A 72,089-nucleotide genomic window follows, 5' to 3' on the forward strand; every position below is an offset into this window, starting at 1 on the left:
AAATCTCCAAAGGAACTTTCTATGGGGTTCGGCGGGACATAATTGCAAATGGGCACTGGTCAAATGAGATGCCATTTGTCTCGCAAAAAACCTTGGGGGAATCGGTCTCCGGGACCCTCAACATAGTAACGCAGTCATGGGCGCTAGAATCTAGTGGAAGAGGCTTTCAAGCCCACGCACACCGTGGGCGATCCTTTGGAAAGCCAAGTATGCCAATCATAAATCGAATGAGGAACTAATCAGGCTTACAGAAACAGATAAGGGTTCCCTAATCTAGGACTCGGCTAGAATGCATAGAAATCTGATCCATCAGCATAGATTTTGGGAAATAAAGGACGACAATAGTGCTCGTTTCTGGATGGATTCATGGCAGCAAAGACCCAAACTCCACAACTTAATTTCACCTCCACCAACAGCGGACGAGGAATTATTTCGATGGGAAACGATAAACCAATACTGGATTCCCACCCACGATCAGGGATACAGACAATGGCGCAAAGCAGAATTCATTATTAGGAATGGTACAGAAATAATGTACAAGGAGCTGGACATAGAGCTAACCAATAGGCAAATCAGATTTTCTGAAGAAAAGGATGTATTACGTTGGGGATACAAACCACGTGGCACCTTTACCACACAAGAGGCATATAATCTTATAATCAATCCTCAGGCCAACAAGGACCCTCTTTGGGACAAAGTGTGGTCCCCAAAAATCTGGCCCAAAATCTCCACTTTTCTATGGTTGCTCTACCATAAAAGAATTCTCACCTGGGATAACTTAAGGAAAATAAATTTTCATGGCCCCTCAAGGTGCCCAACTGCAAGAAACAGGAGGAAAATATATAGCACCTCATGGATTCCTACATATTGGCAAACGAACTTTGGGAGAAAATAATTTTCTGATGTCAAAAAGATGGCAGAGATAGAAAAGACATCACCAAAACCATTCGTCACTAGGCCAAAAACCCGTACAAGAGTCCCCTGCTTAATGCACTATGGAGAATCATACCAGGCCTCATCATGTGGACAATTTGGAAGGAGAGGAATCGGAATATATTTAGGAATCAAGCCACCCCAACAGAAATAATATGGAATAATATGTGCAGCAACCTTCAGGAAACTCTAGCACTCCAATCTTTGAGTAAGGAGGACTTCCCCATCGAACCGCAAGAACGAAATATATGGATGAATTGGAATCTCAGGCTCATCCAGACTCAGGGGCCACCCTCCAGATCCATCCCTACCCACCAATCTTCCAGCAAGTGGTGCCCTCCACCCGCAGGATTCACCCAGCTCAACTTTGATGGCGCCTCTAAAGGCAATCCAGGTCAGGCTGGGCACAGAGGAATTTTTCAGGGATCATTATGGCAATCCTTTACTACTTTACTTGGGCACTTCAGGATGGGACACGAACAATTCAGCGGAATTGGAAGGACTGTGGCAAGGTCTTAATCTCGCATAGCAGCATAGCTACTTTCCCTTAATCATAGAAGGAGACTCTCAAATCCTTATCAACAAGGGCCAACAAATTATACAGGGAACTCCAGTAAACAAGTTATCCTGTAGCTGGAGACTTGCGGCTCGTCTACAACACATTGAGCAATTTCTTGTAACTAATAAAGTAATCACTTTCAAACACATCAAGAGAAATGGCAATAAAGTGGCCGACCTCTTAGCTAATCTAGGGGTGATAAGCAATAGAACTCTATATACAGGTTTGCTTGAAATTATAAAAGATGCTACACACCAACAGGTATACAACACGCTGGTGCAAATGGATGCAACACCCCCGGATGCGGGTGTTAGATAAGTCATTAATGCACATGAGCCGTTGGACAAGCAGGTGTCTAATCTGTATGGCAACCTGGGCCTTCCCCTGTGGGAAATTAAGGCTAGTCCTGGCTCCTTGTCCAACGCCATTAATCAATTTGGAAAATCGAGAAATTCACTGCAAAATCAGAAAGATGGAGCAAAGCCCCCCGCATTCACCTATTCAGCCTCTCAGTTGCACTTATCATCCCTCTGCAGTAGAGTCGAGCCTTCGCACTGCTACAGGAAGACTTTGCAGACTCCTCTACTACGTCAACCTGGGCAATGGTCACCATTTTTCTCAGCCCTTTCTTTGCCACATGCATTTTGAGGTCTTGGCCCCTTCCTCTGGTCCAGATTTGAATTCCCTTGCTCCTCACAACATCCCTTCTATCGTTCTTGGCCCGCCGCCTGACCCTGTATTTCATAGCTCGTTGTAGCTTCCTAGACGAAGAATCATGCGCCATCCCCATAGAATGCGGTGCAGGCGAGGTGGTAGTCGGGAAGGTGCCACTCGCCCTTTGTCCCTGCCCCCTTCTGTCACCACATCTCTGTCTACCTCCCCTCCCCCCTAGCCCCTCCAATTCCTGCCTCCTTGGCAGATACCCAGACACCCGCAGTGAGCGAGGCAGAATGGGCACCAGTGAGATTCAGCATTCAGGGGGATTCACCCAGCACACTACTTCCACTAGTTCCTCCCAGCAAGCACAATTCCAGTTCCGCTACTCCATGGATAGGTTGCTCATCATTGCCACCATCACGGTGGATTTCAGAGAGATCACTTCCTCCAGTCTTGATCCAAAGCTCAGCCCAGAACTAAACCAAGTTCTTCCAAAGCTCGACATCTTTCAAGGGGAGCCGAGCTCCAATCACCCACCGAGAGAAATGAACAACCCATCCAGCAGTCGACTGCACACTCTGGGAGGCGAAGCCAACTGCAAGGGCAAAGGAATTCAAATGGAGGAGACTGCAGGTGGTGGGCATGCAACGGATACTGGTTCAGAAGAATATGGCTGGTGTCCGATCATGGAGGAACAGCCAACAGAAGCCACCTTGTTGCTGCATGCCAGGTCACGTGTCGGGTCTTGAGTTCGGTCTTCGCTTATTTTCGTTTTTCTATGATCAATTTTGAATTTCGCTTCCAGCTCAGGTTACAAGCATTGGTTCTCATTAGTTGTTTTCCTGTGGAGAATTTTGAGCTAAACTATGGGTTTCACTATGAATGTATGATTGAAATTTACAGTATTATGGTTAAAATTTTTGAATTTTGGAGCTGTAGCCCCTGCGAGGGTAAAATGAACTTTCCTTATCTCGTTCTCAGACTGGTTTCCCCAGCTGGGGCAGTCACGATTTCAAGGTTTGATGTTTAAAATGGTCATATAACTAACCCAGTACCGCAAAGGCCGGAGCCTCTTTGTACATTATGTCTTTATTAATAGATCAGTTTTATTAATAATTTTTGAAATGTTAGATCTCTCTCTCTCTCTCTCTTATTTTTTTTACTAATACTTTTTAAATTGTTACATGTCAACTTCATATTAAATGTTGAAAGAATTATAAATCTCTATCATACTTTGAATTAGAAAACACTTATTAAATGAATAATAACACTCTCTCTCTCTCTCTCTCTCTCTCTCTCTCTCTCTCTCTCTCTCTCTCTCTCTCATATTAAAATATTTTACTCAACATGTATAAAGAAATACTTCCATTTGCACCTTAATTTTAAATCAAAATTCATCAAACTTTATAGTGAACTAAAGTAATTGAAAAAAAAAAATTGAGTCCAAAAATATTTTATTATTAGTTATAAATAACATAATTTTATATCAACTTTATATAAAGTAAAATAAAATAATTTAAATTGAAAAAAATCTTATATTTTCACTTTCAATTGTGAAGGAGATGTGTAATTTATTCCATTCTTATATGGAGTTCATATATAATATTAAAAAAAAAATAACAAATTTTTAATTTGAATTATAAATAAAATATTCAATATGCATGTCGATTAAAAGATGTGTGTGTGTGTGTGTGTGTGTGTGAAAGAGAGAATTATTGTTCCATTAATAAGTTCTTTCTAATTCAAGGCATGATACATAATTTCTTCAATGTTTACTATGGAATTGACATGTAATGTTTTAAAAAGTTTATATATACATACATATATACATATATATATATATATATATATATATACATATATATATATACATATATATATATACATATATATATATACATATATATATATACATATATATATATATATATATATATATATATATATATATATATATATATATATATATATATATATATATATATATATATGTATATATATATATATCTATATATATATATGTATATATATATATATATATATATATTAACAAATACTAATAAAAAAAAAATCTTGGATTCCCCTCAATCTTATGTATCATTTCCCTTTTTACGTCACGGGTTTGGGAAAATTCTTGTTGTAGGCTCTTCCTCTGAGGTCTTTAGCACTTTATCGACTAGCACATTCTCACTTGTATTCTTTGTTCCTTTAGGGTTATTTGGTTCTTGCAAGATTTTACTCTAATTTTAAACTTTACTAAAAGGTAGACTCTTAAATGCCTTGAAATCTTGGAGAAATTTGGGAGTTTCTCCTTAGGTTGTCATCTTGTTTCCAAAGAATTTTTATTCCATTGAGGTTTCAACTTCATACCCAATTACTTAAACAACTTTAAGGTTTCTTCAGAAAAAATCAAAAAAGGGGTTTCATTGTTCCTCTTGTTTTTATTTTTATGGTTTCAAGGTTTGATGGCAATAACCCTGCTCCATTTTTTGAGCCCACTTCTTTCTCAATCCATCGCTTACATGTGACTACTATTATGGTTCCAACTAAAATTTCTATTTCTATTCCACATTAATATGTGAGAGTTCCAATGGCTTATCTTTTACCATTCTTTTTGTTATGATGTCAAAATTACTATAGATATTATCTTTTTCCTAAGTGTTCCATCTATGGTAAGGATTTTAATGCAGAATGGCTTACATATTCATGAAAAGTTACTCCAATTACCTTATCGCTCACTTAGTCCTGAAAAGTTGCTCCAATTTCCTTATAGCTCGCTTAGTCCTCAAAAGTTGCTCCAATTTCCTTATAGCTCGCTTAGCTTTTAATTTTGAGTATTACAAGTGCACATGAATAAGGTTTAGTGGAATGCAAGGCACATACTCAGGTAATTACCCATCCACTATATATTAAATTATTTCCTTATGGTTAGATATAAGTTTTATGTTTATGATTATAACCTTCTAGTGCTATAATTTATTCTATGTAGGTTCAATATTTCTCTCCCACTGAAACCTCACTATTCAGATTGCCTTTGTCTCCCATAATATTTTTTTTCTAGATCATCTTCCTCCACCGATGACCTTTCTCTCCAAACACGATAATTTTGGTGGAAGTCATTCCCTTGAAGATTAAGTATTTATGTCAACTATCCTTTCTAGGACTACAATTGATTTTTAATTATTTCTTAACAATTTTGGGACTAACTGCTCGCATGGTGGCTCCTCTTACATTTTTAGAATAATAAATAATTTGGTGCACACAAAATTTACTTCTACAAATTAACAAACAAATTATGTATATTTAATTACAAAACTAAAGGATGGTTTTTATAGAGAGGGCCCCTGGCTTAAATATATCCTTGGGTGCCTTTTTGTGAAGGGGCATGATATTTTGGTTGTACCTTTCTTCCTAATTTTACTATAATTACAATATTTTTTTTTTTCACATAACATTGCCTTCCTCTAAAAAAGATTTCTTGTCCTCAAAGCGTGCATTCAATGGGTGTTGTTGACAAAACACAAGAGGCTTCTTCTACCAGTAGGTTCTTCCACTTGATAAGGTATTCTTTGATTACTCATAATCACAATTTCTTTTCTCTAGTGGTAATGATTCCTTCTGGTTCTAAAATGATCTCCCCTTCATCATCTAATATCGAGAGTGTTGTCTACACCACTTGGTTTTTTCCTAGTGAATTTTTAAGGCAAGATACATGGAAAACATTGTGAACATGGATTTTATCAAGAAGGCTTAAGTTGTATGCTACTTGGTTGAACTTTTTATTAATTTGGTATGGTCCATAGAACTTTTGTGCCAATTTTTTTTTCCCTTTCTGTTTCTAGGACAATTGCTTGTAAGGTTGAAGTTTAAAAAATACCCATTCACTAACCAAAATTCTCTCTCTATTCTATTTTGATCAGCTTGATGTTCGTGTGATTTCTTGCAATATTTAGATTTTCCTTTAGTGTTTGAAAGACATTTTAGTTTTCTTCTAATTGATCTTTAACTGTTGGAAATTTTGTCTCGATAATAAAAAATTACTTCCATTTAGGAGGCTTATAACCATACAGAGCTTGAAATGTTGTCATTTTCATTAAAGTATGATAAGTTAATTGTACAACTATTTGGTGAGGTTTAACCATTGCACCCACTTATTTTGTTTGTCTGTTGCATAAAAACAAATGTAAGATTCTAAATATTTATTGAAATCTTTTGTTTGATCATCTCTTTGAGGATGGAATGTTGAGCTCATGTTGACATATGTTCCAATATGTTTGAAAAATTCCTTCCAAAAATGTCCCTTAAATTTGGCGTCTCTATGGCCAACAATGACCTTTGGAAACCCATGTGGTTTGTAGACATTTTTGAAAATATCTCAACGATTTGTTTTGCTAAGTTTGATTTCTTCATTCTTATGACTACTACTAGGATTTTTTCTTTTCCATTTGACATGGATATCCCTTCAATAAAGTCGATCGATATTTTTTTGTAAGCAACTAACAATTTAAGGGATGGAGCAGTCCTGAGGTTGTAATGTTCTCATTTTTATTTATTTGGAATTCTTCACACTTTGCTACAATTTTTTGAATATAATTAATCATTCCCCTCTAGAAAAATAAGTGGCATTCATTATAGTAGGTTTTAAAGAACCTTACATGTCCTCGTGATAATGAATCATGGGATTCCTTGAAACTTTGGACTTAAATTTGGATTTTGGACTTTCGTAAATTATTCCTTTATACCAAAGTATATCATTTTTTCATTCAAATTTTGAATTCTACGTAGGATTATTGATTATAGCACATGTTTTTGGATATATTGCATACATACTTCGGATTTTGTTAAGTCATGTTAAAACTACAACCGAAATTGCAAGAAATTATGACTCTTTGTATTTTTTGGATAGAGCATTTGCTACTACGTTGTCTCTCTATTTCTTATGTAAATTCTCCTTGTCAAAGGTGACACTTTTTTTTATCCATTTTAAATTTTCTGTAGAAGTGTTTTTTGTTGGAGGAGGTGCTAAAGACTATTATGGTATGTTCGTATTAAAAACTTACTTCCCAAAAGATATTGTATCCACTTTGCTAATGCATGCATAATGGTGAGCATTTACTTATTGTATGTAGACTTTAGACATTCAATTTTATTTAGATTCCTACTTTTAAATGTTATTGGATGGCCATCCTGCATTGACACTACTCATATTCCAATTTTGACATGTCACATTCAATTACAAAAGGCTTTGAAAAATCTGGAGTTTCCAACATAAGTGCATTGGACATAATTTCCTTTAAGGCTTCAAAACACTTTTTTCCCTTATCATACCATTGAAATGAGTTCTTTAAAAGGTTTGTTAGGGGTGAAATTGCATGAGCATAATTTTGAATAAACCTTCGATAGCATCCAATAAACCCTAAAAATACTCTTAATTTGGTGATGTAAATTGGTTTGGACAATTATTTTATAGCCTTGATCTTATTAGGATCTACCTTTAGTCCTTCCTTGGATATTATGTGCTCAAGGTACTCTACTTCTTCCTTCCCAATGGTGCATTTGGACAGTTTTTCATAAAACTAATGTTCTTCTAGTATAGTGAGAACTTGTTCCAAATGTTGTAGACGCTCCTTTCATGTTTTACTATAGATTAGAATATTGTCAAAGAAAACAAGCACAAACTTCCTTAAATGTGGTTGGAATACCTCATTCATGGTAGCATGTAAGGTTACTAGAGAATTAGTTAACCAAAAGACATTACCTTAAGCTTGTAATGACCTTCATCAATTTGAAAGGCGGTCTTTGCTATGTCTTCTAATCTTATTCTGATTTGGTAGTACCTAGATCTCAAGTCCAATTTTGAAAAATATTTGGCTCCATGAAGTTCATCTAACATTTCATCTATGAAGGGGATAGAAAAATCATTCTTAATCGTTATATTGTTCAATCCTCTATTACACATAGTCTAATTGATTCATCCTTCTTTTGGACTACAACCAAAGGAGCAACGTAAGGGATTATACTTTTTGTGATGATACTAAACTTTAAAAGATCCAGGACTAATCTTTCAATTTTAGTTTTTTTATTATGAAAATATTTATATGGATTGATGTTGATAGGATTTGATCCTGATTTGAATTCCATTATGTGTTCAATTTCTCTTTCAGTTGGCATATTGTAAGAGCCCTATCCTAGGGTCTTCTAACAAATTTATTTCTCTAGAATTGAAATGCAATAAGAGACAATAATTTACTTTCTTACAAGACTTTTAAACAATGAAAATTTTACCATTTTCTAATCCTTATAACTTATAGTGAACATTTCATTTTAATAAATTTACATGAGTAATATATAGAGGAATACCTGTACCGGTGGCTGGTGGAGATGCCTTTGAGCTGTTGCCCCTGCTGTATGCTCCTCTTGACTAGCCCAACTGGATTTACCTCCCAACCAACTAGAAAATAATTCCTAGCCCAGGAAACCTCCACAGGTTCCCTAGCCCTCTGAGCCCAAGTCCAACCATATGTAGTGTGTGTGTCCAAGATGAATTATCCAAACCAAGATGAAAAATATTTCCCTCTTCTCAACAACCCAAGAAACCTCCACGGGTTCCTAAGGTCTCCATAAATCACAACCAATCCTAAAATCACAACCAACCCCAAAAATCATAAGCAAGACCCCACATCCCCCTTTTCGCCCTTCCCCCTTCCCTTTTTATACCCTCCCTCTCTTCTCCATCTCACCCACCTCTCATTAATGTCATTAACTTCTCATCCATCCTTACAGTTGGCTTATCTTCTCCCAAGTAAAGCTGGGAGTACATTTGGAAATGTGACATGAATATAAAATTGGGAAATTAATGGGAGAGGACCATGTCTTCTCCCAAGTAAATCTAAAATTACATTTTGGAATGTGAGATGAATATATATATATATATATATATATATATAAAATAAGATAGATAAAGCTTGGCACAGAGGCTAGGGTTCTGTAAACCCTACGACGGCGCTGCCTGCATTCCCTGCACTTCTCCAGATCCCTGCAGATCAATCAGCTACAATTTTCTAACGACCCGCCTTTGGTTCTCCGCCAAGGTAATGGGCTTCACCCGGGGGGGGGCATCATCGCCCTCCCCATTGTCCAATCGTACGCCACAAGGGCATTCTGGCACTCCGACTTCTGAGCTAGGGCACGAAGCAGAGAACAATGATCGCCCTCAAGGGCAGAAGAACACAAACCCATCCACGCATGCAACAGAAGAAACCAATGGGAATTTGGCGGGTTCCCCAGAAACAAAGGACAGGCCCAGGATCACATCGAACACCTGCAAGCCAGTGGCTGCTGTAAGGCCCAAGATAGAACTGCCGAGCCATAGGGTCAACGGACAAATCCAGTTCATGAAGGACCATGCGCTTATTGGAAATTTTATTGGCTTCTGGCCGACGGAAAAGGCTCTGCATGGCTGGATCTCAGCCAAATGGAAGCCTAAAGGTCATGTTACCCTGCAACTAGGACCCAAAGGGTTCTTCACGGCGATCTTTCTGTGTTTAGAAGACAGAAACCGTATCATGGACCAAGGACCCTACTTCTTCAACTCAGCAGGCCTCTACTTAAGAGAGTGGGTGGAAAGGTTCAACCCAGACAAGGAAGACCTCAGCTGGGTTCCTGTATGGATCCGGATGTACTCGCTTCCGGTGGAGTACTGGGACGAAGATTCTCTTAAGGACATAGGCAATGGATTGGGTGAGTACGTAAAATCGGCGGAAGAAACGAAACTGCGCCGATACACCTCCTACGCCCGTATTTGTGTCTTCATGCAACTGGACAAACCCCTCCCAGACTCGGTAAGTCTTCTTCATGATGATTTTGAATGGGTTCAACCCTTAGATTATGAGCATATCCCATTTCGTTGCCGTAGATGTCATGCACTGGGTCATCTCTTTAGAGATTGTCCTCTCAATGTCAACTCTGTCAATGCTGCACTGACGGGGCAGACAGATCAAGAAGGATTTACTAAAGTAACCTCCCGTAAAAGATCTCACAAGAAGCCCCCTTCAGGGAAAAAACCCTTGCTGGATGTTACCTCCATTCCCTCTACAAGCAACAGTTTTGAGGTCCTCGCCGATCCCTCAACTGACCATATCCTGCATACCCTCCCTGATCCTGTGCCCTCAGCCCCCCCCTTGCATGACAGTTCCCCCCCGGACTCACCCCAGAAGGCAAGCAAGAACTCCGAGGAAAAAGAGAAAGATATGGAGGTGGATGATACTCCCAGTCAATCCTTAAGCCATGCTCTCATTGTGAACGAGGAAAATCAAGTACAGCTAATGGAGGAAGAGCCTGAGAGTTTTGACCTAAATGGTCTTGATATCCAGGCAATGGAGCAATTTTGCAGGAAAAGGGATTATGACAAAATATCAGAGCTCCAGATCAGCAAACTGGAAGTCATCATTGCTCGAGCGTACCAGCAGCAGCAGCTTGGCATCCAACCGGGCAGTCAATGGGACTTAGGCTTACCTCCCAAGGATTTCAAAAAGCGAGGAAGAAGAACAGATCTCCAGCGAACTATTGCGCTAGGGAAAATTCTGGTGGATTCAGGCAGGTATGCCAAGCTAACTAAGTACTACAAGCCCACCCACCACAGTGAACCATGAAGCTGATTTCTTGGAATATAAGAGGGCTCAACAGCCCTGGGAAACGGAGACTAATAAAAGATATGATTAAACAGGAGCAGCCACAAATTCTCTTTCTTCAGGAAACTAAGTGTAATAATAGTGCTGTAGCAAATATTCTAGCCAAAGCATGGCCAGGTTGTCACTCGGTGGCAGTGGATGCCACAGGGGCTTCGGGAGGATTGGCAATTTCTTGGAGCACCCAAGCGATTGAACTGAATGACATTCATGCAACACATCACATGATTCAAGCAACCTTTCATATAGTGGGCACTAATGTGTATGGGCACTTGACCAACGTTTATTTTCCTCAAATAGCTAGCAGGAAAATTGCAGTTCTTAACACAATAGAAGAACTCAACAGCAACAGAGTCCATCCGCTGTGGATAGTAGGAGGGGACTATAATATGATAACCAAAATGGAAGAAAAGAAAGGGGGGCGTGCGAGACTGGAGCAGGAGGTACCCTACTTCAAGGATTTTATACAAAACAATGCTCTCATAGATATGCAATTTTGCAATGGTACGCATACATGGAGCAACCGTAGAACTGGAAGGCAGCAAATAGCATCCAAACTTGATAGATTCCTCCTTTCGGACAATATAGTGCATCTGGGTGGAGACATATCGGCTTCAATTCTTCCATTCTCAGGCTCAGATTATTGGTCGATCGCCCTCCAATGGCAAAGACCAAGTGATGTTAAAGGGTGACCTTTTCACTTTGAGGATTTCTGGCTCTCACACCCTGCATTCAAAGACTTCACCAGATCTGTTTGGACCTCCTTTCCCCCACCAGGTGGTTCAAAAATGTTTCAGTTCCAGCAAAATCTCAAATTCCTCAAGGCCCAAATCAAGATTTGGAACAAGGAGACATTCGGCAACATCTTTCAAGCCCAGCAGAGTTTAAATAAGGAGATGGCAGAGCTCCAGCAACATATCATTTCAGAAGGACACAACGAGGATACCCTGGCTCAGGAACTTCGCATTCATAACCAATTGGAGGAGCGAAGGAAGCAGGAGGAAATCCTATGGAGACAAAAATCAAGGATTCAATGGCTGAAAGAGGGAGAAAGGAACACTAAATTATTTCATCGAACCACTATACAGCGAAGGATGCACAACACTATCTCTTTCATTCAGAATCCAGAAGGGGAGAGATTGGAAAATCATGAGGAGATCAAGCAGGAGTTCCTCAGGCACTTTAAGTAGGTTCATCAAGAACCCCAACTGGACAGAACTCCGGCCATAGATAAAATCATCAGTAATGTGCCCAAACTCATTACAGCAGAGCACAATGAACTTCTCTTACGTCCTATCATGCAACAGGAGGTGGATACAGCAATGCAACAGCTCAAGGAAGGCAAGGCCCCTGGCCCAGATGGCTTTACCACAACGTTCTTCCACTCTTTTTGGGATCTGATAAAAGAAGAGGTTTGGCAAGTGGTGGAGGAATCGCGCACCCAACACTGGCTTCTTCCATCCCTTAATTCTACCTTCATGGCGCTTATCCCCAAGGTGGAGATCACCAGAACTCCGGACAAATTTAGGCCAATTGCACTCTGTAATGTCATTTACAAAGTGATATCCAAGGTGATTGCCAACAGGCTGAAACCGTTTCTACCCATGCTCATCTCACCAGAGCAGTCGGGCTACGTAGAGGGGCGGCAGATCCTGGATGGAATCATTCTCTCCCATGAAGTCATACATTCCCTCAAGCACTCCAAACAAGCAGGTATGATACTCAAGCTCGATCTCTCAAAAGATTTTGATAAGCTTAATTGGTTATACATTCAAAAAATCCTATCAGCCTTCGGTTTCTCACATATGTGGGTGTGTTGGGTGATGAGCCTCATATCTTCCTCTTTCTTCTCCATCCTCATTAATGGCATCCCCTCCTGTCCCTTCAGGCCTTCCAGAGGAATCAGACAAGGTGATCCCCTTTCACCTTTCCTTTTTGTTTTGATGGCGGAAGGTCTGGGTCGTCACATTAAGCAAGCCCTCCTCTCCAATCGCCTCAAAGGTCTGTCGATCCATAACTTGCCTGCGATCTCCCACCAACAGTTTGTGGACGATAATATGTTGTTTGGTTATCCCTCTGTTCAGGAAGCCTCCCTCTTTAAAACCCTGCTGAATGACTTCTCCGAAGCCTCTGGCACTTGCATCAATACGGCTAAATCTCAGATCTACTTCTTCCACACCCCCCCGGTCACCCAATTTGCCATCGCGCGTATTCTGGGTTTTACCATTGATACCCTTCCCTCCAAATATCTGGGCGCCCCTCTAATAGCTTCCGCCTTAAAGCACGCCTCTTGGCGCACTCTCCTTGAGAAGCTTGAATCACGTTTAAATCTCTGGACTCATAGAACTTTGAATATAGCCAGTCGATTGGTCCTAATCAAAGCGGTCCTTCAGTCCATGCCACTATACCTTTTTTCTATCTTGGCAGCGCCCAAATGGGTAATTAAAAGAATAAAAACCCTTCAGCGCAACTTCTTATGGGGAGCCACTGGAACCAATCAAAAATGGGCCTTGGTGAGATGGACAACAGTCTGTCGGCCTAAGGAAAAGGGAGGCATTGGTCTAAGGGACCCAAGTCACAGCAACTCTATCATGTGTGCCAAAATATGGTGGCAATGGGTAACAACACCCAACAAGCCATGGGCAGCCATCTGGACAGCCAAATATGCCAATCTCAGGCCGGCAGAAGATCTAATCAGGTACACTCCTACAATGAAAGGTTCCTTTATCTGGAATGCCGCCAAACAATACTACCTAATGATCCAACAACACAGTTTTTGGGAAGTGAGGAACAGACGTTCGGCGCGATTCTGGATGGACGCGTGGAACCAACTGCCAAAACTGCATAATATCATGGAACAGCATCTACATAGATACAGGGAAGGATAGTTACAAGAAGAAGTATGCCTGAATTGGACCCAGGACATAAATCAAGGATACCGACAATGGAAGAACAACAATAGAATAATCGAGCAGGCCAATCATCAAACTCAGCAACTTCTAGAGGAGGAGCTCAAAAATTGGCCTGTCAGATGCTCAGAGGACAAGGACATCCTCCGTTGGGGTTACACGCCTAGGGGTACCTTCACAACCAAAGAAGCCTACAAGCTCTTATGCACGGACTCAGACCCCCCAAATCCCATTTGGAGTCGAATTTGGACCCCAGGCATTTGGCCCAAGATCTCTTTTTTCCTTTGGATGGTGGGGCATCGTAGGATTCTTACCTGGGATAATCTAAGACGCAGGAATTTTCATGGACCCTCCGGGTGTGTCAACTACAAAGATCAGGAAGAAACCTTTCAGCACCTCCTTGCTTCCTACCCTCTGGCCAAACAACTATGGGACAAAGCTAGCTTCCGATGTCAAAGAAATTGTAGAGGTTCCGCACACATCCGCGATACTCTTCGTCAATGGCTCCAGAACCCCTACAAAGTGGCATTCTCAATCACCTGTGGCGAATAATCCCTAGACACCTCCTCTGGACGATTTGGAAGGAAAGGAACAAGCGCATATTCAAGGATCAAAGTTCCCCTCCAGAAATCTTATGGGGAAATTTATGTCACAACCTCCAGGAGACCTTGGCGATAAGCAAGTGGACGCAGGAAGACCTCCCTGTTATAGACATTTTTGTGCCTTACAGCATGAAGCATGAAATGTCAATAATCTAAGGGATCCAAAGTCCCTAAACATGTTGTTCCTACCCCTAGAGGAACAAGGTCAGCAAACCACAGCACTGAATATCAGTTCTCCACCTAAAAACACTCAAAAACAAGCTAATTCTGGATCATGTCAGCTGCTCCACTGAGCATCTACGCTGAATGTCAACTGCTCCACTGTGTACCTGCGCTGAATGTCAACTGCAAAGAAGGCTACCTGCGCTGGGCGAGTTTGGCCAAGTGGCACAGTCATTCCTCAAGGTGTCAATGCCCAGGAAGCTTCCAAAATGACACTTGGATCAGAGAATTCGCCTAGTGATGAGTAAGAGGGTCTAGATCTCCAAGTGGAAGCAAGAACCTCCAAGTGGACTCAAGAACTGAAGAATAACTGAAGTGGGAGAGGACACTAGTCAGCTCCATGCCAAGCTCAAGCTGACTCATCCTTTCTCCAAAAATCCTATATATAGATCTCTCTCATGAGGTCTAAGGAGGCTGGAATCTTGTGAATGTAAGGAAGTGTTGTTGGTTTGAGTTTAGAACTATTGGGTGATTTGCTTGAAGGAGGTGAAGAGGAGATTTCTTTCTACTGGGAGGTGATGCTGGATTGGGCCTTTTATGGTTGTATCACTTCCTGAACTTTACTTCTTCCATTAATAAAGCATTTGAGGTTCTTCTATATGCATGTATCTCAATGATGTGTTGTTATACTGTTGTATTTGATTTATTCTAATCCTTGAATCAATTATGAATGTATGCTTCTTGTAGTTTCCCTCTCTTGTTATTTTGCAGGATCTTGGTGTAGCTAGGCCAGTGAAAGAGCAAGGAGCTGGGGGCAAGCAGCAAAGAGAGAAGATTGGATCAATCATTAGCAGAAGACATCGGTTAGTGGATCTATTCCTCCTCTCTCTTACATCTCATAAAGAAGTAATCTCGAATAGCTTTGCTTTGATTGTTGCTGAGGTACTATCACCCTTAGAGTGGGATAGGGTCATTCCGTATTGGATACTTTTCCCAAAAACAAATTGGCGACTCCGCTGGGGATCGTATCTTGTTGGTTGTTTGTGTTTTTGCTATTCATTTCATAAACACAGGGAGTACCGAATCGAACTGCATTTGGAGCTTTCAAATGCAAAGTAGAGGGTAGCTACTCTAGCTCAGTTTCTGGGCATGTTTATGATTTGAAGAACTGATTCACGAGGACTCTAAATAGCTCTTAGTGATAGCTTTTCATCCCTTAGTGTGTACTTGATTGATAGCTTCTGATTTGGCCAAAAACTGTGAATTTTTGAGCAATCTGTGACCCGGAAACTGAGAAAAACGAAAGTTTATCTCTTCAGTGCAGGCACTGTGAAGGCAGTCTGCATTTCAGCGCAGTTCCCGAAGGGGCTACCTGCGCTGAAGGTCAAACTGCCAGTGTACTACCTGTGCTGAACCAGTTTTGCCTAGTGCTACTGGGGTTCCCTCCTGTTTATTTCCCTGTTTTCACCCTTGTTTTTGCAGCCTGTTATCAGTCAATGTACCTATCTGAAACCAACTTTCCTTGCCACTATTCCGCCTCGGTTGTATAAAGAAACTGTGTTTGTTCTTTGTGTATTTCTTGTATCATTTGCAGTTTCCCATAACGAAAGTGAACTAGTCTTGTTGTGGCCTCTTAGATCTAGACCTGTGATTAAGTGTCGTTTTGATCTTAAGAGTTAGTTTGGTTGCTGTTCATAGCTGATTGAGCTTTTTCTTTCGTCATATGGTTTGAATTTATATATTTCTAGTGCCGAAACAAGTAAATCTTAAGGTGTCTTTTGATTTTGGACAAGCTTGTTTGCTTTCACTTGAAATTGAATTCAAAATTATACAACAGCTTTCTTTTTGTATTACATCAACATTAAGAAACAGAAAAGAAATACTTGCATTATGCATGTGCATTATGACAGTTTGCATGTCGATTTAGAAAAAAGTGCATTAGTGTGTGCTCTATGATCTGTGTGAAAATATGATGTCTTTCTTTTCCCTCAGTAGTTAAGATTTTCAAAGTTGAAAGATTGAAAAGCTTGCTTATCATCTTAGACTGCATTTAGGAGTGTTACCATACATCTCGTGGTGATCCATAAAGGAAAACTGCTAAACAAGATCAACCTTAAAATAAATTGAATTTACATAACAATACATTGATACATAACGCAAACACATAGAGGTCTAAGCTAGAGACGTGTTCCGGCGTCGTTAAACGTGATATCTTAGCGTTGAGTGGTTGGGTGATTCCTCCACGGCGAAGCGATAAGTATCAATACGGACTTGTGCTCCCACGTACCGTCGCGTATATATTGGGAGACCCCTATAGGAACAAAGCCTTTATCCATAGGAAACCATGTCGGCCGCCCTACTGATCGCAATGCAGTGAACACAGCATTCACGAAGATCGACCACTCGTACCGTAAAACGTATTATGTGGTTTTGCGAAAAGTTTGGCACACCCTCTGCCTAGAACTCCAGAGTAGTTTCTTTTGGCCTTTTTCAAACACTATAACTGAAAAAGTCCATCCGAGCATTTGTCACTTCGGGCTCGTTAAAACATCGAAGGAGACTAGAGTCATCTTTAGCTTTTTCTCGACTCTTAAAAAGTGAAAAAGCAAGTTGTGTCTAAAGCGTCGTTATAAAATTTATTTTAAACGGAACATAATCACCTCCTATTCCTACGTTGATCTGTAGGTTGAGAACATGGAACGCCCCAACCAATGAATTCCACATGATGGAAATCCTAGTCCTTTCTCCTCTTGGGGAGAAGTTGGTGCGCCCCACATGGCCACATTGTCGCTTCCAGGACTGACAATTGGCCTGCCTATTTGGCTATTCTCAACCAATGTAGTTCAGAAAACCATGGTTCCTGAATAGTCGAGTCAACAGTTAGACCAGTCTAGAGCTGCCCACCAGCCTTCTACTTCCTATAACTCTTCCTCCGATCCTTCATCTTCGCAAGGTAGAGCCGGCAAAAGCCAAGCTCCCATGGAGAAGAAGGAGAAGAAGAAGAGAGAGAAGAAGAAGAAGGAGCCTAAGGCGACTGGGGGCAGGCAAAAGACATCTGACAAAAATCCACACACAGCACAGACCGGGCCTAAATCGCCATGTGTCATATGTACAGGAGACCACTTCCATAGAGATTGTCCCTATATTCCCCGAATACTAAGGGACTGGTCCCCTCGTTTGCACAATTCGGGAGCATCAACCTCTGATAGCCATGTTGAATGCTTACCGTCAACCAGCGAAAGTGAAGGTTCAAGACAAAGAGGGGGAGCAAGATCCCCCTGCAGATTGTGTGAAGGCGATCACTCCATCCACCATTGTCCCTTCTTAGACGAAGCGAAGAGAGTTTTGGAATATCGCCCGGTTTCACCGTTAAGACTTCCTCCTAGATACAAAAAACTCATGCCAAGTCCTTCGTTGGTTGAAAATATAGCTGGCCCACTCAAGTGGTCGGCTGAAGCGTCAGTCATTGAAAATGAACCTACTGAATCCAGACCAGACGAAAGTCTAAAGGTCGAAACGGCAGTTGACTCGGTTCTGCCTTCGGAGGTTTCATCTTCAAATGACACTGTCAATGAAGATTCATCTTCAAATGACACACTCACTGAAGAGAATAAGGATGACACCATCCAGATTCTTTTCATCAACACCGACTCTGATGAGCATCAGGGTAATGCGCCCATTCCTTTATCGCAGGAAGGAACATTGTCAGGGTCATATCCGGCTGTGTATTCGGTCCCACCACCAAGCAACCTGGTTGTGTCCTTTGATTGGAACCAACTAGGCAGACCCCGGCTGCCAGCAAGTATACCATTCAGAATCATAGTCCAAATTTATAGAATGGTAATGGCTGGCACTATCATTGATGAAGGGGCATCTGTGAGTATCCTTTCCTCTGTTGCTTGGAAAGCACTGGGTTCCCCGGCGCTTTTGCCTGAGATAAGAAATCTCTCGGGTTTTGATAAAGGAACCAGTCGACCATTAGGGATCCTCCCCAATGTGCCTGTTACATTGAAAGGGAAGACCGTTCAAATGAACGTGATGGTCGTTCAAGGACCCTTGGATTATAACCTACTTCTTGGACGAGACTATATATATTGCATGGAGGCAATAGTCTCCTCACTCTTTAGAGTAATGTGTTTTCCACACGAAGGAAGAATGGTCAAGCTCGTAGACCAACTTTCATTTCCGGGATCACGCATTGCAAATAGTCACATACCAACGCTCAATGGTTTATTCACTCAAGAAATGTCTCCACCCCCAGTCCTCCTTCCCGATGAGTGCGAGTGATTCAGAAAGATGGGACTGGAACCCAGGGGGCATGCATCCTGGTCTGCTTCGGGCAGAGGAAACCTTGGGTATAAGGTAGAATTTCCGCGAAAGAATATGACTAGTCCGTACCCCGTCCGTGGATGGAAGAGGGGTTGTTCTAGAATAGGATTCTTTTGTCAAGGTTACTTGTTTGACAAAGGTCATTCACCATTGTCTATTTCGGTAGACAGTGCCGAGGAAATGTTTTCGTTTGATGGTGTTAACAAAACAATCTTTGGGTAACCAGAAAGAGGCAAGCCTCACCCTTTAAAACAAATGTTTTATCGGATAAGTAGGGGCAGCCTTGAAATTGTACTTTATACTTGGGGGCATGCAAACCTTTTGGAGTGCAAGCAAGGGACGACTATTTATTTTTTTAAATTTTTAGGTCCTCCCTTTAAACCTGTAGGTATAACCCTTTAAACTCGTAGGATTAGCCGTTTCCGAACTTGCATAAAGAAAGGATGAGAAGGAGCATAGCTTCGTGGGATAATGCTCCATAAAAAATAGCTATCTCACAGGAGACATTCTTATCTTATGACTGGTATATCGAGCAGTTTTACCGCGGAATTTATGCTCGTTAAAAAATAGAAAAGCGAGATCCGAGCAGTTTTAGCACATAGTTCATGCTCGTTAAAAAATAAACATAATATTGAGCAAGAGTTTCCTCCAGAGTTTAAGCTCATTAAAAAATGAACCTATTCCGATAAATAACCATTGTGATTGTAAATTTATTAGCCATAAAAGCCTTGGTCATGTTTTGCACCTGCCACCTCCATTCCATTTGGCCGATCGTTCACCTCCATATGATTGTTTACCCATTTTGAGGAACAGCTGTGAAGAGTGATTTCACCTAGCCATCCTTGTGACACTGCCGTGATTGGAAAATTCCAACCTGTACCTGGAATCTGCTGCTATCCCTGTTTATCACTCGTTCCTCAAAAGACGATTCTTCTTTGAGCTCTTTTCAACTGACTCGTAAAATATGAAAAGTTTGCCGAGTTTTGGCCTTCCAGCTCGTTAAAAGGACCGGAAGAGCTATCCCTCCTCTAGATTTTAATCTTTTTGGACCTGAGGGATTATTGCACAAAAGGGTCGAGCGCTTGTTTTATTCGGCTCGTTAAAATTATCGAAAACTCATCCCTTCTGTATTGTTTTATACTTTTTCGGACTTAAGGGATTAGATGACGAAAAAGGAATTTTGGAGTTAACTTTCTGTACCTTTTCAGACTCTCTAAAAATGAAAAGGACCGAGTTTTCCTTGTCGTTAGACTTGTTAAAATGATTAAATAGCGACAAACTTGTCTTTAGACGAGAACGAGTTTCCCTATCGCTAGGCTCGTTAAAACATAGCGATAGGCTTGCCCGAAGGGCAGGTTATAGAACAAGCATATGTTATCCTCCTCAAGCTTGACAAAAATAAAGAGGTACTGGTCAGAAATGACTATGGGAAAAATTGGGAGAACCTCAAAGCTTTAATGGTAGCAAGTCGCTCTTGAACATGACACTTTTCCTCCGTATCACATTGGGTTGGGTTGTTTCATTCACGGGTCTCATCACCATGGTCTTCGCCAAACCATCCACATTTGGGGTAATGCTGCCGATCCATCGCATCAGTGTCGTTATATGTTCAAGAGATGTTGTTCAGAAAGAGTCAACCGTGTCCCATCCACTGCCATACATTATCCTTCATCCACCCATGATCGCCACCCTGAATCATATGTCACAGATTGTTTTCACCTCCACTAAAATCATTAGCTCCGTTCCGTGTCACTGATGTGGGATTCATTAAGGCCCTCCTTTGACGGATTGCTTCTTGTCGACTTCAGCTCATTATCCAAGAAGTTGATCTAGGAACAACCCCCTCAGTACTTTGAAGCTTGCATGCCTCAATGGCAAGTTTATCACTTCCGACGACAGGTATACATCAATGACCTTCGACCAGAAGATTTTGCGTGGTGTTTGATGCCAAGTCCTTTATTCACACCACGTGAATTGTACTGCAGTACCTTGAGGGTCATTATCATTATCGGTGATTCCTCTCGCGCTTGTTAACGGTTTACATCATTGACCGGTAATCAAGCGATGTCTTTCCATGTTCGACTTCAGCGCAATTCTCACATGGATCGACTTGTACTTAGAGTGAAGATCGAACGAGTATGAAGACCTCGGATCTAGTTTCATCCATCCGGGCTGCGATATATATTCAGGAAACATAAAGACATTTGACATGTACATCATTGCAGCAGATGATCATCCTACTCAAAGGATGATAATTTCAGCAGAGAATTATCAGTCTACCATCAGACGATCGTCTCTTCTATGTACCAAAATGAATTTATAAAGCTGAGCATGGGAATGCCCGCCTCAGCTAGATCATGAAAGCAGAATGAAAAATAATGTATTGTATTGTATTTTATTACAGGTCAACTCTCAGCGATTGAATGAACTTCGGATCCTCCTGATAAAGCATTTCACCCGATAAACGACCTCGTACTTTAGGGGGCAACTGTTATAGACATTTTTGTGCCTTACAGCATGAAGCATGAAATGTCAATAATCTAAGGGATCCAAAGTCCCTAAACATGTTGTTCCTACCCCTAGAGGAACAAGGTCAGCAAACCACAGCACTGAATATCAGTTCTCCACCTAAAAACACTCAAAAACAAGCTAATTCTGGATCATGTCAGCTGCTCCACTGAGCATCTGCGCTGAATGTCAACTGCTCCACTGTGTACCTGCGCTGAATGTCAACTGCAAAGAAGGCTACCTGCGTTGGGCGAGTTTGGCCAAGTGGCACAGTCATTCCTCAAGGTGTCAATGCCCAGGAAGCTTCCAAAATGACACTTGGATCAGAGAATTCGCCTAGTGATGAGTAAGAGGGTCTAGATCTCCAAGTGGAAGCAAGAACCTCCAAGTGGACTCAAGAACTGAAGAATAACTGAAGTGGGAGAGGACACTAGTCAGCTCCATGCCAAGCTCAAGCTGACTCATCCTTTCTCCAAAAATCCTATATATAGATCTCTCTCATGAGGTCTAAGGAGGCTGGAATCTTGTGAATGTAAGGAAGTGTTGTTGGTTTGAGTTTAGAACTATTGGGTGATTTTCTTGAAGGAGGTGAAGAGGAGATTTCTTTCTGCTGGGAGGTGATGCTGGATTGGGCCTTTTATGGTTGTATCACTTCCTGAACTTTACTTCTTCCATTAATAAAGCATTTGAGGTTCTTCTATATGCATGTATCTCAATGATGTGTTGTTATACTGGTGTATTTGATTTATTCTAATCCTTGAATCAATTATGAATGTATGCTTCTTGTAGTTTCCCTCTCTTGTTATTTTGCAGGATCTTGGTGTAGCTGGGCCAGTGAAAGAGCAAGGAGCTGGGGGCAAGCAGCAAAGAGAGAAGATTGGATCAATCATTAGCGGAAGACATCGGTTAGTGGATCTCTTCCTCCTCTCTCTTACATCTCATAAAGAAGTAATCTCGAATAGCTTTGCTTTGATTGTTGCTGAGGTACTATCACCCTTAGAGTGGGATAGGGTCATTCCGTATTGGATACTTTTCCCAACAACACTCCCATCCACCAACGCTGAAAAAACCATCTGGGCAAATTGGAATCTGAACCTCCAGCTGGAAGATCACTCTCCTCCCATGAAAAAAAGCAGTCAAAGCAAGAAGGACTCTTGGACCCCTCCCCATAGGAACTCCATCAAGCTCAACTTTGATGGCGCCTCCAAGGGCAACCCAGGAAATGCAGGATTTGGGGGTGTTTTCAGAGACTACAAAGGATTGCCAATCCTCCTCTACTTTGGGAATTTAGGCTGGGACACCAACAACTCAGTGGAGCTAGAAGGGCTTTGGCAAGGGATCCTCCTCTCCAAAAACCTCAACTTCCAGCTCCTAGAGATTGAAGGGGACTCCCAAATCCTCATAAACATGGCCAAGCAACTTCAAAACGGGACTCATGCAGGGAAAATTGCTAACAGCTGGAGGCTTGAGGCCAGACTGGAGGCCATAGAACACCACCTCCACAACAATCAGGCCATTAGTTTCAATCACACCAAGCAGGAAGGGAATAAAGTTGCAGATCTCTTGGCTAATATGGGAGTGGAAGCAAGACACACCATGTTATCAGGTACAACAGATATAATTCAAAACCATGACCATGCTCAGGAATTCACCAAGTTGGTTCAAAGCGATGCAGCCCCCCCGGATGTGGGTGGATAGGGAGGTGTTCAATGTGATGGGACAGGGGTGGAGGGAGGCGGCTCGACACCTACCCACCCTGTACGTGAAGAGGTATGTAACGCGGGGGAAGGCAGCCTGGCAAGCAGACTCTCACATACTCTCGTTAGGTGCCGCAGGTGCAGTTGTAAATGCATGGGTTCTTGCATGCTGTGAGCTGCAAGCGATGGCGGTCTTCATCAATGAGGCAGTCATGGTGTGGTTTAATCGAGGGAGGAAAGACAACTATAAGGAAGCGCAAGGTAGTGCAAGCGCGAGGCAGATAGATGAAGTGTTAGGCTGGGTCCTCTCTGTCAATTCTGCGCCTAAAGCGGAGTTGGCGTGTATGGTTTATGCTATTTCTCTCTGGGACACTGGCTGGAGTTCGAGCTCTGAGCAGTGGCCTCTGTCTTTAAGTCTCGGGTGCATTAGTCCTATTTTGAGCAAAGGTTTTGGAAAGGAGGGAGAGGACTTCGCAGGAAACAGCCTCTCCACTCCCGTGGGCTCAAAGAGTTTCAGTCAAACATTCTCTCCTGCCGCGGTGAGCTTTTGAGGATATAGTGCAGTGTCTGTTGGGTATCCGTCTGAGGCATCTCCTATTATGGCTTGCCTTCGACAGAGAATGGGCTGTTGTCGTGGCCAACCCAGGCGTGCCCCTAAAGAATCCAATTCGGACTCACCGGCCACCAGCGAGCTGTTCACTAGGCGCTATCCGAGCACCCGTAGCAGACGAGGAAGGTGCCGAGCTACCAATTTGCCTCCTGGGCCACCCTCGACTACTGGGTCTTCCATTTTTACCTTCGATAGTTCACTTCATCGGCCACGAGTCACTGCTCACATCACGGTGATGTTTTATGAAACCACACAATTAGGAGGCACTGCGGATAATATTGGAGGTTCGGGTGCTGCTGATGGTCCTCCCCCTGCATTCCAACTTGGCATTGGTATGGTGCCATAGCCTGCACACACGGAACCAGGAAGAAATATTCAGGACACAGAGATGCAACCTGCCGATCCCAGTCCCTCTGCTCAGTTCAATGCTCCTGCTGAAGATGAACAACAATTCGTATGGTTTCCAGTTGTGGAGGAACAACCTGATGAGTAGCATGCCTTTGCTGGAGGTAAACCTCCTTCTTTTTGTTCCAGTTTTGGATATCCTCGACTACTTCTTAGTTATCCGGGTTCTGGGTCTCTGCTGCTTGCTGATGAACGGGTCTCCTGGTTTTGATTAGTATGTATGGGTCGCTTTGGATGGTTTTGTTTTTAGTTTTCAGTTATGGGTCTCTTCGCCTCAGGAGAGAGGCATTGTTGGTTTTTTACTAGAATGATAGCTCTTCTTCAGAGCTTTGTACTGACTTCGGTCACCCTGTAAATACTTTCTCTTCTACTTAATAGAATTAATTTTACACAGAAATATATATATATATATATATATATATATATATATATATATATATATATAAATGGAAAGAACTATTTCTTCTTCCAAGTAAATGTGAGGGTACATTGGGCAATGTGAGATGAATATATATATTGATAATTAATAGAAGAGGACCATGTCTTCTCCCAAGTAAATCTGAAAGTACATTTGGGAATGTGAGATGAATATCTATATATATATATATATTGATAATTAAATAGAGAGGACTATGTCTTCTCCCAAGTAAATGTGAGGGTACAATGGGGAATGTGAGATGAATAGATATATTGATAATTAGTTGGAGAGGAACATGTCTTCTCCCTAGAAAATGTGAGGGTACATTGGGAAATGTGAGATGAATATATATATTATTTGAAATAATGGAAGGAGACCATATCCTACCTAAGATTCAATTTGAGAAGCTAAGTTGGGAATTTGAATAATACAAATCATGAATTTTATATTAGACCAATATTTCTCAATATTTTCAGATAATGTAAACATTAATAAAATTTGCAGGATAAGATTTAATTGGGGCATTACATACACCCCTCCTTCAGAAAACTTCGTCCCGAAGTTAGAATGAAAAGATACAAGGAGTTCGAAAGCATAGCAAATCAGAGAGAGTTATAGCAATAAAATTTGATAAGTCAGACAATGACATTACTTCCCATCAAGAGTCTCCAACTGATCTATATCCTCCTATCCATCTTGACCTACTTCCATCCCCACCCTATTCGTCCTCTGTTGCTTTATTAGTGGCAATGGCCATACTAACCACTGATAAAACCGACATGGTGGAAGTGTCGAATACATCGACCTATCTTCCCCAGCAGGCAACTGGCAATCGTCATCACACATCTAGGGGAGCATTTCCATCACTGCCCTCCCACGATTCCAAGTTTCGGAGGATACATGGTGGGAAATGCCTCCTCCCCTCCTCCTGAACTAGGGTCAATGCCCTAACACGGACCACACTATAGAGCTGGTTGGACTTGTCATCGAATAATCCAGCCAAGTAGTCTTGCCACCTATTATTTGCATTTTACTCATGTCATAAGAGTACATATCAAGTAGATACCAAATGTAATAGAACAATGTGCATTATACCTTCCCCATGATATGTCTCGACCTTCCCTCAGTGGAAGAGTAGCTCTAGGCTATCATATAGTTCTTTCCCCCTGCGGGTTAGCTCTCATTCATGCATTTATATAACAACAAGATGTATAATCATCACATTATTAAGTCTAGTATCCATGTGTCAATTTTGTAGTGCATACTAGAAACAATCATAAGTTCACTACATCATTCATTAGATAAATCATATCCACTTAAGCCATACATGAAACAACAATAGCTTTGATAAGTCATGTACTAGATAAATCATCACCAAGTCATACATCAAATATTTCCATCATCAAAATCAAACCTAAGTAGTTTCACATGTTCAACCAAATGCATCAATATTACATAATGTTCATAAATAAATAACATGGAACTGCAAAATAAAACCTTAACATAGGTAGCTATCTAAGTCAAAATGGGCATCATAAATGCTCATGTGACATCCTTGTGGAACTCCTCGATAATGATTAGAGTTGAAACAGATTCAACTATTTGTCATGGAAAATAGCATTTGAACCTGGATATGCTATAAGGTGGTACCAAAACCAAAATAATGGCAAGAAACGGATTAGTGCACTATCAATTCCACTAGAAGGTGCTAGTATAAGTTTCATGCATATAGTTTCTTTGAAACCTTAGTGAATATAAAAGTCCCACTCTTCCAATTTGATGGTTTTTCATCTTCCAAACCAACTAGTTAACCTTGAAAATAAAAGACTCAAAACTTCAGAACTATTTCCAACATGATTTTCATTATTTTTTTTAAATTGAGAGAAATGTCCTCTAAATGTCAAAGGTTCAAAATTATTATATATTTAATCATTATTTACTAGTACTAAAACAATTTCATGATATATAATGTAGCTCACAATATGACCAGACAAATGAGAAATAATTAAACGAATGGAATAATTACCTTTGCCCTGCTACTATTAGTATTTCCCTTCTAAATGGCACTGCATCTCTAAAGATTCCTACTCCTTTCACAAGTGGCTAGTGACCACAAAAGTTGTGAAGAAAGTTGAGGGTCCTTTTATCCAAAACTAGAGACACATTATTTTTCACAGCATTTTTATTCAACACTAGAATAAGGGTAAGAGTGTATTCTAATATTTTCACTGGTCTTTTATTGACTAAATAAGCTTCCATTTTAAAATCCCAAATTCTCTACGAATTGATCTTCTCATTTAATTTAAGATCATTAAAAACAACTATCACAGTAAGCCTTACACAAGTCCATGGTATTCAATCTATGTTTTTACTAGAAAATTCCACCACCCGTAGAATAATCATTAATGTGACATATAGGATATTTCAACACATCCTAATCTGAATTCCCATGCTTCATAGTCGTTTACTTCTCAGACTCAAGATTTGTTATTATGACTTCCTCCATGAAGAATGACAAATATAATATCTGAAAGATAATCCTACTGTCCGAATGGAAAATCTACTATATCTTAAATAAGAATAATGATAATCTACTATCAACAGAATTAAAAGCCACCCTCGTATGTAAAATAGAACTGACTACATTTTTTTTTTAATAGATTGGGACACATTTGCAACGAGGAGGAATGGTATGGGACTGGTATATCTAAGCTTCATATAAACTGCTATGCTAAAAAATTTGTCTTATCCTATGCCCATAGATGAAGGGAACTTGGAAGAATAGTTCAAGTAGGTATACCAGAACACAGAGAAGGCACACTTATTTGTCAGGGAGGATCTGATTTGTGAAGATTGATGCAAACCAGCACAAGGATGCTACCACATGTGCTCTCTAGAATGGTCTTCATCATCATGGCAACAGGAAGAGGGTGCGCTTTTCATTAGTGCCTTCAATCCAAATGTCAAAATCCTTGTGTATTGAAGGAACATACTTTAGGCACTCTCTTGTAGCTTACACCCAGCGGAAAGGCACATGTTAGGGGCTACTCCTATAGATCTGTTCGAGACATATATGTAATAGCAAGAGAAGAGAATTTTCCTTTGGCACTTTCGGGTAGCTACCAAGAAACTTATAAGCAAGAGGTCATTACCTATAGTGAGCCGCTTTTCCCACAACTTCTTCATTGTTGTCGCCTTTATACTTTGAAGTCAATGTTGCATTTTTTGTCTCATGCATCATTATGACTTTGCATGACAGCATGCGATGTATATATGGTGATGGCGAAGTGGCACCTTTTTCTGATTTGTTCTTTGCACATCAAAGGTTTATACAAGCTTGAGTGGAGGTGTACATACACTCCCAGTGCTAGTTAAAGGTGCCTGCTATTTGAAGCATGTGCATTAGAGAAAGTAATTGACATACATTTGGGTTGTAAACTTAAGTCTTATCTAGTGAAAATTTTAGTTGCATTGCATAGGTGGAGGGCACATCACCGAATAACTTTATACCTTATCCATTAAACGAAGCATGCAAAAGGGGAGTTTAAGTTCTATTTTAAATATTTTCTAAGTATGATGTTATGTAAGTTTAAACTATAGTTAGCATTGAGTTATAGCAGGCTTCTAGACAGGACAAGAAGGTCACATATTAGCCTAACTCTTACCTTTGTGAGTCAAAACATGCAAAGGAGTTATCCCAACAAACGAGGATAAGATGGATCACAAGGTGAGTGAACAGCATATGAGGATAGATATTCCGAGAATGTTTCAAATCAGACTTAATTTCAATCTATCTATTTCAATAGTTTCAAACCCATGCAGCTCATGGTCAATGGTAGTGTTATTCAAGACAAATTTGGTTGCTCCATCTGGAATGATGCTAAGTTTCTTATCCATATGCATGATGAGTATTTGGAGGAGGATTAGAAAGCAGCTAGTAAGGAGAAATGTTACTATTTTTGGACAGCATGTCAAGTATTTCATGGAGTCATAACTGAGCCTTATCTCTTCCTACTTCCAGTTGACTAGCATATATACGGGGCACATGAGTTTGAAGTAAAGGAAGGCTTCCTATTGTGGATTTGTCTTTATCCATAATTATCTAGACAACTTACTTACATAGGGAAAACAGACTGCGTTGGGGTTGGATTTGCAAAGAGTTGATCTTTGTCTTTGATATTCAATATTTGTTTTACTTGTAATCATCAAAAGGCATGGATAATGAATGAAGGTTGGGCACCTGGTCTACAGATTTCCTCTCTGTTTTGTGTATTGATCTCTATTATTGATGTTTGCATCCTTCTTATTCAAATTTGCGTAAGTCAATTTTATAAGATTGTGTGGGTCTCTCTCCCCTGGTTTTAATGGAATTGTTATGAATCTGAGCAATTTTCCTTCACCATAAAGGTTTGTAGCATAGGACATTTTCCCCTGATATGAGTTTGAGTGACCAGGATAGGACTATGTTTCCAAAATTGATCATAAGGTTCAGGACATATCAATCCAATGAGATCAATATTGCAAACATCGTGTTGGTAAATATGTCACCAATATTTGAAACACTGAATGAGATTCATCTAGAGTGGATTCCTCATTGAAGTTCTCCATCTGTGACAAAAATGTTCTCTTTCCACCCATTAAAGACCAAGAATATCTCACCTAGTGGCTCCATGGTTGAAAGGTTGGGACAGTGTCCATGCAATGATTTCTTTATATTCATCATGGATTCTCAAATGGAATGGTGGACATCGGAGTACAAGGCCAAGTTGCATGAGTTCACATGTGTTTGAAGAAAGGGAGATGAGTCATTTGGGAACTTCATGTTAAATTCATTAAGATATATTTGGCAGTTCATCCATCATATAAACCAATGATGGTTTTTGCTATAATGATCTATATCAATGCTCTTGCTCTCCATCCAAAGTTCAACTCTTTCTTTAGGAAAGTGCAACCCAAAGACTTTAAAACAGTGTAAATTCCTATTAAAACCTAGAAAATTATCATTGTGTGTGCAAAAGAAGAGGTTGATCAAGATAACAATGATATAGCATGTGATGAGGAAGTAAAATATTTTGACCAGCAACAACAATGTTTTACATAAAAATCTTCTGATATTGTTGGGTCAGAGCACTTGTGATGATGCAGAGCATGCACGAAATCCCATTTGCAAGATGGATATTGTGTTTTTCAATAGATGGCACAATTTTTTGAGGAAGATGATACTTACATAAGAGTCGACAAAGTTGATCCTAGTATTGTTCGAGGTCTGAGTGGTGACGTTGATCAAATACCAAAGGATGATAATGATAATGATAAAATATTTCCTTCCCCTCTTTCTTATGAATCATGTGAAGTTTTAAAGAAAATAAGGATTTTAAAAATTGTACAACCACAAGCATGCAACACTAACATGGTCAAATGAGAGGAATGAATATGACCACACCATGGAGGATTTGTCTTGGAATGAACCCACACAAGAAAAATAATCATAAAGGTACAAGATAAGACAGGAAAGTATTATGAACCATGGTTCTCACTCATGGTCATGGACTCATGCTCCTCCTCACCATAACTAAGAACCCAAATGTTGTTGTTGATCACCTGATTCCACAGGAGGAACTTGATTCCTTCCTTTCCAAGAAGGTAAATTCGTTTTACCTTCGAGTTCTTCCAGCAAGACAGTAAATTCTACCAAGTGTTAAAATGAAATAATGAAAGTTTTATTTAAGAAAGTAACACCTGCAACTGCCCAACCCTTTGCAAAGAACTTGTTTACAAAAAGACACCATCTGTTTATGTTTCTCATATGAAATAAAACCAAAAATACATAGGGCAAGTAAAATAAGGATGTCGCTTGTATGATCAAATGCCAAACTTCCAACTTTTGGGGATGGAGGAGATATAATTCTAAATAGACCTCTTAGAATTGGAACATATCAGAAGCAATGCTTAGCCCAGGACTCGGAACAATCACAAAACGGCCTCCTGTTGATGTTTCATGATTACTCATAGCAACTCCAGACTGACATTAGTGGACAGTTGTCATCCCCATAAGATGCTTAATTTGATATTTTCCAAGCACATCAGCTGGGTCAGAGCAATTTGAGAAGTTATGTCATAATATACATATTCTGCAGCCATGGGCATTCTTTAGGCTATATTGCAGTATGACAACTTGCAGTATGTAGCAGCACAGCTTTGATCTCCTCAGGTGCAATTTTTCCTTCTTTAGCTTGCTCTGCCTGAAATACATCTAGTGCAAATCCATTGAAGCAACTGATGACTGCTTGTTGAACATCAAGCCCAAGCCCATCCAGTGCCCTCATAGTGGAGAGTAGCAGTCCAGGCCGTCTAGCACAAAACATATGGATATTTAGGGCATGCCCTTCCCTCATCTGAACTTCCACCCTTGCAGGTTGTGCATTGGGACTGGGAAGTGAAGTTGGGCACTCTTCTTTCACTCGGCAAGGCAAAGAAGGTGTTGTAGGTGTCAAAGGATGGAAATTAGATGTGCCAGGTAAAACAGGTCCCTGGGACGTAGATTCAAGCTCATTGTGAAGGTCGTTTATCTTCTGAATAAGCTCTTTCCAGTGGTGACAGTGATGATGAGTATGAAGAGGAGCCTATTCCAAAGGACTGTGCACGGATTGTTTGGACAAACCTTTCCGAGACTATAGGGAAAATTAGTGACATTGAGGTGCTTGACAGAGTGTTCTTTCATGGTGATATTGTTGCCTCAGCTTCAGATCCATCGGGACAGATGGGCATGGTGGTTAACGTGGATCTTACACTAGATTTGTCAACTCCCACATCAGTTGCTATCAGAGACGTTTCCAGTAGAAATCTTCATCGAATAAGGGCATTTGCATAGGGTGATTATGTAATTCATGGGCCTTGGCTTGGAAGAGTTGATACAGTGGTTGATGATGTGACAGTTATATGTGACGATGGATCAAAATGTAAACTAATGAAGGCCGACCCTGATCACCTTATTCCCATCTCCAAGAATCTCCATTATCCTTACGTTCCAGGACAGCGTGTCAGGGGCAGTTCCTCAGCAGTTTTCAAGAATGGTATATGGTTGTGTGGTGAATGGAAGAAAAATAACAAGGAAGCTACAGTATGTGATGGATGAGGAATGCCTTAGAATAGAAACAATCTAACCACTATTGTTGCCCATCCCTTGTCATGAACCCACATAAGTAGTCTGCCTTGTACTCACAGATTCAGAAGACGTATCTCTCCGCCCTGATGCATTGAAAGGAAGGTTTGCATATTGACTTGGCCTCATTCACATTAAATGAACTCTACGAGGCCCAAGCCCAGTTTCACTTGCAACATGTAATCCATTCTCCTGCATTGACTGTGCAGCAGTGCAAATTGGGTAATGGCCAACACCAACCCCTTTATTCATGTCAGCATTAGAGCAGTACTGCCTGAGTTTCCTTTCAAGGACAGAGTATGCTTCTAATGATCCTAAGCTTGTGGTCCTCTTTGATTAAACAAAAGAATGCTCTGCAATACTGCTAGGCAAGTTAAAGAAGTTTCTATTCTTATAGTGTTTGGTAGCCTTGCCTCTATTCAGACTCCCATTCTGGAAACTCGTTGAAGGTTCTGGTTCAGGAGTAATCCTATCTTGCATAGAGTTGCTACTAGGATCAGAAACTGGTTTAAAATGTCTCCTACTTCTTTCACTGTAATCCATAAAAGAAGCAGAGTCATACAGGTCACATGTTTCTGGAGATGTCACACTTCCCATGTTCAATCGCCTCCCAGGGTTACCCCCTCCCTGAACTTGAGCTATAGTTACAGGAACTACAGACCTCCCATAGTTTCTGTCCCAGATCATAGAATTCTGAAATACATGCTTTGCACCAAATTAATAGAGAATCTACAGTTTCTGAGAACTTACAAAATACTTCTTTCAACCCAAGGAGAAAACACATATGAATGGCCATTTAAAGCTGTTGCACACAAAAGATTTGTAAAATAGTGTTCAATTATTAGAAATCTGAAAAACCCTTTAAAGATGTAAAAGAGTTGGCCTTTTAGGGTTACAGAAGTTGTATAATTTATTAGGTCATGTGAGGGAAATCTTGAATCCATCTGCTGAAATACATTAAAATATATAAAATTATCCCCAGTGCCACTTAACAAAGTTTAACCATGGAGGAAAGCACGTCGATGCAAATAATTTTTCCCATTATTTTCAAGACCATGCAACTTCTAGAAAACAAATATAGTCCTATGGATTCGTCAATACTCTAGTTCGGCTCAATTTGGTCACGATATCGAATTTCATTGATTACCAACCCTAATGGTGACCTGGTCGCAAATCATGGTGTTATTATGTTAAATACATTCTGCACCATCGTTCAAAAGCATGACTGCATCTATAGATTGTGAATCTCTCCATATTGAAGGAAGATTTGTAGGGTTTTTTGACATTTTGATCCCAAGTTCTAGATTGCTGACGAAGGAAAAAGAAAGATTGTATCATGGAATAGCCTGATGTCGGCTTTGCTAAGATGAAGGGGGGATATTTGGAGTTCTACATGTAGAGCTACTCGATAACTCTTGGCATGAAAGGCAGCAGTTCATCTGTTGACATCGATTTGTTCTCACTCGGCGGAAGTATGAACATTTCCCATTTACACTTGAGGATTTACTATGATTTCGACAGAAAAAGGTTCGCGCTAGAAGTTTTGGGGAAAAATGGCTGTTATGTGGAAGGAGTGCTATATCCTCCCGGAACCCCTCCAATTAAGCTCAATTCACAGGATATGTTGCAAATTGGGGACAAGAAGTTTTATTTTCTGCTACCAGTCAGGGGTATTGTGGAGACTCACGCGAATCTTCATGCTGCTGCTTTGGCTTCTCATGTTTCAGCCTCTGGTCTTATTGTTACTGCAGCGGTGGCCAAGAAGAGAATGGGAAGGCCTAGAGGAGCTAGGGACGAGGACAGGAATAACCAAAGGAAGTCTTGGAAGCAGGGAAATGGTGTGGAAGGGGCGTTGATGGTGCCCAATGCTTGGCGCTCACAAGAAATGATGACCTACAATGTGCTGCCACCAGGAACGTCTGCTAAGAAAGTGGTTTGGCTGAGTTGGTTAGGGCTCCATTTATTTATGTAGTTACAAATTACATAGAGTGTGCTAGGCACTTTTAAGTTTTTGGCATGTACTTACCTATTCTTGGACTAGTGAGAGTGTACTTGCCACATAAAATTATGTAGTGCTACTGCATAAAATATGTGGAGTGTGTAAGCATGGGGCTCAAATCTATAAGTAGAAATTGTGGGTTTAGTGGGCTTGGGTCCAAATTTTGAACCTGGATCTGATACCATGTGTAAGATCCCTATCCTAGGGTCTTCTAACATATTTATTTCTCTAGAATTTAAATGCAATAAGAGGCAATAATTTACTTTCTTACAAGATTTTTAAACAATGAAAATTTTACCATTTACATTCTAATCCTTATAACTTATAGTGAACATTTCATTTTAATAAATTTACATGAGTAATCTATAGAGGAATACCTGTACCGATGGCTGGTGGAGATGCCTTTGAGCTGCTGCCCCTGCTGAACACTCCTTTTGACTAACCCAACTGGATTTACCTCGCAGCCAACTAGGAAATAATTCCTAGCCCAGGAAACCTCCACGGGTTCCCTAACCCTCCGAGCCCAAGTCCAACTAGATGTAGTGTGTGTGTCCAAGATGAATGATCTAGACTAAGATGAACAATATTTCCCTCCTCTCAACAACCCAAGAAACCTCCACAGTTTCCTAAGGTCTCCAAAAATCACAACAAATCCTAAAATCACAACCAAACCCCAAAATCATAAGAAACACCCCACATCCCCCTTTTCTCCCTTCCCCCTTACCTTTTTATACCCTCCCTCTCTTCTCCATCTCACCCACTTCTCATTAATGTCATTAACTTCTCATCCATCCTTACAATTGACTTATCTTCTCCCAAGTAAAGTTGGGAGTACATTTGGAAGTGTGACATAAATATAAAATTGGGAAATTAATGGGAGAAGACCATGTCTTCTCCCAAGTAAATGTGAGAGTACATTGGGGAATGTGAGATGAATATATATATTGATAATTAATGGGAGGGGACCATGTATTCTCCCAAGTAAATCTCAAAGTACATTTGGAAATGTGAGATGGATATATATATATATATATATATAGAGAGAGAGAGAGAGAGAGAGAGAGAGAGAGAGAGGACTATGTCTTCTCCCAAGTAAATGTGAGGGTACATTGGGGAATCTGAGATGAATATATATATTGATAATTAGTTGGAGAGGACCATGTCTTCTCCCTAGTAAATGTGAGGGTACATTGGGAAATGTGAGATGAATATATATATTATTTGAAATAATGGAAAGAGACCATATCCTACCTAAGATTCAGTTTGAGAAGGTAAGTTGGGAATTTGAATAATAGAAATCATGAATTTTATATTAGACCAATATTTCTCAATATTTTCAGATAATGTAAACATTAATAAAATTTGCAGGACAAGATTTAAGTGGGGCATTACACATATGTCGTGGAATATCTTGGAATACCTTCTTGTTATTTTGAATTAACTGAACCTCAGGTGTCTCCTCACTAATCAATTATCAAGACAACATTTCCATCTGATAACGCTACACTATATACGTTGGTGCTTCCTTTCAAATCAAATTCATCATTTGGTAGGATAATATGATTTTACTTTGAGGTGGTTGAAAACCTTATAGTTTATATTTTTTTCCTTCCTATCTAAACTTTATAATTTGGTTTTGTTGGTTGATGGAGTATGTGCCTAAGGTTTGCAACCATTGCATTCCTAGGACCACATCCACTCCTCCAAGAAATAATGTGTAGAATGGGGATTCTATATTGTAGTCCTAAATCTGCAATTTGACCTTATGGCATTTTCCTGCTTTTTCTATTTTCTTTCCATCTGTTACCATCGCTTTCTTATTAGGAATTGGATATGTGAAGATGTTGAGCCTTTTTAAAATATTTGAGTTCAAAAGGTTGTGAGTGGTTCTTGTATCTATTAGAACCATTACATTCTTCTTTCTAATCTGCCATTTTAATTTCAAGGTTTGGGGCTAAGATATTCACGTCATCGTTGATAACGATACTTGAGGAAAAATTTTGTTGTATGATTCTATCGAAAACTGTTGAGAATATTCAACTTATTTGATGTCTAATTCTTCAATATTTGAATCATCGGTTTCTTCACATTTATACAAGTTCTTAGTATCCTTTCCTTAAATTAACACATTTGTATCTAGAATCCCATTTTTCACCACAATGTTAAAATTCACCTTCTTTCATCCTTTTCACCTATATATTAGATTTTCCTCCTTCGCATAGTTGTGGTGGATCGTACCTCGTATTCTCCATGTCAGACACATGGGGAAAACTGTATCTCAATTATACTCTTTCAACTTTTGGTAGTTGTATTCTTTCGAACTTCTTTTCCGTGGATTTTTCTTTTTGTCTTGCTTTTTCTTGAGATGTGATGTCATGAATCTTAAGCTCATTCTAGAGATATGGCTTAAGTCTAGTGAGGTATGATTGAATAGGATGTTTTTTAATATTCCAGGTACTCGAGTAGCTAAATCTTTCCATTCTCTAGTATTTTCATCCACATCTCCTTTTTGTTGTAGCCGAGTGAGTGTTGTGAAGAACTCTTCCTCTTTGACACCTTGGAACCTTTTAAAGAAAGCATCTCTAAATTTCTTCCAACTGATATCATGTGTTGACTTCTTCCACCACATATACCAATTATATGCTTCACCTTCCATTTGCACGGATGCATGCTTGATTCTTTCATTGTCATTTTCATTATTGTAAAAATTGAAATACTTGTATGCCTTATTCAACCATGCGACACCATGTTTCTCATTACATTCAAATTTGGACAGCTTGAGTTTTACTATTCATTAATATGTGGCAATTTGTGGAGTGAAGAAGGGAATTTTGGTTGAGACTTGCATATTTGGGAAATTCATTATACTATTTTGTGGATTCAGAATAGAAGATGCATTTGGATACTCAAGGATATGATGTGAGTCTAATGCATTTATTGTATTTGAAGAATCTAGTTGTCGAGTAGCTTCATTATTTTGATGTTGTAGATTAACTTTAATATTCAACCTTTGACAAATCATTCTCAAGACCCCCATTGCTTGAGTATGATTTTGATAAACCTTATTTGAAAGGGTTGTTTGTTCCCTTTTAAGGCCATCATAATTTTGCTGGAGTTGATCTTGGGAAACGTTTATGTTGGTTTGTGTTATATTCTTTCCACGACTAGCCCACGTAGTTAACCGGGGGGTTAGAAGGGGGGTAGAGCCCCCCCTTCGTTGCATTGATTCCGTAGTGGGGGGAGTCACAAGGGGTTTGAGGGGTGCAGGTAACCCCACTCTATGGGGTCCGAGGTTTGCCCCGGAAAATTTTGTTTTTGGACCCTATATTAGGTTGGGCGAACCTACCTATGGTTTTGTGCATGATTTTCGCACATGGTTTTGGACGCGATGGTTTTGGTCCATGGTTTTGGATGCGATGGTTTTTGGTCCATGGTATTCGATGCTTCGGCATGTATAAATATGTATTGTAACATTGAAAGGAATATAATGAAAATCAATCTGGTAGTCTCGGTTTTGGGATCCAGGGGAAAATCTCTGTGTATATTTGTTTTATGTGTTATGCTCTCGCATTGTTTATTTTCTATGTTTTAGAATTCGTATGCAAGTAAATTTTGTATGGGGTTAAAACCTACATTTGGTATCAGAGTTGTTTTGGCTTCAAGGGGACGCCTTTTTTGTTGAGGGGTTTCGCTCAAGCCTGTGGTAGATCCTGTTCAGTGGGAGATTTGTGGGATCGATTCTGGTGGTGAAAGAAGATGGCGAGCAGTGGAAAGATAGAGGTCGAGAAATTTAATGGTCAAAGTTTTGAGTTATGGAAACTCAAGATGGAGGACCTGTTAGCCTCCTATTCCAATAAGTGTCATTTTTCATGATTGACAGTGGAAGTGCCAAAAATGTTCATCTTTTCCATACTGCAAAAGTTCCAGTTTTGAAGGATTTCTCAGTTAAGGGAAGGCCAAACAGCTTAATCTTGGCTTCCCTAGGTTTAAATTGCTTGTTGTAGAAATAGAGAATAAAGATCTGTCCAAACTGTTTAATCTTGGCAGATTATTAGATAGGTAGAGAAGCAAGGGTGCTCAACTGTCTAATCTGAGCCCCTGGTAGATATAAGGGTAGATTTAGATAGGAGAATAGCCAAAAGAAAAGATGAAAAGCTAGGTTTGCTAGTCTAAGTGCACCCAAACAAAAAGAAGACAAAATGCTAGGTAAGTAGGCTGGGTAGGCAGTTTTGAGGTTGCAGAATGATGAATTGTGATCAGTTTTGTGTTTCAAAGTGTTAATCTACTTCAGATCACAAGTATAAAGCAGTTTTCCCTTGGAGCAGCTCAAGCGAGGCATGTCTAACTTCCCCTTCTTCCTTTTCCCTAAATCATTCACTAATTTCCCCAAGGGATATTGAGATCTGCTCAATAGTCCTAGATTTCTCCATTAAACTCCTATTTCCCCTTTGAAGCCTAAGATTTCTATCCTTAGCGATTTTTTGATCAAAATTCATATTAAATTTTAACTTATTATGTAAATCCCATGATCTTTCCCCTTCCCATACTAAAAAATATATTAAAACCCCCCATAAATACATATCCCCTCCTTTGGTTGAAATATAACCATGAATATGCTTTGGGAATTACTAAGTTTACCTGAAACTTAGTAAGAACCCCCTTCATATGAAATCGGACCCCTTCCGATGCATTAACAACCCCTTCAAATGCATCAAAGTCCACCTCCGATCTCATATTTTCCCTTCTCTCTTCATAAAGACCCTCTTTTTATGCTACCGGACCCCTTCCGATGCATCAAGGACCCTTCCTAAAGCTTAAAAACATTCCTCCGATGCACTAAAACCCATCTCCGATTGCAAAAAGACTTTGCTGATTGCATTGACCCTTGGACGATTTATAATGCATACCTCTGATTCAATTCCCCCCCCTCCGACGTGATATCGCTGTCGGAGGTCGCAGCAATGTTGGCCCTTTTTATATATACTCCCCGATTTCATTTCGCCGATGCGATTTCGCAGTCGGAAATCGCAATGGTTTAAAGCCCCTTAACACTCCTCCGATCACTTCTGCCGATGCGATATCGCTATCGCACCCGAAAGTGATATCGCTATCGCAAAGCCAATCCTATCGTATTCTCCCTTTATCCATATTTCTCCGCCTTATCGCAATTTTCACACGTTTCCGCAATATTTCCCTTCTATCGCAAGCCCTCATCGCTATCACAATCCACATACATATAAAACCCTCTGCCCCGCCGATGCGATATCGCCGATCGCGCGGCAGCCGTCCGATCTGCCCCCAGATCCGACGGTCCACATTGTGTCACATTTCCCATTTCGCTTCGCCCATCGCAAATATATAAGTCCCAACCTCTCGCCCTCCACCGATGCGATATCGCCGATCGCACGTCAGCCGTCCGATCACCTCCTTCATCCGACGGCCCACATCTAATCGCTCCATCGCTATTGTTAAGCCATCGCCCCATGTCCCCGCCGATTGCCGATCGCCAATTTAATCGCTGTCGTCCGATCAAGCCCCCAGATCTAACAGCCCATATCATGTCGCAACCCCCATTTCGCTATCGCTCATATAAAAGGCCTGCACCCCTTGACCTCTGCCGACGCGATATGCCGATTGCGCGTCAGCCGTCCGATCACCCCCGCCCATCCGACGGCCCATATTATATCGCATCACTCATCATTCATCGCTGATTGTACAAAGGCCATCCCTCATTCCTCCCCCGATATGCGATCGCCAATGCGATATCAGTGATCGCTCCATTGCAAGTTATATATATATATATATATATATATATATATATATATATATATATAAAGCCTCCACCCCATTGATCCCGCCGATTGCGATATTGCGATTTGATCGCAGCCGTTGGATCTGCTTTCACTAGATCCAACGGCCCTAATATATTCTCTGCTACAGTGTTCGCTCCCGCTCCATTTTTTCATGAATCTCACGTATAAAGTAGTCTTTTGCCTTATAAGGGTAAAAAGGCTATTTCTTCATATTCTTCATTCGGCGCCTGTGCGCGCTCCATCTTCAAAGGGAAGCAGGTCATTCTTCATCCATTTTTTGATCGCCTTGGCCCAATTTAGCTCCGGACAGCGAGCTCGGCCTCACCACAGCTACCAGTCCACAAATCCTCCGCCATTAGGCAGTATTTCTCCTTTTTTGATAATATTTTGATCGGCCAGCGCCGAGACATTCCCAAAGTCTGTAGAAAGCACCACAACACCTATTTTTTGCCATAAAGAGATGAAAAAAGGGCGATTTGAAAGTTAAAGAGTATCAGTGGAGAGAAAAGGCCCTGATTCAGTATTAAAGTGTATCAGAGTAGCGGCAAAGAGTATCAGATTAAAGAATATTAGTGGAAAACTTTAATATTGAAGTAGATGAGCAATAAAGAGCCCCAGAAAAGTCAAAGAGTATCAGTGATGGAATTTAAAGCCATTAAAGCTCACCAGATCAAAGTTAATGCATATAAGGCCACCTAAGGGAAGCGCTGCAGAAACCAAAGCACAGTTATGGCCAAATGAACAGCACAGAGCTCAGAGGACACCATATTTATTCATTTTTTATGCAGCTGCCTCCAGCGCAGCTTAGATAGATATTTGTTACATTAATTGCAGTAGAAATTAGGTTAATCTCAGTTATTTCCCCAGATCTTCCCTCAAATCTGTTTTGTAGATATTTTGCTTATAAATACCACCCTGAGCAATGTATTAAGGGTTGGTTGGTTGATTGAAAAAATCATTCTAGACTTGCGCTGTATTTTTGAGAGTTTCTATGAACAAAGATTGTTGGAATATTTGCTTATGAACTGGCTGGTTGTGGTTTGAATGGTTGAAGAGAAAAATATGGAATTCTCGTGCTTCCTCATGGTTCAATAAGTCTTTCTTACCTCTGTTTTCAGTTTCTATATGTCTATATCATTTATGTATCATGATCTAAGTTGCAGAAAGAAAGAATAGCTCAGATGTTACTTAACTATACTTTGTGCTCAATTTTTGTGATTTTTCTATGTTTTCTTCTGAATTAGTCATGGATATGAATACTTTATTGATCATGTTTAAGCTAGTTCTATCATTTCTGAATGCTGTTTAGGAATCCTTCATTGCTCCTACATAGTCTTCATTCACTTTCCCTCTGTTGGCTGAATGAAAGATCCTTCATTGCCTTTCATTCCCTGACCTCCATTTCATCTCATTTCCAGCTTTGAAAATTGTTCCATGTGTAGCTATCCTGCTCTGTATTCATCTCTTCTACCAAAGAAAACACACCTAGCAGTTCACATTCATTGACTCCATGCCCAATGTTCTGAACTTCTTACACTTTGCATGCCAACTCTGTCTGAAAACATCAACCATCCCACAAAATTTAAAACAAATCCATGCACATCATAACTAGCCTAAAATCACCTCAAAACAAAGCTAAATCATAAAGAGAGAGCCCTCTCTGGTTGTAGGTAGGCTAGGACTTGCAACTAAAAGATTGGTTTGTGCTTACCTCGGCCCTATTCCCTTAGGAGTCAAAGGGAACAACCTGAGTGATAACATCATTGGCGACTCCGCTGGGAACTGAATCATTTGTTTATTACTGCAATTCCAAAGACTTGATCAGTTCGCCTCTTAAATAAATCATAAAAGTTGTTTTGAAAAAATCACAAAAAAATCAAAACAATCATAAAAATCTCAAAAAAATTTGTTTTCTGAAGAAGGTGAACCTTTTCTTCAGAATTATTTTCCACATTAGTTCTGATCTGTGACGGTGGAAAGAGATCAGACACTTCAAAGTTAATTCATCCACCTGGCGACTCCACATCATCCTCATAATAAAGACTCCGCTGGAGAAATGAACCCGAAAGAACTCTATGAAAAGATCAGGCTTTTGATCTGGATTTTTATCCAAGAGATTATGTTCTTTCTCATCCATAATATTTTGCTATGTATATTGTATTGTAGAGATAATTTTTATAATTTTCCTTTGAAAAATGTTGATGAAAAGTCTCCTTGCACATTGGAACAGCAGTCTTCTAATTCTTTTGAAGATCATCATACAGCCAAGGAGAACCCAAAAATCGAGCCCAATCTTCCAATCCTTGTACATACTCCCGTGCCTCATAAAGTTCCTGATAGATATAAGCTGCTCATTTTGCCTCCCACGCTCAATCCTTTGCCTAAAGATCATCCTGAGTATCTCCCAAGATTTGATGGAGAGAATGGAGTTACTGCTCAAAAGCATATCCAAGCTTTTGAAGACTATCTTAACATATTTGAAGTAGAAGATGAGGATGTTAGTATTAGGCTTTTCGCCCTTTCTTTGCAAAGCGAAGTTAGGACTTGGTTCAAGACCTTGCCTGAGGCTAGCATCTCTAATCTTGAGCAGTTTCTCAAACTCTTCCTTGATAGATGGATGATCAAAGTTAATCTCCTCATGCTTATTGAAGAATATAATCAGTTAAAAAGGCTTCCAGATGAAATAGTTCAGCAATTTTCTGACCGATTCAATCAAGTTTATCATTCTATGCCATTGAATATAAGACCTCCCCCAGATTTAGCTCTATTGCATTATCCAAGAGCTTTTGATGCAGAAATTGAATATCGTTTGAGAGAAAGAAGCCCGTCCACTATGAAACAGATGCAGGACATGGCAGTGGACGTAGAGGTCAATCTAAAGATTAGAGCTGAGATGCGGAAGGCAGAGCAAGAAGAAAAACTTCTTTATTTGTTAAAATAAACAGAGGAAATGATGCAGCAGATTGCAATGAAAGTTGAATGTTTAGAGCACCAGAACACATCTATTTTGCAGAAGGAAAGTAGTGATATTCACGAACAAACCTACCACAAATCAGATGACATATTCATAGAGCCATATGTGAAGGAGTAGTCTCCTGATATACTGTGTGAATATGATAGCTTTTCTCCTTTCAGTTGTTTGCCCAAATATGATCTGTGTGATGAAGATTATGTGCCTCAAATCCAAATCAGCCTTGCAGAGGAGTCAGAAGCTATTTTTGGAGAAGGCAGAGTTCAGGTTCAGCAGCCTGAACCCAGTGATCAGCTTGCTCATTTCAGCTATGAAGAGGAGGAGGAAAATGCAGAAAATTTTGAAGCCAGCGAAGGAACTTTGCCTTTTTGTTTCGAATCTTTTCAGTTTATTAGGGAGAATTATCATGCAGTTAAAAATCAAGTGTCATCAAGTGTCGATATTGACCATCTAGAGGAGATTCAAATCCTTGCTCATAATGCATTACCTCTAGTTTTGCAGCCCCAAAGTTCCATTGAATATCAGATTGAAGAAGAAGACTTGAAAGCAGCAACGTATGATCAAAAAGTCCCTGATGATTCCCTGCCGCTTTGTTTTGAGTCATCTGAATTGTTTAGAGAGAAGGAGGAGCAGCAAGTGCAAATCTGTCAAGTGCCATCTGAGCCGGTTTGTAATGAATTGCAATTAGCATTCCAAGTTTTGTATAATCCATCTGTTGACAGGTTGGGTGATGGAATAAATCAGTGCTCTGCTCAATATCAGTGCTCTGATTGCAAGATCTCTATTTCAAGCACCAGCAACCACAAGGAACAAAAGTCACTGATGTATATAATGCTTAAGTGGCTGCATTGGGTGTTTCATTTCACCTAACCAGCAAAAAAGTGCTGATTAGAGTAAGTAGGTAGGATTTCAGTTTTCTGTCTGGATAGCAAGCTTGCTGCAGTTGAAGCCCAAAGTGAAGGCCCTAAGCTCATCAAGTCTATTGTCATATATATAAATAAGGCAACCAGCAAAGGGAAGTTTTCAGAATACACCAAAAATTGAATATAAGGCCATCTGACCTGTTGTTCTTGACTTTTCGCAAGGAAAAGCCATCCCCAAGTGGAGCCACTGTTAGCCTCCTATTCCAATAGGTGTCATTTTTCATGATTGACAGTGGAAGTGCCAAAAACGTTCATCTTTTCCATACTACAAAAGTTCCATTTTTGAAGGATTTCTCAGTTAAGGGAAGGCCAAACAGCTTAATCTTGTCTTCCCTAGGTTTAAATTGCTTGTTGTAGAAATAGAGAATAAAGATCTGTCCAAATTATTTAATCTTGGCAGATTATTAGATAGGTAGAGAAGCAAGGGTGCTCAACTGTCTAATCTGAGCCCCTGGTAGATGTAAGGGTAGATTTAGATAGGAGGATAACCAAAAGAAAAGATGAAAAGCTGGGTTTGCTAGTCTAAGTGCACCCAAACAAAAAGAAGACAAAATGCTAGGTAAGTAGGCTGGGTAGGCAGTTTTGAGGTTGCAGAATGATGAATTGTGATCAGTTTTATGTTTCAAAGTGTTAATCTACTTCAGATCACAAGTATAAAGCAGTTTTCCCTTGGAGCATCTCAAGCGAGGCATGTCTAACTTCCCCTTCTTCCTTTTCCCTAAATCATTCACTAATTTCCCCAAGGGATATTGAGATCTGCTCAATAGTCCTAGATTTCTCCATTAAACTCCTATTTCCCCTTTGAAGCCTAAGATTTCTATCCTTAGCGCTTTTTTGGTCAAAATTCATATTAACTTTTAACTTATAATGTAAATCCCATGATTTTTCCCCTTTCCATACTAAAAAATATATTAAAATCCCCCATAAATACATATCCCCTACTTTGGTTGAAATATAACCATGAATATGCTTTGGGAATTACTAAGTTTACCTGAAACTTAGTAAGAACCCCCTTCCTATACAATCAGACCCCTTCCGATGCATTAACAACCCCTTCAAATGCATCAAAGTCCACCTCCGATCTCATATTTTCCCTTCTCTCTTCATAAAAACCCTCTTTTTATGCTATCGGACCCCTTCCGATGCATTAAGGACCCTTCCTAAAGCTTAAAAACCTTCCTCCGATGCACTAAAGCCCATCTCCGATTGCAAAAGCCTTTGCCAATTGCATTGACCCTTGGCTGATTTATAATGCATAACTCCGATTCAATTCCCCCCCCTCCGACGTGATATCGCTGTCGGAGGTCGCAGCAATGTTGGCCCTTTTTATATATACTCCCCGATTTCATTTCGCCGATGCGATTTCGCAGTCGGCAGTCGCAATGGTTTAAAGCCCCTTAACACTCCTCTGATCACTTCTGTCGATGCGATATCGCTATCGCACCCGAAAGTGATATCGTTATCGCAAAGCCAATCCTATCGCATTCTCCCTTTATCCATATTTCTCCGCCTTATCGTAATTTTCACGTGTTTCCGCAATATTTCCCTTTTATCACAAGCCCTCATCGCTATCAAAATCCACATACATATAAAACCCTCCACCCCGCTGATGCGATATTGCCAATCGTGCGGCAGCCGTCCGATCTGCCCCCAGATCCGACGGTCCACATTGTGTCGCATTGCCCATTTCGCTTCGCCCATCGCAAATATATAAGTCTCGACCTCTCGCCCTCTGCCGATGCAATATCGCCGATCGCACGTCAACCGTCCAATCGCCCCCTTCATCCGATGGCCCACATCTAATCTCTCCATCGTTGTTGTTAAGCCATCGCCCCATGTCCACGCCGATCGCCGATTTAATCGCTGCCATCCGATCAAGCCCCCAAATCTAACGGCCCATATCATGTCGCAACCCCCATTTCGCTATCGCTCATATAAAGGCCCGCACCCCTTGACCTCCGCCGATGCGATATGTCGATTGCGCGTCAGCCGTCTGATCGCCCCCACCCATCTGACGGCCCATATTATATCGCATCTCTCATCATTCATCGTTGATTGTATAAAGGCCATCCCCCTTTCCTCCCCCGATATGCGATCGCCGATGCGATATCAGTGATCGCTCCATCACAAATTATATATATATATAAAGCCTCCGCCCCATTGATCCCGCCGATTGCGATATTGTGATTTGATCACAGCCGTTGGATCTGCTTTCACTAGATCCAACGGCCCTAATATATTCTCTGCTATAGTGTTCGCTCCCGCTCCATTTTTTCATGAATTTCACGTATAAAGTAGTATTTTGCCTTATAAGTGTAAAAAGGCTATTTCTTCATATTCTTCATTCGGCGCCTGTGCGCGCTCCATCTTCAAAGGGAAGCAGGTCATTCTTCATCCTTTTTTTGATCACCTCGGCCCAATTTAGCTCCGGACAGCGAACTCGGCCTCAGCACAGCTACCAGTCCACAAATCCTCTGCCATTAGGTAGTATTTCTCCTTTTTTGATAATATTTTGATCGGCTAGTGCCGAAACATTCCCAAAGTTCGCAGAAAGCACCATAGCACCTATTTTTTGCCATAAAGAGATGAAAAAAGGGCGATTTGACAGTTAAAGAGTATCAGTGGAGAGAAAAGGCCCTGATTCAGTATTAAAGTGTATCAGAGTAGTGGCAAAGAGTATCAGATTAAAGAATATCAGTGGACAAATTTAATATTGAAGCAGATGAGCAATAAAGAGCCCCAACAAAGTCAAAGAGTATCAGTGATGGAATTTAAAGCCATTAAGGCTCACCAGATCAAAGTTAATGCACATAAGGCCACCTAAGGGCAGCGCTGCAGAAACCAAAGCACAGTTATGGCCAAATCAATAGCACAAAGCTCAAAGGACACCATATTTACTCATTTTTGATGCAGCTGCCTCCAGCGCAGCTTAGATAGATATTTTTTACATTAATTGCAATAGAAATTAGGTTAATCTCAGTTATTTCCCAAGATTTTCCCTCAAATCTATTTTGTAGATATTTTGCTTATAAATACCACCCTAAGCAATGTATTAAGGGTTGGTTGGTTGATTGAAAAACTCATTCTAGACTTGTGCTGTATTTTTGAGAGTTTCTATGAACAAAGATTGCTGGAATGTTTGCTTATGAACCGGCTGGTTGTGGTTTGAATGGCTGAAGAGCAAAATATGGAATTCTCGTGCTTCCTCATGGTTCAATAAGTCTTTATTACCTCCTTTTTCAGTTTCTATGTGTCTATATCATCTATGTATCATGATTTAAGTTGCAGAAAGAAAGAATAGCTCAGATGTTACTTAATTGTACTCTGTGCTCAATTTTTGTGATTTTTCTATGTTTTCTTCTGAATTAGTCATGGATATGAATACTTTATTGATCATGTTTAAGCTAGTTCTATCATTTCTGAATGTTGTTTAGGAATCCTTCATTGCTCCTACATAGTCTTCATTCACTTTCCCTCTGTTGGTTGAATGAAAGATCCTTCATTGCCTTTCATTCCCCGACCTCCATTTCATCTCATTTCCAGCTTTGAAAATTGTTCCATGTGTAGCTATCCTGCTCTGTATTCATCTCTTCTACCAAAGAAAACACACCCAGCAGTTCACATTCATTGACTCCATGCCCAATGGTCCGAACTTCTTACACTTTGCATGCCAACTCTGTCTGAAAACATCAACCATCCCACCAAATTTAAAACAAATCCCTGCACATCATAACTAGCCTAAAATCACCTCAAAACAAAGCTAAATCATAAAGAGAGAGCCCTCTCTGGTTGTAGGTAGGCTAGGACCTGCAACTAAAAGATTGGTTTGTGGTTACCTCGGTCGTATTTCCTTAGGAATCAAAGGGAAAAACCTGAGTGATAACAGGACCTGTTGGTGGATAAAGATCAGTGGGTCACGGTAGATCCAGGTACTAAACCAACGGGAGTGTCCGATGAAGAATGGAAGAAGTTGGATCAGAAAGCTAAGAGCACAATATGATTGCGTGTCTCAGATTCAGTATTGCTGAATGTATTAGGGGAAGCTACGGTGAAGGCTTTGTGGGACAAGTTAGGGACTTTGTACCAATCTAAGTATTTGGTGAATAAATTTTTCCTATGGAAAACATCATTTATTACTGTGGTAATTCAGTTATTATATGTTGATATTAAAATTTCAGATGAAGATAAGTGCATCAGTTTGTTGTGTTCTCTACCAAATTTGTGGGATAGTCCGGTTATTGCAATAGGCAACAATGAAACTACCTTGCAGTTTGATGAAATAGTCTCATCGTTGCTGACGGAGGAGATGAGACGAAAAAATATGGAGAGACAAAATGGTGATGCCTTGTCTATATGAGGATGTTCCTAGAACAGAAACAAAAACAAGTCATCGAGTGGGAGATCTAAATATCAAGGAAAACCAATAAAGGTGGTTTGCTGGAAATGCGGAAAGGAAGGGCACTATGAAAGCGACTGTAAATCTAAAGCTCCTGATAAAGGAAAGGGATCTGATGATGCTCCTTTTGCAGAGGCGAAAACCACCTCAGATGATGGTGGGGATGTGTACTTGGCTTCTTCAAGTACACATGTAGATCATAAGGCATGGTTGATTGACTCAAGTACATCCTTTCACTTCACTCCCCATAGAGATTGGTTCAGCGATTATGAGATATATGATGGTGGTGATGTGTTCTTGGGGGATGACAGGAAGGCTAGAATCATTGGTCGTAGAAAAGTAAAGTTGAAGTTGCAAGGTGGAAGGGTTAGAACACTTCTAGGTGTTCTGCATATTCCTGCATTAGCCAGAAATATGATTTTTGTAAGCAAGTTGGATGACGCCGGTGTAAAAACAGTGTTCGAGAAGGATACCTACAAGATGGTTCGGGGAGCACTAGTATTGATGTGAGGAGTTTGGATTGGAACTTTGTACAAGCTGCAAGGTAGCACTGTTGTTGATGGGTGCAACAGCTCTGTGGTTCTTGAAAGTGGAGCAGAAAATCTAGTGGTCTCTGGAGAGAAGACCATGCTATGGAATTAAATGCTTGGACATATTGGAGGGAAGGGCCTTTGAATAATTCATGTTAAAGGTATGGTAGAAGGTATAAGTAATAGATCTCTGTGAAAATTGTGTATATGGGAAGCAGAATCGGGTGAGTTTCCCCTCTGGTGGTAAGAGGGCGAAACAAATATTGGAGCTTGTGCACAATGATGTGTTTGTACCTGTGAAGGTTCCATCACTGGGTAAGTTTGTGTACTATGTATCATTTATAGATGACTTCTCAAGGAATACATGGATATATTTCCTCAAGAAGAAATCTGAAGTCTTTGACAGGTTTAAAGAATTTAAGGCTTTGGTGGAAAACCAGACAGAGAAGAAGATAAAGGTGTTGAGGTCAGAGAATGGTGGAGAGTTTTGCAGCAAGGAATTTGAAGAATTTGGTAAGAAGTGTGGTATAGCACAGCAGAATACTACTCCATACACACCTGAGAAAAATGGAGTCGCAAAAAGAATGAACAAGACATTGATGGAAAGGGCAAGAAGCATGCTCAGTGGTGCCGAGTTACGACAAGAATTATGGGCAGAGTTGATGGAGACAACATGTTACCTGATCAACAGATCACCTTCATCAGTGTTTGAGGATAACACTCCACAAGAGGTATGGACTGGTAAGAAAACCTCTCTTTCACATCTGAGGATATTTTGATGTGATGCATATGTACATGTTGCAAAGGAGAAAAGAACCAAGTTGGATAGTAAATCTGAAAAGTGCATCTTTATTGGGTATATGGATGGTTTATAGTGTTATAAGCTTTGGAACCCAGTAACAAGGAAGGTTGTGTACAGCCGAGATGTGGTGTTCAAAGAGGTGAAAGATGTTATTAAACATGAATTCCAACCAAAGGAACCTGAGAAGATAGAGATTGAGCTTAAGGAGGAAGAATCAGACTCTACAGTAGAGGAGGAATCATAAGATGAAGAGCCACAAACTTCGAGTGTGAGAAGATCTGTTCGAGAAAGAAAGTAGCCACAAAGGTATAGTCCATCTACTTTCTGTTCAAATTTTTCTTTATCTATTACTGATGATGATCCCAGAACTATGAAGGAAGCAATAGATTCAGAGGATGGAAAACTCTGGAAATAGGCCATGGTTGATGAAATGGCATCTTTGCACAAAAATGAGGCTTGGGATCTGGTGGAGTTTCCAGCTGGAAGGAAACCCATTGGCAGCAAATGGGTGTTCAAGAAAAAGACAAATGCAGAAGGAAAGGTGGAGAAATACAAAGCTTGGTTGGTAGCAAAAGGTTATTCCCAGCGGCCGAGAATTGATTTTGGTGATATTTTCTCTCTTGTTGCCAAGGTAACTTCTATTAGATTACTTTTATCTGTTGCTACTGTTTTTGATTTTGAGGTAGAATAGATGGATGTGAAGACAACATTTCTTCATAGCTATCTAGAAGAAGAGATCTACATGAAGCAACCTGAAGGTTTTGCAGTGAAGGGTAAGAAAAAACTGGTATGCAAGTTAAAGAAGTCTCTGTGGGTTAAAACAGTCACCAAGGATTGGTATTAGAAATTTGATACATTTATACGGGAACTTGGATTCACCAGAAGAAAAACAGATCACTGTGTGTATTTTAATTTAATTGGTAACCATGTTATTTATCTGGTCTAGTATGTAGATGATATGTTGCTGGTTGGAAATGACAAAGAAATTATCTAGGATGTGAAGACCCAATTGTCCTCCAAATTCAACATGAAAGATCTTGGTGTTGCAAACTATATTTTGGGCATGGAAATTAAAAGAGACCGGGAAAAGAGGAAGCTCTGGTTAAACCAGAGGAAGTATGTCGAGAAAATATTGCAGAGGTTTAATATGCAGGATAGTAAACCGGTGAAGGTTCCTATTCTTGCAAGTGTGAGGTTATCTGCCAAACAGTGTCCCAAGACACAAGAAGAGGAAGAGGACATGTCGCGTGTTCCATATGCAAATGCAGTCAGTAGACTGATGCATGCGATGGTCTGTACTAGACCAGATATTGCACATGCAGTGGGAGTATTGAGCAAGTTTATGTCAAAACCAGGGAAGGAGCACTGGATAGTAGTGAAGCTAGTTTTCAGGTATTTTCGTGGCACTAGTGATTATGGTTTCTACTACCAAGGACGACAAGGATTGGATAGAGTGTTGGATATTCATGGCTTTGTTGCTGTAGAATGGGCTGGAGATCTGGATCAGAGAAGATCTGCAAGTGGGTATGTGTTTAACCTATTTGGAGGTGCAGTCAATTGGATGAGTAAGAAACAATCTGTAGTGGCACTATCAACTACAGAGGTAGAATACATGGCAGCCACTCATGCAAGCAAGGAAGTAGTTTGGTTGCAGAGACTGTGTTCAAGTATGGGATTAGTACAGGGAGCTATAAAGATAGACTGTGATAGCCAAAGTGCAATTTTCTTGGCAAACTACCCTACATAGCATTCAAAGACAAAGCACATTGATGTTCAGTATCACTTTGTGAGGGATATGATAGAAGACAAAAATGTGTTGCTGGTAAAGGTGAACACTTTGAAGAATACTGCGGATGTATTGACAAAATTTGTGAGCTCTGAGAAGTTCTCTTGGTGTATAGAAACAATGGGCATTGCAGGGTTGGATAAATGACTAATCTCTCTTGTGGCCCCCTGTGGAAAGAAAACAAGTGGGAGAATGTTGGGTTTTGTTATATTCTTTCCACGACTAGCCCATGTAGTTAACCGGGGGGTTATAAGGGGGGCAGAACCACCCCTTCGTTGCGCCGATTGTGTAGCAGGGGGAGTCACAGGGGGTTTGAGGGGTGCAGGTAACCCCATTCTATGGGGCCTGGGGTAGTGCCCTGGAAAATTTTGTTTTTGGACCCTATATTAGGTTGGGCAGACCTACCTATGGTTTTGTGCATGATTTTCGTACATGGTTTTGGACACAATGGTTTTCGGTCCATGGTTTTTGATGCGATGGTTTTTGACCCATAGTATTGGATGCTTCAGCATGTATAAATATGTATTATAACATTGGGAGGAATATAATGAAAAATCAAGCTGGTAGTCTCGGTTTTGGGACCCAGGGGAAAATATCTGTATATATATTTATTTTATGTGTTATGCTCTCACATTTTTTATTTTCTGCGTTTTAGAATTCGTATGTAGGTAATTTCTATATGGGGTTAAAACCTACAGTTTAAGGATGGAAATTTATCATAAAGTTTAGAAACCTTGGCGAATCTCACTAGTCCATGATATGAAATCTGTAAAATGTTTGGCAATATTTCCATAAATATATTCAAATTTATAATAATTTTATATAGTCTCTATATAAAATTTTGTTATTTTTTAAGGTAAAATGGTTTTATACCATAAAATTTGGGCAAACAAATTCTAAAAAAATGGAAATTAATGAATATTTATTTTGGAAAAAGCATGGAAAATTAGCCCACCTACGAATATTAGCCCCTAAGATTTTCCTTGGTTGATCCTCTATTCTCTTTATGGTATCCTAGAGCTTCTTAATTCTCTCAACATTTTTGTTGACCTTATTATCAAGTTCTATCAATTTTTTACTAAAGTCTCTCATCGAGATTGACGACACTAATTATTGGGAGCGAGATCCCCCAAGGGCAGTTTTAGGGTTAAAAGGCCATGTTTAAATCAATTTTTGTAATATTATTGTAAAGAATATGCAATTTGTGGTCGTGGAGCACAAAGGTGTTATGTGTCACAAAGGGTAGTCAACCCTTAGTTTTGTAAAGTAAAGTCGGTTGTAAGAGACCTACCCATGGTCCACGGACCATGGGATTGTATAAAAAGAGCTAAGCTCTAAGTAGTTTTGAAGACATAGAATGGCAGATCATGTAAGAGAGTCATAGCTTTGGAGAAAGAAGTCTAAGTCTTGGGTTGTAGCATAGGTAGAGGCTCTGCCGCAGAGTGTGCAGAGCCCTAGGTTAGAAGTCTGCAGTTGAGTGCGTGGACCCCTGAGCTGTGTGCGCAGGGCGGATAGAGTTTGTAAACACTTGGGTGATATTAATGAAGAAAGATATTCTGCAATTTCTGTGTCTTTATTCTATTATTGCATCTTGATATGTTATGTATGAATTTCCTTTATTGTGCTTATATAATGCATGAATAACGGCAATTACATTGAATAATTGAACACATTTACGAATATCTGGGTATGTGATGTTAACTCTAACCTTTTGATAGGATAAGCGAGTCACTTAGGTTAATTGGGGAATTTGTACGACACGTTTCTCTAGCAGCTTAGGACTCGGGCCGCGCGAAGGATGATTGTATCCTTTCGCGGAGATATTGAAGAACAGAACGCAGGGTTTGTCTTGCAAGCCCTAGAGTGAAGCAACCTGTGCAGAGGTAGGGATAGAGGGAATCACACGACATCACAACCATGTCAGGGTGCGGAAACTTGGTTCCAACATCCCCCCATACTGCTTCGGGTGAGACTTCGGTCCGCGCTCTGCGGGCTGATGCCGAAAGGGCCAGTAGTGTAGGGATTTGTTTGGCTAATTAACGTTGAACCTGGGTCGGGCCCCCTCAAGCCAACACTAATCGAGTGAATGATCCAACTTAACTTATTTCCTTAACTTAAACCATATATATATATATATATATATATATATATATATATAACTATATAAATATAACTATTTGTTAATATTTTGAACTATTAAAATATACTTGAATTAAAATAAGACTACGAATAGGATGAAACTAACAATATGAATTGGATATAAATGGGATGAAACAAATGATATGAATGGGGATGTCGAGTTGGGACACCAAAGTCAAAGGTTCAGGAGGTTGTCAGAAGAGGTACAATGGTGGGATGGGACAGTCGTCGAACATTCAATGGAAGATGGAAGCGCAAACATGAGATGGAGATGGTAGCGCGGGACAAAACTGAAAATGGTGGTTGGATCAGAGATGGTTTAAGTGGTTGGAGACATGGGATGGTAACGAAGAATAGTTTCAAACAGAGCAGGGTTTGGTGGATGATATACCAACTAGGAGATCGGTGACATTGATACAACAGGCACAATAGGTGGTAGAAGGGAGCATGAGAAACAGAAGCAGTCAATGGGGAGCTTAGCATGACCTTAATGACCCTAACTAGAGGATGAACCACTTTTGTACTAGATGGGGCACACACAATTTATTTATGCAATTAACACACACACACACACACATATATAATTAGAAAATTGAATGTTCTTACAAAGTGGGCCCCTGGCTTAAATATATCCTTGGGTTCCTTTTCGTGAAGGGGCATTATCTTTTTATCGTACCCTTATTCCTAATTTTACTATAGTTACATATATATTTAATTTTTTTACATAACATAAGTGAAATAATGTTTTATTCATAATAATATACTTAAATTTGCATCTACTAACCAACTTTAGTCTTGGCCCCACAACCAATACTTACATATTATTTACAAGTAAATATAAATAATAATGTTTTCAAAATCAATTGCATTAAGGGTATCAAACCCTCATAATAGAAAGTGAAAATATAAGATAATTTTTAATTTGAATTATTTTATTTTTCTCCATTGATATAAAATTATGTTATTTATAAATGGTAGTATTTTTTATTAATATATTTTTGTTGTAATTGTCACATGTCAATTACACATCATGTAGTATCAACAATATTATTTTTACATGGCATTTGTCAACTCCACATTAAGTAGTAAAAGAATTACATATCTCCCTCATATTCAAAATTAAATTAATTTTTTTTACTGTCAAATACTTTATCTCTCTATATAAATTTGATGTAAAATTAAGGTGGAAATTGAAGTATTTTATTTATGTTCGACATTGATTTTTTTTATTAGTATTATTTTGTTTAGGTCTGACAATGATTTTTTTTTAAAATGTAACTATTATTTTATTACTTTTAAATAAAACATTATTGTTGGCGGGCCAGAATGAACCACCAATAGTAAGGGTCATCCTCAATGTGAAGTCCCGATTAGCCCCATCTGTTTTGTGGGATTGACTGCCACCATCTGTGTGTGTTACCCTTGGCTTTCAAATGCAGAGAAATACATGTGAGACCAAGTGTAAGATGCCTAAGAATGTGGACATAATCAACCCTCAATTGATTACTTGTAGAACATAATACAAGAAAGTAACAACAAAACAATGAGAATGAGCATTTCTTAAGAAATAATTTGATAATTAAGACTAACTAAGACATACATAAGCAAAAAGTGTTTGTTGAAAATGCAACAAGATGATGGATATTAGTGGAAAGGAGTCGCCTTCACTAAGTGGGCCCGCAGGCTATTTTTGGCGCAAAGTCTATTTTTAGACTATGTCTATTTTTAGACATATGGATCATGGTCTATGAGTTACAGGATGTTGTTTATGGATGATTGTTCATGTTGGGAAAAATAGATGGACTTCTATTTTTGGTTCATAGCAGAGTGATCAGAGTCTATTTTTAGACTGCGAGGCTAAAAATAGAAACAGTCAAATATTATTAGCCCTTAGTAATATTTGGACTCTAAACATTATCTTATTCTCTTGGAGCACTTCAGTTCAAGCTACGGATGTGGCACATGAAGCTGACAGAAGGAATCACGTGGTTTCTTATGTGTTAGTTGAGCTATTGCATGGAGGACTTCAGTTAGAACTCATGCATGTGAGTTCTGTGGAGTTGGATGTGGAGTTGATGGAGTTGTGTTCAGTTTGACTTAGTTGAACTAGTTGTATTTAGTCTAACTAAAGAATACACTATTGATGAGTTGTGTGAATTGATTGTTAATTAATTCACTAATTATTAAATCATAAAGCAACTAAAGAATACATCAGTTAACTCAGTGCATGGACAGTTCGACAGAGACAGGTGTTAGAGGTAAGTGAAAGGGTGAGTTGTGACTATCAGTTGTGCATGAGACTTGCACATGCAATGGGATTGAGTTATGCCAATGAGGATTGCATAGTGTGGGCCAATACCAAGGGAAATATAGCCTGTGCTCACGTGATTTTCAGTGTGGGTGATTCTCATGCAGGATTGTGCAGTGGAGGCAGGAAAAGCAGCAGAGGAGATTTGAATCTGTGACTTGTTCGGATCTGAGCTAGTTTTGTGTGTAACAGGTGGAGATAGTACTGAGTACTTGTGAGGAGTATTGTACTATGTATTGTTACATGTTCTCAATCATTATAATATACAGATAGTGTGGGGTTTTCAGTTGTATGCTTTCCCCGGGTTACATACTGTGTTACTGTGTGCATGCGATTGATGTTTCATTGTTTTTAATGCTACTAAATTGATGATCAACGTAGAGGAGGTTATGTATTATGCATGTATTTTGCAATAGTGTATAATCGGGATAATATCTGTGAATAAGTGTTTATTATTCAAAATTTCTACATGGTATCAGAGCTGGTTGATTTGTAGAAAAAGTTCTACAGGATATCAAAGCGAGGATTGATCATCAGATCTATTATTTAGAAAGTGTTTAGATTTTATTTCTTCAGGCAGAGTCTGTAATCGGGCCAAGTAGCTTCTGGATTAATCCTTCTTTTGGAAGGTGAGATATCCGATGAATGCCCATAAAGTCAATCATTGTACGAGAAATACTTTGTTCTCACGAATTTTAGATCAGAAGCGGTTGAGTTTTGAGCTGGTGGAATTCGAATTTGTAGCAGTGTTTTCTTGGTGTCAAAGTTGAAATGTCTTTCAACGGATTGCGATTGGAGTATGCTCTTGAGGGCAGCTCGAACTATATTGCATGGAAGGATAGGATGGAGGTGGTGTTAGATGACAATGGGTTGAAGGATTTCATAGATGCTGAAGTCCCAAAACCTACTGATGCTGCTGAAGCTGTGGTTTGGAAAAAGAAGACAGCAAAGTGTCGAAGGATCCTGTTGGAGGGCGTGAAGGATCACATTGTGTCCAACCTGCATGGAAAAGATTCTCCATACTTGATGTGGAAAGCGTTGATAGATTTATTCCAAAGCAAGAGCGATCAGAGGAAGCTGGTGCTAAAGGATAAACTCAGAAACATTAAGTGTGAGAATGGAGACAGTATGCCCAAGTATCTCACGAAGTTCACCCAATGCTGGGATGAGCTGGGAAGTGTGGGGGTGACTGTCGATGATGAGGACTTGGTGAGCTTGGCTCTCCTTGGTCTTCCTAAGAGTTGGCATTCCTATCAGGACTCTGTCAATGGTCGAGAGAAATTGCCAGGATGGGAGAGACTTTGGTTGGATATTGTGCAAGAGGAGATCAGACGGAGAACCAGAGACAGTTCTTCATGCATGCATGATGAGGAGAACTGTGCCTTAGCGAGTAAGGTGAAGAAGGGGAAGGAGAAGGGTTCTCTTTCTGAATCTAGTTCTTCCAATGATGGGAAGAAGGTTGACAAATTGAAGGTGAGATGCTTTCGTTGTCATGAGTGGGGCCATTATGCTACTAATTGCCCAAAGAAGAAATCCAAGAAGGGATCCGAGGAAGGATCTGAAGGTGAGGCACTTGCTTCGCAGTTCAAGTTGGATTTCACACTCTTCGCATGCATGGTTTCATCCATGGTGGGAAGTGGTTGGTTTCTTGACAGTGGAGCTTCTTTCCACATGACTGGTGACAAGATTTTGTTCAGTACTTTGGAAGAGAAAAATCTCCATATAATCATAGCGATGGGTAATGATGAGAAGTATAGTGTCTCAGGTGTAGGCACGGTTATTTTTCAGAAGGAGCATGGAGCTCGCCTTACCTTGACCAATGTCAAGTATGTACCAAGACTGAAGAGAAACTTGATGTCGATCACGATTCTGGAAGACAGAGGCTATGATGTAGTCTTCAGTAAGGGAAAGGCTTTCCTTAGACACATCATCACTAGACAGGTGAAGCAGATTGGTTCACGAGTCAAGAACCTGTATGTTCTTGAGGTTCAAGATGCATGCAAAGCCTTGAGCAGTAAGGCAACTGATGGAGACTTGGTAGTTGAGAGGGAGCGTATATTACCTCTCAACATGCAGAGCCGGAAGAAGTCTCAGACGATTTTGGAGGAGCCACGATTGGTGCAACAGCTTCAGGAGGTTGTGGAGCAGCCACAACAAGGGAAGTTGAGAGGAGATTGAGTAGAGACATCTACTCATATAGAGACCTCCAGTAGGGGGAAACTTCGAGCCAGGTGGGCTGAGGGATCGCATGCAGCCATACCTCCAGGTAGGAGGTGGGGTGATGTGGATTAATTGTCCCAAGGAGGAGGGGCAGGATCCTTGAGGTACCCAACCTCTTGGATGAGACCTTGCTACGGGAGCCCCGATGTGGAGTAGCAAGAACTAACTGATTGAGTAGAGACAGATGCGGATGGAGCAGTAGAGAGAGCGATAGTGCAGGGAATCCGAGGACAATGCATAGCTAGCAGGCTGCAGCAATGCGAGAGGCATAAGTGATTTGCACAGTGCTAGGTGGCACAGAGAGGTTTGCAATGGTGCGAGATGCATGGAGATGTTGCAGTAGTGTAGATGTCAGAGAGGGAGCACTTGTCAGCAGCAGGTAGAGCTTCAGCATCAGAGTATGTTCCTAGCCCAACAGAGTGGTGAGTTGGGAGTGTTTTTGTTCCAAGTGTTGTTGGAGCAAATGGACCGGGAAAATGTGTTGCATGCAGAACATTCGAGAGTTGCAGAATAAGGGTTGCAGATAATCCATATCTTGTTGAGAGGGAGTGTTGAAAATGCAACAAGATGATGGATCTTAGTGGAAAGGAGTCGCCTTCACTAAGTGGGCCCGCAGGCTATTTTTGGTGCAAAGTCTATTTTTAGACTATGTCTATTTTTAGACATATGGATCATGGTCTATGAGTTGCAGGATGTTGTTTATGGATGATTGGTCATGTTGGGAAAAATAGATGGACTTCTATTTTTGGTTCACAACGGAGTGATCAGAGTCTATTTTTAGATTGCCAGGCTAAAAATAGAAACAGACAAATATTATTAGCCCTTAGTAATATTTGGACTCTAAACATTATCTTATTCTCTTGGAGCACTTCAGTTCGAGCTATGGATGTGGCACATGCAGCTGACAGAAGGAATCACGTGGTTTCTTATGTGTTAGTTGAGCTATTGCATGGAGGACTTCAATTAGAACTCATGCATGTGAGTTCTGTGGAGTTGGATGTGGAGTTGATGGAGTTGTGTTCAGTTTGACTTAGTTGAACTAGTTGTATTTAGTCTAACTAAAGAATACACTATTGATGAGTTGTGTGAATTGATTGTTAATTAATTCACTAATTATTAACTCATAAAGCAACTAAAGAATACATCAGTTAACTCATTGCATGGACAGTTCGACAGAGACAGGTGTTAGAGGTAAGTGAAAGGGTGAGTTGTGACTATCAGTTGTGCATGAGACTTGCACATGCAATGGGATTGAGTTATGCCAATGAGGATTGCGTAGTGTGGGCCAATACCAAGGGAAATATAGCCTGTGCTCACGTGATTTTCAGTGTGGGTGATTCTCATGCAGGATTGTGCAGTGGAGGCAGGCAAAGCAGCGGAGGAGATTTGAATTTGTGACTTGTTTGGATCTGAGCTAGTTTTGTGTGTAACAGGTGGAGATAGTACCGAGTACTTGTGAGGATTATTGTACAATGTATTGTTACATGTTCTCAATCATTATAATATACAGATAGTGTGGGGTTTTCAGTTGTATGCTTTCCCCAGGTTACATATTGTGTTAATGTGTGCATGCGATTGATGTTTCATTGTTTTTAATGTTGCTAAATTGATGATCAATGTAGAGGAGGTTATGTATTATGCATGTATTCCACAATAGTGTATAATCGGGATAATCTCTGTGAATAAGTGTTTATTATTCAAAATTTCTACAGTGTTAGAAACCATCTGCAAATTAGTTCACACTTAATTACTAGCATTTGAATGCAATGAAAGAGTAGAGATTCAATGTAAACATACCAGCTACATGCAAAAAATTAGTTCATCAACATGTAACCAATATGTAAACATGCATGCATAAATAACAAAAGAATTATATAGCCATCATGAATACCATTAACATGCGCAGGAATAAATGCAAAAAGTGAAAAGATTTTCATTAAATGTTGATAAATCCAATCATATGCATTGCAAGCCTCTCAAAATCCAATAATGCAATGAGACTATTTCATGTCATCTTTAAACAAAAACCCTAGCCTCACAATCCCTCAACATATAAGCTACCAAAAGTGAATGTGCTGAAAGCCTTGAATGTTATAGCTATGTTAGTAGTTTCAAATGCCAAAAAAACCTTACAAATTAGGCATGAGGGTATTTTATGCAAATGGTTGGGTGATTGTTCACCTCTCCCATGGCTTTTCAAATTCCCTCATTTCCCATCCAACTCAGAAAAATTTCCACATTCCAAGTGACTCTCATATGACCTTTATTATTTATTATTAATATAAAACATTACAATATAATAGAGCAAACTAAACGGGCTTTGAAGCTTCAACATGTAGATTCATTATGATAGGCCACCCTCCTAATAGATTTCCCTTCCAAATGGTACTTAGTCCACCTTGTTCAGGATTTACAACATCAATGATCATATGAGAAACAAATACATTTTGTGAGCTTGAGCTATATACACAATGCCTTTGCAATATCCCTGCAATTAAAAGAGTTTTTTAGCTTGTTCATGCAAAACCAAACTTCATTTTAACAATTCATAAGTTTCATTTAACTACTCCATAAACAGTGAATTCATGAAAAGACAAATTGGTAGAGGTGTTGATACATGTTAAGGCATTATTTCTAGTAAGTGCCTCTATCCTTTACAATTTGTAAATCAACACATGTTTTCTTCTTTGTTAGCTTGTAAATCAACACTGAAATTCCATATAGGTGAATAATACTTGCACTGATATACACGACCACGACCCAATAATCTCCAAGGGCTAGAGAAATCGGTGTCAATAGGAGACATATTATAGGTAGGGCTTGGCATGCCTGTTTCTTCACATATTGGCTCTTCAACCATGTTTTCAGAGAAACCATTGGATTTTCTAATCACTTTTTCGAGCCCATGTCTTCCTTCTTCACCTCCTCAATTCCAAATTTCCTATGCCAATCAAACCTCAAGCCCTATTCATGCATCCCATGGATTTTATAAATGAAATTTTTTAGCAAATATTACAGGTATGTAGAAAATATGTCATGGCCTGACATTGTGTGCTTTCGAGGACCACGATTGAAAAAATTGATGAACAATCACTGCCTTGCATTAGTGGTCGGAATATCCACCTTCCTATTGACGAGTGATTGAGATCTTTTGATGCTTTCCTCCAAGAAACATAAATTGTGTCCTATATTTTATTAAGCTTTTGGTTAATTCTGTCCTTTTTGCCTCATCTTTAAGGGTTTATATTTATTTTGATTAATTTTAAATATCATTCTATTTATAATTATGGATGAGAGTAAAGTTTATTTTGGTAACTTATCTTTGGATTTGTGCCTATCACTTCTTTCAAACTTAATTGCCAATGATATTGTATTTCTATTAATTTAATGCAAAAAATATACATTATATTTACAAAGTGTGAATGATTATGTAAGCTAAAGCTATATATAGTTTTTGTGGGGGACAATTCAATTAATGATGGTGGTAAAATGAAGTGTTTTGGGTGCGGAGGTTGAAAATTCAATTCTCTTTGATTCACCTATGCCTAAGTAAGGGATATAGCTAACTATCTACAAGTTATAATGGTAGAAAATATATATATATATATATATATATATATAGTATTAAAGTAGTTAATATAATGTATATTAAGTTGGGATTCAACTGCGTTAAGTAAGTCATTCATCTATAACCATTACCATGGAAATGGTCATAGGTGAATGACTTACTTAATGCAGTTGAATCCCAAAAAATGATATATATTAGAAATGTTCGTAGATGAATGACTTACTTAATGCAGTTGAATCTCAAAAAATGATATCTAATATAATGGATATTATTATTTTAACATTATTTAAATATTATAAAAGATAGTTTTATTTATATAATATATTTTATAAAAAAAATATATGATTGAATTAAATTTAAAAATTAATAATAAATATTTAGTTATGAAATTAATTTATAAAAATATTGTAACTATTTTTTAAAATATTTATTTTTAAGATTTATTGATAATTGTTCAATAATTATATTATAAAGCTTTTAAGTGAGTAAATGTAATTTTTTTTTTTAATTTTAATAAAATCATTTAATATTTATACGTAAAATTATTTTGAACTAGTGACTAAACGCATGGTTATTCTTTTCGCACTTATTTTTTATTTATGTATATATATTCAAAATTCACACTTATTTTTTATTTATATATATATTTTAAAAATACTTAAATGTATAATAATATTTAAAGAGTACTCACCTAACCAACATTAATTTAATATATAAGTGTACAGCTGGAGTGTTATGATAAAATAAAAATTTATGAGAATTTAACAAAAGGAAAAATGGAATTAAGGGAGAATCCCGTAACCACAGGATGAAATGGAGCATGAGAATGATAAAATAAAAGTTTATGAGAATCCCCGTAACTAGACAATGAAGTGGAACATGAAAAAGAACCAAGCAAATCTTAGAGCGAAAAAAGAAATAAAGGAAAGCATAAAGAAAAGCAGATTGTGTTACTTTCGCAAGGAAAAAAAACTTGGAATTTGTTTAAATTACATTTGCATTTTGTGTTTAGGACATTTGCATAAGGTGTAGTGCAAAAGAAAATAAAGAAAGTGTATGAATATGGAAAATGTAGAAAAGAATAGAAAAAATGTTTTAATACAGGAAATAGAGAAGAATAATTAATAAATAAATAAAAATGTATATAATTAATTTTATATAAAATAATATGAATATATTATATAGAAATATGAGAATAAATAATTTTATATATAATTAAAGAGAGTAAAAAAGAAATATTTAAAAAAAATATTTTAGTTATATAATTATATTTAATAAAATAAATTTGATTAGAGTGAAATTTGATTAATAATATATACTTAGAAGGGAGAAAGTAGAAATGAAAATATATTTATATAAAAATGTGATAATGTAAGAATTTATATTTTGGAATAAGAGAATTAGTTAAGAGTCCAAGATCTAAAGACAATTATCAAGAGTAAAAACCTTTTTTTTCTTTATGGATTATTAATGGGTTATTTTAAATATTATAATTTTGTTTCAAGGGTAAGTGTTAGTTATCATTTAAAAAAAAATCCTAATAATCTACTTTTTACCATTATATATTCTATAAAAGTGTACATACATATATTTTTTCGGATTTGAATTTATAATTATTTAAGGAAAACAAATATATTAATTTGTTTTGAAATATATAATCTATAGTAATTTTATTTATGTGTATGGTATAAGGATTGTGTCCAATGTTTTGGGTGGACATTCCACTCATTCTTAGGGACCAAATTAAGTAGAGTGATTAGAAAAGTCTGAAAATAGAATTATGAACTATATAGACATAAGGAAAAGAAAGGGAAACTTTAAATTTAATAGGTCAAAAGGAACAATGGAGAAATTTTAAGTTAAAAAAAGAAAAAAAAGAGAATCATGAATATTAATATTTAATTAAAATAAAAAATAAAAATTAATTGAATAATAAACTTTAAATTAAATATTAATTTTTTTATTAAATTAAATAATAAATTAAGAATAGTTAAATAATAAAATTTAAAATGGAAATTGAAAGTTTAAGAAATAAATAATAAAATATGAAAGATATAAGGTTAGGTTGAAATAGGTTAAGGGCCCATTCCTAAAGTTAACACTAGGAATGAGGGAGGAAGGGCACAGTTAAATTAAATTTATGATTAAGAATATGATTAAATTGAAATGGAGAGGGCAAGGAATAAGTAAGATGAAAAGGGAAATTCAAATTCAAGCTTCTATGATCCATAACTTGTTAATTCGTGAAAAATTTTCGGAAAAAATCACATAGAGAATATTTGGTCGACACGTTTCAAACCACACTCGCTGCTTTGAAACGCGTCGACCAAATATTCTCTATGTGATTTTTTCTGAAATTTTTTCATGGATTAACAATGAAAGAGGAAAATTAATAAAAAGGAAATAAAATGAAAGGCAAGAAAACATGGTAGAATGGGGAGGGGGAGATATTAGAGATTAATGTTATGAATGAGAGGCTTTTATGAACAGCTTAACTTGTAGCCAACTTGGCCATTAAATTTATTCAAATGCTTTTTTATTTCAAAAGCTTGGTCTATAATGTCGGTGAAATAGAAGGGAGGAAGCAAAGAGGTAGCAAAGATTTTAGCTCCGTTAAATAATATACGACGCTTAGATATATAGAAGCATTCAACCATTGTTGAATTAGAGAAATGATTATGATAAGTATTGATTATGTATTCTTTTAGCTGTAGTCCATCTGTTATATGCTTTGGAGGGTTTTGTGACATAATTTTCTCTCTAATTTGCCTAAGATTGTTGCAACCACGTGTTTGAGTTGTGAACTCTCTACAATTTGAGTGCCCCAAGTGTTTATCACGGGGGTGATGAATCCATATATGGAGTCAAAAATTGATTTCAAACAAAAAAAATATCAAGAAACTTATAATGATCAAACAACATCTTTTTTTTAGAGTGGTTATAAAAAATCTATGTGTTTGACCTATATAAGAATTCCCACATGAGCATGGAATTTTATAAATTTCAATGGATCCAATTGGTCTTAGGGAGATTTATAGTTATAATTAAACTTAAAAATGGAATGTTAGTAGTGCATTCATATAATTAGCTATTTTCATTAAAGTTTTATTGTGAAGGTTTTATTTATATAATTAAGAACTTATTTATATTAACTTATGTAATTATGGGTATTTTATTTAGTAATAGAAAGACATTTTTAGGAGTATATGATTTAAGTAAATTTTCTCTCTCTCTCTCTCTTTTTGTGTACATTGTTGTGTATGAGTGGCCTATTTACACGATGATGTGAGTTTTACTTAGTTTTATTTATCTCTATTAAGAGTTTGAATTATGTATAAGGTTGTGACTTTATTTTCATTTTATTGACAACATAAATATTTTTGTGAATTTACATTAAAAGGTATTTATTTTACAAATGAGTATAAATCCATCTTAACTTTGAATTTATATATATATATATATATATATATATATATATATATATATATATACTCAATCCATGTTGAGGATGGAATGGCTTAACATGCAACTGAAATGTCTAATTTGTAAGAAAAATTTTACTTTCAATCGATATGTGCTAGAGAATTTTTTTTACTTTCAACTAATGTGTGAGACAGAGAAATATTGAAGTATTTTATTGAAGGTAATTTTTTACTTTCAATTGATGTGTGTGAGAGAGAGAGAGAGACATTGAAGTATTTTATTGAAGGTGGACATGAAAATATTGCATTTAAAATATTATTTTGTTATGAATATATCCTTTTAAATTCCATTAATTCACTTGTACATCTCCCCCATATTGGAATGTAGAGAGTAAAATGAAAATTTTCTTATTTATATTTACTGTCTACACACATATAAATACTTATAGTCAATATTGAAATAAGTTTTTATTAAATATTTTATTTATCAATAATATGAAAAAACAATTATTTGATATATATGGGTGGGTGTAGGCTAATAATAGTCTCTCGTGGCATTGCGATCTTGGAAAAACACTAGTATTTTAACTTTGGTGGATAATCACAGGTACTTAATGAATCTGAAGATGGTGTGGACAGATGAAATGTAGGGAAATGAGATATTTTTCCTAATATGTAATTTTTATTTATATAAATTGTGTCTAACTATTGTTCTTAACATTAGTATGTTATTTTTTATGCAAAATATAATGTGTGTTTCCTTTAGTGCAATATTTGAATATGTAAATGATGGAATCTTGCTAAAAAAAAACTTTTCGTGGTGTAGGGGACATATTTTTCTTGTGAAAAACTAATTTTTCATCACACACACACATATTATCCTTGAAATTACAAGGGGATAGGTTAGTGCAACCTAAAAGATTTTACCATTATCAAACATTCCCCTTTTTTAGATTTTAGGTCCTAATGTCCTCTAGTGCACAACACACACACACACACAGATTCAAATGGTTAAGGCTCCAGAAATTTATAGTGGGAATAGATGAGGGATGCATTTTAAGATTTTGATATATGTCAAGAGAAGAATGTGTTCAAAATAGTAAAAGCTATTAATTTTAAAGAAATTTTTATATTTAGAATCTAGAGAGTTGACTATATTTATATATGTAGTTTTATGAACAATAAATTCATACAATTTATAGAAAAACAACACTGTGTGTGTGCATGCACACACTCGTGTGTGTGTGTGTGTGCGCGCGCGCGCCTCAAAAATTGATGTTTTTCATGTTTTTGGCCCAAACCACTAGGTTTTTTATTCTTGTGCTAGATTTGAAGTAATCAAGTCATCGTGCACTTAGGATTCCCTCCGAGAAAATTTTAAATTCAAAAAAAATTGTGTAATTTCCTAGTGCATGCGCATTTTTAGTACCAACAACACGAGTGCTTTCCTTGTGCCAAAACCAAATGCATGATTCTAGTGCTAGGAACATGCATGTGTTCCTATAACTAGTGGCTTTAACACATAGGAAATGTTTACAATGAGTTTGGGGGGGGTGGGGAAGGTGAGAGAGGGAGAGATAGAGTGGAAAAGTGAGATAAAAAGAAAAATAAAGAGAGAGGCAAATAGAGAACGGGGGATGGGGTTGAGGTGGGTTTGGGGGTGGAGAAGGTGAGAGAGGGGGAGATAAAGGGGCCAAGGGAGAGAGAAAAGGGGGAGGGGGGGATGGGGAAGAATGAGTGGAGGGAAAGATAATGAAAGAGGGGGAGGAAGTGAGGGAGGTAGATAGAGACATAGCTAGAGGGTAGAGAGAGAGATAAAGAGATAAAGTTGGAGGGCGGTTATTGTGAAGAATGGACTAAGTGAGAGAGGTAGGGATAGAGAATAAGAGGAAGGGGGAGGGAGGGAGAGAGAGAGGGTTAATTATTGTGTAAGTTTCCTAACTTCTCATGCCAACCCTAGGTGTCCAAAAACATCTTCCCTAGATCGAGAGAAATTCTATCGTAGAAAACTTCCTCCATTGCTCCCATGCCAAATGCAAGTAGGGTACTTGGGTGTTAGGTTTCCCCACTGCAAGGGAACAATTGATGTTATCTTGATAAGCGTGTGGGGGTGATGGGTTGTTAAATGTGCAACATCAAGAAGACAAAAGGATGCACATAGGCCAACAAGTCATAAGATAGGATTAGGGTTTCTCTCCATGACATGAAGTCGAAAAAATGGGCTATAACATAAAGATAAGAGAATTATAAATGGATGTATATAGTGACAGAGCTAGATGGTAGAGAGAGAAAAGAGAGAGAGACTTGGAGGGGGATTATTGTGAGGAATGGAATAAGTAAGGGAGGTAGTGATAGATTAATAGATGAAGGGAGAGGGAGAGAGGGGGAGAAGTGGGAGGGAGAGAAAGAGGCATAGATGGGGGAGAGAGAAATAAATCTAGAGGGAAGGATTAAGGGAGGGAGAGACAAACAAGGATAAAGGGAGGGAGATAGAAACAAATGGGAGGGTAGAGAGGGAGAGAGAGAGAGAGAGTATGAACACTAGGGAAAGAGTAGAGAGGGAGGGAGGAAAGAGAGGAGGAGATACTAAGAGAGAGAGAGAGGGATAGAATGGGGGATGAGGGTTGGAGGGAGAGAGAAGGGGTTGAGAGAGAGAGAGAGAGGTGGTAAGAAAAAGAAACACATAAGAATACAAGGAGGTATATAAATGGAGCTAGAGGTGGGAGAGAGAGGGAGAGAGAGAGGGAGGGGGGTGGAGAGTAAGAGGAAGAGGGGGGGGGGAATGGAGTGAGGGAGAGAGATAGATAGATATGGGGAGAGAGAGAGAGAGAGAGAGAGAGAGAGAGAGAGGAGATATAAATAGATCTATAGGGGATGGAGATAAAGGGAGGGAGGGAGAGATAAAAAAGGATAAATGGAGGTAGATAAAGATAGAGTTGGAGGGTAGAGAGAGAGATATGGAAGGGGGTTGTTGTGAAGCATGAACTAATTGATGGAGCATGGGATAAATAAATAGAGCAAGGGAGAGAGGGAGAGGATGGAGAGAGAGAGATATGGATAGATATGGAGAGAGAGAGAAAGGGGGGAGGGAGAGAGAAGGAGAGAGAGGGGGAGAAAGAGAAAAGGAGAGAGGGGAGATAGAAACATAGTTGAAAATTGATATATATATGTGTGTGTGTGTGTGTAGAGAGAGAAGGATAGGTATAATGAGGAAGTGAGGGAGAGGTAGAGAGAGGGAGGTATTACACAATATTTTTTCATGCCTCCTACACTTCCCTGTGTCATACCCTGAAGTGCCCAAAACTTGGAAATCATGCAATGTACCCATCCTGATATGCAGTTCAAATCCTCCCTAAAACACTGATGGAAACATGCCTTGAGCCTTCCCTAAAGAAGTGAGCTCTATAACCCTAATTTCAGGATCAACGCGACCTTCACGCTAACAACTAGTGCTGATCATGAGTTGCACTATACTGGGTTCGCGCTGCCAGCGCGTTTTTTTCTTGGATACTCCCACTGATCCCTAAAAGGAATTTTTTCCCAAAGAGGAAAAGAAGCTTTGTGATCTAGAGCCTTCCAAAACGATGAGCTGGAGGTTGTTTGGTGTGGTTGTGGTCAAATTATCCCAATATTTCCCTTTGATCTTATCCCTATGAGCTACCTCCTTGAGATGAGGGCCTTCCCCTATCTTTGGAGAGATCTTAACTCCCTCTCCCTGCCTATATATTCATCCTCTCCCATTCCCAAATGGTTGGTCTCTAATTGTTTACACCCGTATGCTGAGATAGTGCCTACATGCTACTCATTTGGCTTGGAGAAGGAGTGGTTGGAGAGCTTGAGCTCGGACTTGGACATTCACTCAAGGAGAGCTTATTGACATCAAGGCTTGATTGTATGCTTCCTCCTTTATTTCATTAATATATACAATTGCTGGTTCACTTTCCATAAATGTTTGTGTTAATGAATCATTTATCTTAATGCTCCTTGATTTGTTAAGTGGATTACTTTCGATTATGCTTGTTGTACTTGTATTCTTTATTGTGTCTTTGATCTCGTGTGTAGGTATTCAAACATTGTGAGCAATAGAGTTGAGCATGAGGAGCAAGCGATTCGAGATCTTCAACAAAGGAGTGTCTTATAGCATCAGAATGAGGTAGGCCATCTTCCTCTTCTTTAATTTCGATTGTAATTTAGAAAAGTGTCTTGTAGATTGTCACGTAGGTTGCTAGTCCCACTCATTGGGCTAGAGGGATCGTCTCTATCCATAGAGAGGATTTACCTAGACAACAAGAGGGAGATAGACACATACATGGAAGGGAAAGAGAGATGGAAGAAGAGAGAGAGGGATGGAAGTGGTGTGAGGGGGAAATAAAATGGGAAAGATAGAGACAGAGACAGAGACAAAGAGAGAGAGTGATGGGGGATAGATGGAGAGAGATAAGGAGAGTGGAATGGATATATAGATAGATAAGGTAGACGAGATAGAGAGACATAGACAAATATATAAATGGAAATAGAGATATAGATAGTGTGGGGGGTGAGAGAGAGGGAGGGAGGATAAAGAAAAGGAGGGGAGGGATATTGAGAGAAGGGGGAGAGAGAGGGATAGAGAGTGGAACAAGAGAGAAATATAGAAGGAATAATAGAGATAGAAGTGGAAATATAGAGTGAGAGATAAAGAGAGAGGTAGGGATGGAAAGAGTGGAAGGGAAGAGAGAGGAATATTGAGATTGAGAGATGAGGGAAAGAGGCAGTGAGAGAGAGAGATACGAGGGAAAGAGGAAGTGAGAGGGAGATAGAGAAGCATATATTAATATGAAGGAAGAAGAGAGGGAGAGATAGAGAGTGGGGGGAGAGAAAGAGAGAGAGTGATTAGGGAGAGAGGGAGAGATATAGTAATGGAGTGAGGGAGAGAGAGAGAGAGAGAGAGAAGGAAAGAGGGAGGGAGATAAAGACAGAGAAGGAAGAAGAGATAAAAATATAGAAAATATGTAAATGGAAATAGAAATATAGAGTGGGGGGGAATAGAGAAAAGGATGGAGACAGGAAGGGAGGATAGAAAGAATGGTGGGAGAGATATCAATACAAGAGAGAGAGAAGGGGAGAGAGAGTGTGGAATAAGAGAAATATATAGAGGGAAGAAGAGAGAGAGAAATGGGGGTGGAGATAGAGAATGAGAGATAAGGAGAGAGGGAGGCATGGAGAGAGTGGGGGGAAGAGAGAGAAAGAGAGGGAGTGATGGAGAGAGGGAGAGAGAGAGAGATGCAAGAAGAGAGAAAAAGAGAGAGTGGGAGAGGCAGAGAGAGGGAGAGTAAAGGGGGAGAGAGGGAGAGATACAGTGAGGGTGTGAGGGGGAGAGAGATATAAGGAGAGGGGAAGGGAGATAGAGATAGAGAGGGAACAAGATATAATGAGACAAAAAAAATATGTAAATGGAAATATAGAGATAAGGAGATTGGGGGGGAGAAAGATTGAGAAGGGAAGGAGACATGGAGTGAAGAGATAAAGGAGGATGAGAGGGAGATTGAGAGAGGAAAGAGAGGGAGAGAGAGTTGAAGAAGAGAGATATAGAGAGGGAAGAAGAGAGAGAGAGAGAGAGACAGAGAGAGAGAGAGGTGGAGATAAAGAGTGAGAGAGAAGGAGAGAGGGAGGGATATGTAGATATAGATGGAAGAAGAGATATAGAGTGGGGGTCAGGGAAAGAGGAATAAAATGAAGGAGACAAGAAGGGTGGAGAGAGAGAAGGAAGGGAGGGTGTTATGAACCTTGCACCTTAAATATTATAAGAAACCGATCATTAAAGTCCTCTTTGAGGAGGAAAACTCATTTTACGATGAATACAAAGTACAATACAATATTTGATCATTCTAATACCAGGAATCCTTAGTACATATATAAGATACAAGGGGTACAACTATAATAAAATGGGAATATAATTTTTATCCCCTCTATGGTTATCAACGACCTATGGTAGGTTAATATCAACCCTGCCCTAGACAGAATCCACCTTATGGTCAAGGTACCCCTCAGTGGGGGGGAAATCAACCCCCCTATGGTCAAAATCCTCCACTTTGGGGGAAAATCATTACCAACAAGGTTGGAGCCTATAGCCTGGGCCTCATCAAATGCCTTATATGCCTTTTAATCTGAAATTTCCATTTTTAGCTATGTTGGAACTGCCCGATGTCTCAAGGCTTACTAATGATCCAATTATTCATTCACCTTACTGGCCTCCAGTTCCCACTAAAATTCCAAGCAATTGCCCCAAAATTGAAGGAAAAGCTAAAGAAGATCCGCAGGCCCATGTGATGACATATCACTTATGGTGTTCTTCTAATTCCTATGTTGATGATTATGTTTGTCTCTGCCTCTTTCAGCGAACCTTGACAAGTGTTTCCGCAAATTGGTAAATCGAGTTGCCTCGAGGTACCTATGTAGACTTATCTCTTTGGCCATGACCTTCCTCACCCACTTCCAGTTACCGGTTAATGAAATTGGTACTCACTTTCTTACATCTCTAAAGCAGGATACCATGACCCATATCTCCAATCACATCCATGAATGGAGATGTCAGTGTCGCCTCATCAAATTTGAAATCTCTGATGAGTTGTTGACCAAATGGTTTATCGAGTCATTCATAAAAAAAATGTAGATATAGCAATGGGTGGTTGTGTTACCGAGGACCAGGCTATTTCTCGTACCCAGTATTTGGATTTGGTTTATTCCCAATCCGGAATGTTATATGAAATGTTGCCTGATGCTCCGAGGCCATCTTCGGATCCAACATCTTCAAAGTCTCCTGATGTGCCACTTGTTGATGGTATAATTGGACTAGTATCTCAAACTTCCACTAAAGCTTCCTTGAAGAAAAAATCTGTTTCGAATATTGATTCTAGTCATCCTTCGAAGAACCCATCGAATCCTGGTAAAACCTCTAAGGTCAACACCATCCAGTCTACCACGGTAGATAAAGCCTCGAAAGGTAAGAAGAAGGGTAAAGGTAAAGAAAAATATGATACCCCAAAACAGGGTCCTCCTAAGTCATCTACTAATGATGTCTCCAAACGAAAGCCGAAATATCCTTGTCTCATTTGTGAGGAAGATCATTATACCAAGGATTGTCCTCGACGTGCCGAAGTTAGTCATTTATTGAAAGGGACCCCGACTGTTTTGAAAGAGCCATTCCCATCTCAGCAGACTCAGTTGGTAGACCAACCACAATCCTCTGCCTCATCTAGTTCTCAGGTTTACATGATGATGGGTTCATTTCCTATCTCTATAGCCACTCGATCGAAATATTATCAAACCCCTCAAAAGCAGACGATGGAAAAATAAGCCATTGATATACCTTCTACTTCCACTCCACCCAGTTCTGGTCCTCTCCATATTGAGATACCTAATAATGAATCCGTTATTCGACCACCTCCTAAAGGTGTGCTTCGAAAGTCATCTTATAACTCGAACACTAGAGTTGCTCAACATTACAGTATTGTCTAAGATTTAGCTCAAGCACCTTTGGCGATGTCTGCTTTCGAAGTTCTCCAAACTTTTCCAACGCAGTGGAAATCATTATT

General features: G+C 39.2%; 1 protein-coding gene and 1 pseudogene across 1 annotated transcript; both read left to right on the forward strand.

Moving 5' to 3' along the window:
- Positions 1 to 10,796: 10,796 nt before the first annotated feature.
- Positions 10,797 to 11,528, forward strand: LOC149223909 (uncharacterized). Its single transcript, XM_089388037.1, has one exon. The coding sequence runs from the start codon at positions 10,797 to 10,799 to the stop codon at positions 11,526 to 11,528; it is 732 nt and encodes a 243-aa protein (XP_089244163.1).
- A 21,446-nt stretch (positions 11,529 to 32,974) lies between these two features.
- Positions 32,975 to 33,610, forward strand: LOC149223910 (transcriptional activator FHA1 pseudogene; annotated as a pseudogene).
- Positions 33,611 to 72,089: the final 38,479 nt, after the last annotated feature.

This window comes from Pinus tabuliformis, chromosome Q, assembly GCF_031772625.1.
Source record: "Pinus tabuliformis cultivar Carrire ecotype Pingquan chromosome Q, CPIR1, whole genome shotgun sequence".
Classification (NCBI taxonomy): domain Eukaryota; kingdom Viridiplantae; phylum Streptophyta; class Pinopsida; order Pinales; family Pinaceae; genus Pinus; species Pinus tabuliformis.

Coding starts and splice junctions, on each gene's coding strand:
- LOC149223909 (XM_089388037.1), top strand. CDS start 10,797: ATGAAGCTGATTTCTTGGAATATAAGAGGGCTCAACAGCCCTGGGAAA.